This window comes from Grampus griseus, assembly GCF_964374135.1.
Source record: "Grampus griseus genome assembly, chromosome: 18".
In the NCBI taxonomy this organism is placed as follows: domain Eukaryota; kingdom Metazoa; phylum Chordata; class Mammalia; order Artiodactyla; family Delphinidae; genus Grampus; species Grampus griseus.
The window spans coordinates 74,152,419-74,215,498 of NC_139012.1; the positions used below are offsets into that span (position 1 = coordinate 74,152,419).

Genomic DNA, 63,080 nt, shown 5'->3' on the forward strand with positions numbered 1-63,080 from the left:
GCAGCATATATATGGGTCTTGTTTTTTTTATTTGGCCACTCTGTCTTCTGATTGGAGAATTTCCTATGCTTACATTTAAAGTAATTATTGATAGATATGTACCTATTGCCATTTTGTTAATTGTTTTCTGGTCGTTTTTGTAGTTCTTTTTTTGTCCCTTTCTTCTTTTGCTCTCTTCCCTTGTAATTTGATGACTATCTGTAGTGTTATGTTTGAATTTTTTTTTTTTTTTTGGTGTGTGTGGGTGTGTGTATTATAGACTTTAGGGTTTTGGTTACCATGAGACATATATAACAACATGTATATGATTATTTTCTCTCTTAAGTTCGGATGCATTACTAACCTACATTTTTACTCCCCACCCCATGTTTGATGTTTCTGGTGTCATATTTTACATCTTCTTCTGTAACCTTTACTTATTGTGGATATAGGGGATTTTACTATCTTTGTCTTTTAACCTTCCTCTTAGCTATATAAGTGGCTGATCCACTACCTTTACTGTATGTTTGCATTTACCAGTGAGATTTTCCTTTCATAATTTTCATTTTCTAGTTGTGGATTTTTCTTTTCTGCTTAGAGAAGTCCCTTTAACATTTTCTTGTAAAGCCAGTTTAGTGACACCAAACTCTTTAGCTTTTGCTTGTCTGTAAAACTCTTTATCTCTCTTTCAATTCTGAATGATAACCTTGCCAGGTGGAATATTCTTGGTTGTTAAGTTTTTTCCTTTCATCACTTTGAATATATTGTGTCACTCCCTTCTGGCCTGCAAAGTTTCTGCTACAGAGTCAGCTGACAGTCTTATGGGAGTTTCATTGTATGTAACTAGTTGCTTTTCTCTTGCTGCTTTTAAGATTTTTTTTTTTTTGCCACTTTAATTATAATATGTCTTGGTGTGAACCTCTATGGATTCATCTTGTTTAGGACCCTCTGTGCTTCCTGGACCTGGATGTCTGTTTCCTTCCCCAGATTAGGAAGGTTTTCATCTATTATTTCTTCAAATAAGTTCTCTGCCTGTTTCTCTCTCTTCTCCTTCTGGTACTCTTGTAATGCAAATGTTAGTATGCTTGATATTGTCTCAGAGGTCTCTTTAAAACTATCATTTTTTAAAACTTTTTTCTGTTCAGCTTAGGTGATTTCCACTACTCTGCCTTCCAGATCACTGATCCATTCCTCTGCATCATCTAAGCTACTGTTGATTCCTGCTGGTGTGTTTTTTGTTATTGTATTCTTCAGCTCTGTTTGGTTCTTTTTTATATTTTCTAACTTTTGGTTGAAAGTCTCACTATGTTAATCATTCTTCTCTCCAGTTTGTTAAGTATCTTTAAGATCATTACCTTGAACTTTGTATCAGGGAGGTTGTTTATCTCCACTTCATTTAGTTCTTCTTCTGAGGTTCTTATTCCTTCTCTTGGAACATATTCCTCTGTCTCCTCATTGTGCCCAATTCTCGGGCAAATTTATTTCTATATGTTACATAGGTCAGCCACTTTCCTAATCGTGGAGAAGTGTTCCTATGTTGGAGATGTTCTATGGGGTCCAGCAGCAGGCTTCCCTCTGGTCACCAGAGCTTTATGCTCTAGGGAGGCTGTGTGTGCCCTTCTCTTGTGGCAGAACTGACCACTGTGGATGCGCTGGCAGTGGGGCTGGACCCTGGCCCATTTGGTTGTGAGGTTGTGCCTTGTGCAGTGGCTTGTACTTGCCGGAGGGCAGGGTAGGCTTCCCACGTGGTTGGGTGTTTGACCCAGGGGGGCACAGGGCTGCTGCTGGCCCACTGATAGGTCCCTGGCGCTAACAGGACATGAGAATTCCAAAATGGTGCTTCACAATGCTGGTGTTATTGTGGTAGAACAAGTTCCCCAAACTGGATGCTGCCAGCATCTCTCCCCAGGGGGAGTCCCAGGTGCCTCCTGCCTCCCTGGATCCAAGATCAGCAAGCAGGTTTGACCCTCTGTCCTTTCAAATTAACGTCTACACTGGGAGTCAGATCGCATTTACCCTTTCAGAGAGAAGTCTGTTTCCTGTAGCCCTCTGGCTCTTCTGAACATAAGCCCCACTGGTTTTCAAAGCCAGGTGTTCTGGGGGCTCATTTTCCTGGTGGAGGACCCCCAGGCTGGGGAGTCCAATGGGCTCAAACCCCTTGCTCCTTGGGGAGGATCTCTATAATTGTGATATTCCTCCCACTTCCTCACCAACCTGTGGGTGTGGGTCCTGATATACTGTATCTCTGTCCTTCCTACCTGACTCGTGCTTCCTTCATGTTTTTTTTTTCCAGTACGCCGGCCTCTCACTGTTGTGGCCTCTTCCGTTGCGGAGCACAGGCTCCAGACGCGCAGGCTCAGCAGCCATGGCTCACGGGCCCAGCCACTCTGCGGCATGTGGGATCTTCCTGCACCGGGGCACGAACCCGTGTCCCCTGCATCGGCAGGCGGACTCTCAACCACTGCACCACCAAGGAAGCCCCTTCTTTATGTTTTTAATGGTGGAAAATCTTTTCTGTTAGTCTTCAGGTTGTTTCCATAGACAGCTGTGTGCTGTTAAACAGCTGTCATTTGGACATGCCCATGGGAGGAGGTGAGTTCAGGGACTTTCTACTCTGCCATCTTGGCCACTGCCCCCACCAAGGTATGGGCTCTTAATTAAGGATTTGTTGTACTTGAAGGAACCTGAATTTCAACTTTGAAATCATGAGCTAAATAAATAAGTTCAATGAAGTATCACATTTTTGGTTTTGCTTTATTGAAATATCAAGTCAAAATTTGGTTAAACTTAGATTCATCCAATTGTAGACTCCAGTGGAAGATTATACACTATACAGTCTTTCAGCTTTTCAAAAGTAATCTACCTGTTCAGACAATTTTCTACACTCTTGAAATGTCTGCATTCAAAGGAGTAACAAAATGCAGGAAAGCACTGGGTTATACTTATGTGTACTCCTGAAAGAGGGATAAAACCCACTGCAAAAAGAAAAATTAATAAAAAATAAGCCTATCATTTATATTTTGTACAGAGGGTAGGACTGAAGAGACATGTCTAGTGAAAGAGCCATCCCATGATGTGCCAAACAGTGCTCAGTTATTTGCAAACCCACCCGCTTTGAGACAATAAAATCCACAAATTCCTTTATTCACATATATATTTAAAAAAGTAACACAGAACTACATTACAGTCCATTAATTATGTTTATATCTCTTTTATTGTGAATTTTATCATTTTAGTGTTAGTAAAATTAATTGTAATCAGGCACCAACCTGTGAAGTATCTCTTAAACCCTCAAAATACTAAACTAATTCCTTAAAACAAACCCCACGGCATCTGAAAGAAAAAATGCCTAACTGAAGAGTCTGGCACCTAGGCAAAGTATCTCAGAGGAACCTGAAATTTACTCTCATGAAGGAACCCAAATCATCCCAACTCCAGGCACACACTGCAGTTTGCAGAGACTACTAGCAAACGTTCCAGCACCGAGGTACACGGGAAGAATTAACTGATGCTAATAAATATTACTATAAAGGCGAAAGCAAGCATATAAATCAAAGGTTCTCATCCCTGGAGAGCTTTTCAAAAGTAGACTTCCTGGGATCCACCCCAGACTCGTCCTTCTGGAATTTCTGAGATTCAGACCCTGACACCAAAATTGTTTCACAAGATTTCCAGGTGATTTTACAGGCACCCAGGGATAAGGATCATGGGTGTAAACACAAAGGAGGTAAAAGAGGAAAAGGAGAGAGGGGCAAGCATGAAGACCTTCAGAGAATAAGCACTAATCATGATTACCAATTTCTGTGTTTAAAGCATCAGTTTTTCCATTTAAACTATGTTCATTAATTCATAGTACCTTCTACTGGTCAGGAAGAGTATCTACTATTCCTAAAACTAATTAAGGTACAGAAATATCCAACTTTGTTAATTAGTTGAAAGAGAACACGTTTAGAAACAATCAATTAGTGAACCTTCTATATTTTCTCATAATTTAAGTGTAAAGTGGGTTGGCAAATATTGTGTTGGCAAAGACAGTTTTAAGCTCAATTCTCAACGGTCAGGAGCAATTTTTACAGTAGGATGTTTAGCAGCATCCCTAGCCTCCTTGCACTAGATGCCAGCTGGAAACCCTCCCCAAAGTTGTGACAACCAGAAATTTCTCTAGACACTGTTAAATGACCCCCCCCACTCCCAGTGGGGGGAGAAAACATTGCCATCAGTCATAGATCAGTGACTTAGACAATAAAAATACTCCTGAGAAATTGATAATCTTTAATTTTGTATACTAGGTCCATAAAAAAATACCTTATTAACAAAGAACAACCATAGGGAAGATTTATTTTTAAATAAACTATTATTGAATTTGTTCATGAATAGTTGTATGTGTACATGAATGTTCTGTTTTCCTTTTTAAATTTAAGCATCTTATGATATATTAATCTATGCAGTACTACAGTTTAATTGACATCTGCTGATTGTTTAATTTTTCACTTTAAAGACAAGACCAAAATCAAAACCTCTGAACTTATACTTTTCAACCTGAAAGAATCAAAGAATGTAGTTATAATCCTAAGTAGCATCAATAAAGCAAGTGTTATTCTTATGAGTATTAATGGACTATACTGAAACAAGGTAAAATATAATAGTCTTATTTTGTACTTACTTTGAAATGCTGCCACTGAACAGATGTTTATTCTGAAAGATGCTACTATGAAGTTTGCAGGCTCAAATACCAATAATGATTATTCAAAATTAAATTTATGAAATAACTAGGAAACAGGCTGAATTGGAACCTGTGCATAGTTTTATGATATTAATTAGCAACATTTTTTTAAAGACGTAGAAGGCTATTGTTTTAATATAAATTAGAAGTTTTTAAACCATCTCCCTTTAGTGCCTTCAATTATCACATAAACCAAAGACCCAAATAACTTCAAATGATCACAGATACTATTTAGGCAAAAATTCTCATGTGTCAGTAATTTTAATGTTGTGCACGTCAAATTATAGTAAAAAACGACTATAAACAAGACGCAGCCCCTCTACTTCCATGAACAGCACACTGCATTATAGTAAACCGAGCTTATATTCAACCATCAAATGTGGTTCTCCCATTAGTTCACTTTGTGACGGGTCTGAAAACAAACAAAAACAAACATATTAAAGAACTGGACACTTAGAATGGGTGCATTCTACTGTATGTCAAGTATACCTCAATTCAGGTGATTGTAAAAGAAAATATAGATTGAATAAGTTCTTTTTCAAAGTTCTTAAGTTTTCCAGTGCTTTCCAGTTGACTCTAGGAACGATCTCTAATAAGAGATTAAACAATCCGTAATCTAATTTGCAAAACCCATTTTATTTCTATCACTCTGTGCTCTGTTGCAAATATATATGTACACAAACCAGAAGTCTAGAGCAAGAAAACCTTAAAAACCTTCACTCTCTTGTCTGTATTGACGAGTCAGACAAAAGTCTTACTTTAACTGCAATAATGCACCTAAGAGTTTTTAAAATGAATAACAACATTAAGCTTCCTACAAACAAACAAAGCCTCTTCTCCTCCACACAGGACAAGAAACAGAATAAATACCCAACGAAATAAACTGTAAAATCAGTTTGTAAAAATAAATAATCATTAAAATAATGATTACCAAGAGTAACATCAATTTGGATGTTTCCTCACTGGATCTCCTAAGAGACTGGAGATTACTGTGTCACATTAGTTCAGCAATCTCTACTCTTGACATCTGTCACACAACAAAGTAACCTTAGCAACAACTGATACTGTTACAATTATTAATAGAGTAAATGGCTATGTATACAACAGGCATCCAAAACCCAAATTAAGAAAAAGTATGTCCGCACATGAGTACAAAGAACAAAGATGTTTGCTGCAGCCCTGTTTTGTTAATAAGAGAGAAAACTCAATACATGTATTGATGCAGCATACCTACTACCGTAAGATACACACAGTATGATACCAATTGTGATAAAAAAAATATATACACAAAGCAACGCCAGATATTTTCTGATTATATATATTTGTATGAAGACACACAGAAAAAAGTCTGGAAGGACATACACTAAGTAAAAGCAAGCAGCAGGCAAATAGGGAAGCAGGGAGAGAAATGGGTTTGGGGTAAACATGGAGGACTTGAGTCTCAGCTGTAATGTTTTCAATATTTAAACAAAGAATATCCTTATTTATATAATAACAACTTCCCTTTTAAACTCTGCTTTTTAAAGCTTTTGACTTTAATAAAATACATGCTTATGAAATAAATCACTTGCACCAGAAGACAGCACACCATGTAAGCAAGGCCCTGGCCCGTGAGACTCCCAGGGAGGACCCGGCCTCTTGGTCAGTCTCAGTTCCCTCATCTTAAAGTGACAGAACTAGAGTAAACGGAAGGCCACTTTCAGCATTAAGAAAAAGGCTAGTTGTGACTTTCTTACTGCCTTCCTCACATTCTCTTCCCTTCCTTAAAATATAATGTGCAGATTTTTCTTGGCCAAGCACTTCCCTGATGAGCAAGCAAACAAAACCCTGATCACCTCCAACACTTTAAAAAATGTAAATTGGAGAATTATACAGATTTTCATCACAGTTGACTAGTCTTCATATCACGCTTAGATTAACACACTACTCCCTCATTACAGACTTTAAAATTCCTTCTGGGTCAAATGTGATGAGGAGAATGTGGTGAGCAACAGCTTTCAACACTCATCACGGATTAAGCACCTTATGAGGCACTGGAGACACAAGAGTTAACAAGACAAAGTCCCCAGCTCTCGCGAGGCCTGTATTTAAGTTGGGGAAAACAAATAAGAGACAAGAAAAATACTGAAAAACTGATAAGCAAAGAATGAAAATGAGGTGACAGGGTGACTGGGACTACTTTAGACTGGGTAGTCTCTGAAGGAGTGACATTTAAACTGGGATCTGAAAAGTGAGGGGGGGAAAGTATTCTAAGCAGAAGGAACAGCTAAGGCAAGGCCCTAAGGTGAAGCCATAAACTGTCCATAAATTATACAGTCACAGTCCCCACAAGGGGGAAACTACCCAAAGTGCAGTGCAGTGATCTCATCCTGACAAAAATCACCTACCTAAACAGAGGATCTTTCTAGTTCTTAGCTGCCTTACAGAGATGCAAGGAATGAATATATAAAGATGTCCATAAGATAGCCAGTGATCTTTTTTTTTTTTTTTTTTTTTTTTTTGTGGTACGCGGGCCTCTCTCACTGTTGTGGCCTCTCCCGTTGCGGAGCACAGGCTCCGGACGGGCAGGCCCAGCGGCCATGGCTCGCGGGCCTAGCCACCCTGCGGCATGTGGGATCTTCCTGGACCAGGGCACGAACTCGTGTTCCCTGCATCGGCAGGCGGACTCGCAACCACTGCGCCACCAGGGAAGCCCCCGCTAGTGATCTTTTTAAATCTGAAATTCTATCACATGTCACGGCTTAAAAATCACTCGATGGGTATGGACACCACGGGGGGAACGTCGGAGGGGGGGCAGGGGTGGTGGTGGGATGAATTGGGAGACTGCGACTGACACATATACACTAATATGCATAAAATAGATAACTAATAACCTGTTTGAAAAAATAAAATTAAAAAAAAGATTATAAATTGAAAGAAAACAAAAGAGCTGAAGAAAAAAATAAAATAAAGTTACAGTCTTCAGATGTCAAAAGAAAAAAAAAAATCACTCAATGGCTTTCTGTTGCATTCTGAATAAACTTTTTATGGTCTGCAAGGCGCTGGCTCCTCTGTACCTGCCTGGCTTTTCAACCTCACCTTATTCTACTTTCCACTTCCCTCAAAACACTCCAGCTACATGGGCCTTCTTAACATGTTCTTATGTGTGTTGAGAGACAATTCTCTAGGAGCCTTTCTTGATTCCACAAGTCTTGGAAGCAGAGGCACTGTCTGCCTTTGTTCTGGACTCTCTTTCCAAGGCTGTTTCTAAAGAGAGATCATGTTGCCCTTGGGGCACAGAATAGGCAGGCTGACTGCCCATTATAAGATTCAGGTGCCCTGAACTTGGGGTTCCCCTTACTGTAACAAAATACACTCTATATGCTGGTTTCATCTAACCCTCTTCTTGCTGCCCTGTGGGAACTGGGGCTTAGGGACCCAACAGAAAAGCTGATGCTCTGGCTTCTGCTACTGCCGTGAATAACAAACTGCCCTTTGTCTCGAGGAGTCTGTCTCTGCCAGCATCCGTGAAACTACAGAGGGCTAACTTGTTAGCTCTTAAGTGGAATAAACCCTTCAGAGCTCTTCGGCTGTTCTCAGGTTAGAGACCCTGGGCATACAGCTTCTTCTGTCTGAAATATTCTTCCCTCTACTTTTAGCTCAACTAATTCATGTATCTTTCAGGAATCAATTTATATGTCATATTCCCAGAGGTGCCTGGCCCTCCTACCCAACAACAAACTATACACCTACTCCCTTTATTCTTAGAATTTAATCACTGTTTATAACTACATGTTTGTGTTTTAACTGTTAATGTTTACCTCCCCCATTAGGAAGCACAGATGTTTTGTTTTTTTCACCGTCGTATATTCAAAGCCTAGCCCAGTGCCTGACGTATAACAATTATTTTACTGACTGAATAAATGCTCAGTAAGTCCCTCTCCCTTTTTTTCACATGACTTTACAGAGCCTGATTTTTAAATGAGTGCATTTTTATAACTAAAAGATAATTATAAACCTGAGCTATCACCTTACTAATTTTAAATGAGGTCTAAATTCAATGTAAAAGCTTAGGAATTCCAGATTTTCCTGCATTCAAAAAGTTCCCTCAGGGAAGATTCTCAAAGAGGAGTCTCATGAGATTTCTGTTGCATCCACAGCATCTCGTTACCGGACATTAGCAGCCAAGCAAAAGTAATATAATTTAATCCTGTTGGGTTTTTCTGTTTCTCCCAAACTGCTGAGGCATAATGAACAGAAGAAATACTGGACAGAATTATATTTGTTTACCGTCCTCAGAACCAGAAAAAAATAAAGGATGCTGCATGTATTGCTCTTACTTAAAAGCCATTTATGTCATACATAATATAATCATCCAGAGAATTTTGTTAAAAATGACAGATTCTTCTTTACTATTCACCATCTATAGAAACACAACAATTACTTAGGAGGAAAGGGTGGGTATTTTTTAAAGAAAACTTTGATCTGATTTTTTCTAGTTGTTTTTAAAACTAGTCACATCCCACAAACATTCTGAACAGTGCAACAACAATCCTCGTTTAAGCTACCCTAAGAATATTGCACTGGACTCACACAACAGACTTTATCCTCAGGATATGAAAGGAATGACTGTCATTAATTGACTGAAATGACTATAATCTCAGAACTCCATAAATAATTTTCACTTTTAAAACCAGTTAAACAGTTATTACCATTAAAGTTTATCTTATTTCACTGAATAAACACAAATGAATTCAATCAGCTATAAACTCCACGAGGATGAAGACGCTGTACGTTTCATCTGCTGCTGTTATCTTGTACATTATTGGGGCTCTATAAAAAGGTATGGAATGACACTTACCATTAAGAATATCTTCAAATCCAATAGTCTCATCATTACCCCTCAAAATATCCAATGAAAGGTTTGAGCTTGGAAGAAATGGAAGACGCTGAACCTTCAGGAAAAGTATAAAAAGGCAAAATTAGAAAAAACCAAGGGGAAAAAATATACATGACCAAATTTCACATTCTTCATTCTTTATTTGTAAAATTCACAAAACCAAGTAACATATCAATTTAACCAATGTGGGTTAATCAATTTAACATGCAAGTTCACATTTGAGACCCAAACCAACATTTTAAAAATTCCTCAACACTTTATGCAAAATATATACACTGAAACTGAGAGCTTCTCACTGACACTTAACAATCCCATCAGGCTTGCTCACGTTCGAGGGTTTCGCTTCCGTCCAGGAAACCCAAGCACACACCACGTGATGAAATGCAAAATCCTAGAGCCTAACACCATTCTTTGTTCCTAATAAACGTGGGATGATCAAATTCCTGAAGAAATTCCAACTCAGCGAGAGCAGTATTCTATTTAGTAAACCAATTATTCATTTTTTATGTTGTTCTGTATTGCTCACACAAATGTTTAAGTTATGACCCTTTAAAACAGTACCGATAGGGACTTCCCTGGTGGCACAGTGGTTAAGAATCTGCCTGCCAATGCAGGGGACACGGGTTTGATCCCTGGTCTGGGAAGATCCCATATGCCGCGGAGCAACTAAGCCCACGTGCCACAACTACTGAGCCTGCGCTCTAGAGCCCACGAACTACAACTACTGAGCCTGCGTGCCACAACTGCTGAAGCCAGCATGCCTAGAGCCCATGTTCCGCAACAAGAGAAGCCACCGCAATGAGAAGCCCACGCACCGCAACGAAGAGTAGCCGCCACTCGCCACAACTAGAGAAAGCCCATGCAGCAACGAAGACCAACGCAGCAAAAAATAAACTAATAATTAATTTAAAAAAAAAAAACAGTAGTGGTAACTAGAAATGAAGATCAAAGTCACCTGTGGGCCTTTAAAAACCACAATGCCATTGTGAACTAGTGTTATATACTTTTTTCAATTATTAAATACATATACTGCAGACTAGTATCTAAGTACAGTGGAGAAAGCATGGGCTGTACAGTCAGAGAGATCTGGATTCAAATTCTGCTTTTATACTTACTTAGGCTTTGCCTAAGTTACCTGACTTGTGTCACCCTGTTTCCATCTGTGAACTAGGATAACAGCACCTTCCTCTCAAACCTGTAGCATGGTGCAGTGTAAAGTATACATATATAGTCAATGGCACATAGTTTGTACCCAACAAACTTTAATGTAGCCAAACCAAATTTTCAGTTTTTCTGTTCTTTGTTAGTTGTCCAGCAATCACTGGAATCAATGGATGTGACAGAATCCAGAGCACAGATGGGGGGACAGTTCTTACACACTTGGAACAACCTTTCCGAAGATCTTCTTCCTAAGCAACAGGTATACTCAGCAATATACAACCTGCCTATTAGATACCTCCACCTGGATATTCCTAGAGGCATCTCAGATTCAGTGTAACCCCCCAAAGGAGAAAAACATGAAAAGTGAACACAGGTAAGTTTTCAGACAGTGAGCCTATAATTTAAAGGAGTTTTCCATTTCAAAGCTTCTTTTCTCTATGAAGTAGAAATCAAGGTCATATCCTAAAAGGGGGAAAGTAGGATAGGTTGTAGGGGAGAAGAGAAGGTAAGGTTTGTACAGCTGTTATTAAAATAGAAGGCTCCTTCCAATTGATATCAACACACAGGTGGGATGCATATAAATTGACATTCATAAACCCACCTGCTGCACTGCCTTGAATTCCATTTGTAGTTTTAATGGAGCAAATAGACCCTGGATGTTTCTCAGTGTGGAAAAGTTCATTTTATCTTGGTTGAGCTGGAACTATAAAGACAACAATGTAATTTTAAATGTTACTCAACATTCTGCTTTCAAAACAGTTAGCACTGATACGCATGTGACACAATACTTAGAGGAAAGATTTCAATAACCATAACTGAAATAAAAACGAAGTATTTTTACTAATTTCTTCGACAAATTTTAGAATATGTATGTCTATATTTTACCTGGCATGCAGGTGTCCTTCACTGGTGTAAAATTACCACCTAAAATTTAGATTTACAGAACTAATACATTAAGGGAATGTTTTTCACATTGCAAAAGTGTATTTACAAGGCATAATCATATTTCAATGCTTTTGATTAGAATTACTGCAAAACTGGTAGAGCAAAAAGGTGTAAATAACCTCAGATCCAGAAAGTTTTATACAGGGACAATAATTAGTAAGAAATTTCTAAGTATGAAAGTATCTACTTCAAAGGATTTCATAAAAGAAATAATCAGACCCATTATACGGTCCTGTTAATTAAATTACAACCCTTAAACTCCACCTTTCTGAGTAATTGAGTCTGGGGGAAAAAAGAAACCCAAACTCTGAAGTCTGTCCAATTTGTGTTGGGTACTAATAAGCAATTTTATTCTGGAATCATACTCTTACTAAGCACTGATACTACTTCTAAAAAACGAGTCAGGGTTTCCCTGGTGGTGCAGTGGTTGAGAGTCCGCCTGCCGATGCAGGGGACGCGGGTTCGTGCCCCAGCCTGGGAGGATCCCACATGCCGCGGAGCGGCTGGGCCCGTGAGCCATGGCCGCTGAGCCTGCGCGTCCGGAGCCTGTGCTCCGCAACGGGAGAGGCCACAACAGTGAGAGGCCCGGGTAGCGCAAAAAAAAAAGTCAGGTTTACCCCATCTAAATATGTATAATTTATCTTTGAACCCAAATGCAGAACTTCACATTCACCTCTTTGTTTTTCTTGAAGTTCTGGCCTAGTCTTTTGGTCTATTGCTTCATCTATGATGTAGTTCACTTATTCATCAAAACGAGCTATCCGTGTCAGCTTTTTCTTCCATAAACCTGATTTATATGTTTTCTATGGCTAATCTGAAATCTCTGAAAAACAACCTTCTCATCTTCTGAGCATGAAACCAGAATGCAGCTAAAGCAGCCAGGGGCCCCTTTATTTTCTCGTCTAATTTGAACTTCAATTTCATCATCAAATTATTTGTTCTACTCTTTCTTAAGGAAAAATCTTTCCCCTTGCTGAAGAGGGAGGAAACAAAACAAAAAAACCGGAATAGGTCAGCTTCCTGTTAACTGGGTGACACTGCACCATCATCCCCAAGTAGTAAGACACCTCCTTGTTCTTGCTCTGAATGTGTTATTTAAAAACCCTTTAGGTTGTCTTTAGGACATCTGTACAAGCTATACCCTCTGGGGAATAACCTTTCCCCACCTATTTATCTGGTTAATACTGTTCTAAAACTGTTCAAATGCCCTCTTCTAGAAAGCTTTCCACAGATGCTTGCTCCATCCCTGGTCCTCTACAACACTTTATGAAGCCCCTATCCACTGCTTATCCTCCCATTAAAATTTCAGCCCCTTAAGGATGGGGACTATGTCATGTTCACCTGTGCACCTACTGTGCCCAGCAGTAACTTGGAGATGCAGGGCTTGAAAAAGAGGTCAAGGCTAGAGATATGGGCTTGGGAAGACCAACAGCAAAAATGGCAGGGGAATAAATATAAAAGAAAATGGGATCATCAAAGGAGAACATATGAAAGGAATGGAAAGGTGGACTAACCTCTAGAAATGTCTATAAAAAAGACAAAGAAGAATGTGTAGAAAGGGAGCTTTAGTGAAGCAATACAATGATAACTCAAAGATTAGGATATTGAAAACAAGGCCTCAAGTTTTTCATGGTTAAATGCTCAACACCAGAAGTGTCTTAATCAGGTATTATTAAAAATATTTTTCTAAAGGATAAAAATAAAAACACAGGTAACATACTTACATTTTTTTCTGATAATTCAAGAGGATGACTGGGCAAAAGTTCATTTTTCACATAAGAAAAACTGAAAATAAACATTTAAGATGGAAGATTATATATTACTGAATACCTAGAGCTCAAAATCACATCCATCACTGTTGTAGTATAAATAAATGGCACAGGGAGTTTTGGGGGGATGAGTAAACTATTCTGTATCCTGAGTGTGGTGGTGATGGTTCTGGGAATTAACACATGTTTTAAAATTCATAGAACTATATACCAAAAGGAAGACAAGAAGTCAAATTTACTGAATATTGTTTTAAATGCATCTATTATAGATACTGGTGGTCAAGACTTCAATTCACTGGGGAGAACCCCCCCAAAAATGGTGCTAAATGATGCCCTGTACCTAGAAGAAATTTAATAAAAAGTATGTTTAATACTATTACTCTGATGACATGATTCTTGCATTATATAAAATATCTAAGCCTCTTTTGTTCAGATCTAATGCATATTCAATAGTTAATATATTTTTGGTAAACACATGTTGAACGATCTGTTTGACATTTACCAAACACCTACTATGTATAAAGTACCATATTAGGTGATATACAGCTAGAACCAGGCCGCGGGTCTTTATCACCCTAGATATACAAAGATGACTATCTTATTGTCCAAACCAGGATCTGAGAGCTGAAGGAAACCTTAGAAATCCTGCAACAATCGTTTACTGAATACTATCTTTGTACAGAACATTATCCGCAAAGTGGAATTTGATAATGGCTCTGCTCGTGGCAATCTTACAGTCTAACTGGGAAGGAAAAGAAGCATTTCATGTGAAAACAAAAAAAACAAGAACGAATCACCCGGATTGGTTACTGGCTAGCTTATAAATCTGCCTATACTATACTACTGCCAATTCCAAAGGCAATATAGTGCATCTTTTACTACAGAATGAAAAGACAATAGTGAGGTATTATGTCTGCTCCCAGAGACCAATATTAGAATGATATTCTAAGACAGTAAGAGTAAACACCTGAAAATTAGATATAAAATTCAAAAATTCAAAACACAGTACATACAAAGCGGGGAGGAAAGCATTATCCTTATTTGATTAAGCAGAAAAACAATCTGCCAAGGAAAAGGACCAGAACTAGAAATTCAGACCTAAACATATAGAAAAATATAGAAAATCGAGGGAAGGGGCATAACTGTACTGAAACTAGAAAAGAAAAATAAGAGCATCTAAGCCTTACCCAGTGCTTACTAATGCCATGTACTGGTCTACGTACTTTCCATGTGTTAGCTCATTCAAAATAACATATATGCTATTACTAGCCTTATTTCACAGGTGTGGACACTGAGACGTAGAACAATTAAGTAACCTGCCCACAGGCATACATCTAGTAAATGGCGGAGCCAGGACCAAAACCCAGAGTCCATGCTCTTTACTGCTATGTTCTAGTGTCTCCCAAAGAACAGTCAATTACTCCAAAAGTTAATAAGATGAAGAGACAAATGGCTCTCCAAGTTATCAGCAGCACAAAGAAGAATCCTACCAAATCATGCTACTGGGTAACATCTCCTAGGAAGATGCCCTTTCCTGGGAACCTACTACTCTGATAAGATGCTTCTTCCACTATAGAACACATCCAATCCTGCCCTCCCCCTCCTCCCCTACAGTGTATTACTTGCTACCTCCTAAATTAAATATACATTATGGCCTATCAAAATATTTAAAGAATACTGTGAGAAACAATTCACATTTTACCAGAACAAAGTCAAAGTCCCAATGCCCCCATATACCCTTTTCGAAGAAGATCATGACTTTCAAAAGGTCCACTTGCTGAAAGTTCAGTAACTGGAATACTGTCCTTTAGCTGAGATCCAAGTCCTCTGGCATTCTACAACAGAAAGGAAAAACACTATTAAATGTAAACAGTTCAAAAAAACACTGTTTAAGCACTGGAAAGAAAGGATAAGGTCTTGGCCCTCAAAGGGCCCAGTCTAGACAAGGATCAGGAGCTTTAGCATTATGGTAGAGGAATACATGGCTCAGTGAATAAAATCGATTTGGGGTGGGAAGGATTCCTGAGTTGGTCTCCGAGTGCTGTCAGACTGAAAGGCATTCACGTAAAACAAGAACATGGGTAAAAGTATAAAAGTATAAATGAGCAAGCTACAAGTCGTTTGAGATGACCAGCTAACTACATGTCTGAGTAGAGCAGTAAAGGCTGGCCAAAAGAAAACATGAAAAGGCTTCAATATGCAAAGAAACTTCTGTTTTATTCTGGAATAGACAGAGAGCCTCTGAAGGGTTATGGCATGATCAGATTTACTTTTATTGGAAAGATCCCCCCTTAGGTTAGAATGATCGGCACAGAATGAAAAATGTTGAGGGCAGAATCCTGGGGAATACCATTCCTTATGGACAAGGAAGAACAAGTAAAATGGGATTAAGAACAGAGAGAACAGCTAGAAGAGAGTAGTCACAGGAGCTAAGAAAGAAAGGGAATTTCAGAAAGTTTTTGGTTCCCATAAGAGGGTACTACCTATGAAAAATAAATGTACCTAATCAGGATGGTATAAATAAAAAAAAATAAAAACAAAGACTCACGGTATATTTGGTACTAGTGTATGGTCACCCTACTCATTTATACTATAATTTAATCACCAAATATTTATTAAATATCTACTATGTGGCAGGTTCTCTACTAGATACTGAAGATACATATCTGTCTTCCAGGGCTTAATCTAATGAAGATAGAGTAAACATGCAATTAAAATGTAATACATGTTACCATAGTTAAAACACAAGATGCTGAGTTTAAGTTACTTGTTGCTGAAATACATCTTCCCTGCAATTCTGCAGAAAACCGTAAAAGAGCTGCAGGTAGTTTGGAGTGTTATACTCTTCTAGGAGAAACTATTCTGAGAAACCAGCTTTTTAAATTGATGTTTTACTTTATTTTTATATTTTACTAGGTCAGGTACTGCACAGTGTCCCGGGTTTCCTCAATCTACCACCCCAGTCCAGGCTCTCACACCTGGATAATGTTAACAGCACTGCCTCTAGCCTGTTCTATTTTCCAATTCTGCACAGCAAGATTTGCCTGATAAGCAATTTTCCTCACCAAAGCTGTTAAAAAAACAAAACAAAACGAAAAGCAAAAACCTTTCACTGGTTTGTCAATGTCTTGCCTGAATAATGTCCAAGGTCCGAAGCCTGGAACTCAAGAAGCTGTACAACAGGTTTCAACTCTCCCACATAGAAGTCACAGTTAATTAGGAAAAGAAGCTGAAATCTAGTGTGGAGGCCACTAACCTGACGAAGGCACAGAACCTCTCCGGCCCTGTTTACTCATCCTTCCAGCTGCCTGAACTCTTTCCAGGACCAGAGTTGTATGATTGTACCTTTCCAAAAACACCTTCTGTTGCTTTCCTACATAAAGGTTCTCCTTCTCCCAGACTGCTTTATTGTAGAGTAACGGAAGAAAAGTTTCCTCTACACACAAAGAAAAGGGGGATCCTGATCTCTGGGATCTACTGTTATCACTTTCCCAATTCCCTCCTGTAAAACATGAGAATCAGTACATGATATTTCTAATAAAGTAGCAGAGGAAAACAAATCTATGAAAAGTTAATTAACACTGGTTACTTGAGGATGTTTATTAAACCTCTTTACTATGTTCAGCAGTATTTACCAACAGAAACTTTCTAGATTTGGATGGCCCAGCAGCAGTACTGGTAGTATCAGAGTCGCGAGCAATGACGATTCAAGAATCTCTCCCAAACATCAAACTTTTAAGTTAAAAAGAGAGAAAGGACGGGGCAGGAGGAGACCCAATAACAATACTGACAAACGGGGAGTAGCAACTATCCAATTTTCCCCCCTCCAACACCTGCCATACTACGAGCTCCCAAAAATGTTTGTGGGGTAAAGTTGAGTGATGGAAAAGGGACCCACAGCTGTGGGTTTGTTATCAAGGCAGTTCCGAGGGTCAGGGGTGGGTGAGGATGTCGGGCACTAGGCTCCCAAAGGTCCTCCCCTCGGGGGAGGGGTAGTCGGCCGCGCCGCACCCCAGACCGTTGCACTTTTGGGGGTGTCCTTTCCAGCTCGGCGCCAACTACGGGAAGGGACCGGGGTCGGGGCCGACTGGGGGACTTGGGGATGGGAGAGAGGAGGCGGTGGGAAAGGATGAAGCCGAGGCGCCGCTCGCGGGACCAGCGCCGGAGCCCTGCCCAGGAGGCGGCCACGAACCCTCGGACCCCGTGACTCGACAAATCATGGCGCCCGAGGCCGGCCTCCTCCTCCCGCCGCCGCCGCCACCGGGGAACGGGCTGGGGAGCGGCGGCCTGCTCCTGCGGCCACGGACCCGAGCCCGCAGGCCACTCGGGTCGCCCAGGGTCTCACTCACCATCTTCAACTCGCACTGCGAACAGCTTCTCAGCCTGTTACCGTCAGCCGACCCCGCGGCTCACTTCCGTTTCCGGGGTTGCCCCCACCCACATCCGCCGGAAGTGCGTCCGTCCGGGCGAGGAAGGAAGGAGGGTGCGGGGCACCTGGAGGGAGCCGCACGGGGCCGGAGCTCCCACGCCTGAAGTCCCGAGGGATCGGGGACCGAGGGCGCCGTAAGGGGGTGTGGGCTGGAGGAGGGCGGGGGAGGGGAGACGCGGTTGTTCACTCTGTTCGTTATCAGCCCCGACCGCTTGTGCGGCGTTGGGAGATGGGCAGTGTACTTTGCTGGATGCATCGCCCTGTTCGTCCAAAATCTCTTTGAGGTCGAGATTACGTTTTTCATAAGGGCAAACGAGGCCCAGGTGGAATGAGTGATTCGCGTGCAGTCATCCAGCTAGTGAGGCAAATGTGGAAGCCAAAGCTTTTGCCGGTTTGCTTTTATTTTTTTAAATTACTTATCGAAGGCCAGCTATGTTCAGGACTCCGGGCTGAGACTAAGAATACAGAAATGAACAGGCTCGTGTGGTTCCTGGGCTCCAGCCGTAGAGGAACTCTTGGGGTGGGCAGGGTGACAGCTAAGTAAGTATGATATCAGTGACCTTTGAGGGCTTTTACTATGTAGTAACACAATTCCAAGTGCTGTACGTGAACTATCTCCTTTAACTCTTTGAATAATCTTATGAAGTGAGTTCTACACTTACCTCAGTTTTACAGGCGCTGAAAGCAAGACATAAAAGAGTTTAAATAGATATGACCAAGGACACATAATCTATTATAGTTACAGTCATACACTATACTCTGTTGCCTTCCATATGTGATGTGATAAAATGGACTCACGCGTTGTCACCATGTAATGGAGCTAATTTAAGGAATCCTTGGGCTGGCAGTCAAGGTATAAGAGTGAATTAGAGAGGAGAGAATATGAAAGACATTGCTGGTAGATTTGCTTGTGCAAAAGCTCAAGTGGGAAAGAAGGCCTGTGTGGCTAAATTTCAGTGAGTAAGATAGAGAGGAGTGTGAGATGAGGCTTAGGAGATGGAGGCAGATTTATCGTGGAGGCCCTTGTGTGCCAGATTAAGGATGAGGCTTTATCTTTAAAAAGACATTGAAGGATTTTAAGGAGGGAGGTCATAAGGTTGTATGTGTTATGCAGCGCATGACAGTAGATACTGTCATGGATTCCACAACCTTGAACTTCTGCGATAATCCACATTTTGAGTATTGTGCACTGCTGTCCTTATGTGTTTCCTTCTCACTCTTCAGAATATCCATGTTTACCTTGAGATTTGAGATCGAGTGTTTCATTTGCATCCTTTTCCTTTCAGTTCCACCTAAGGAGAAATTTTAAAACTGCATCTCTATTTATTTCTTTAATTTAATTTTTATTTTATGTTGAGGTGTAGTTGATTTACAGTGTTGTGTTAGTATCAGGTGTACAGCAAAGTGGTTCAGTTATACAGACACATATATCCATTCTAAAACTGCATCTTTTTTAAAAAGTTTTTTTTAATGTTTGTTGATTGCTCACAGTTCAGTCATTAATTTTTTTTTTTTTTTTTTTTTTTTTGGTACGCGGTCCTCTCACTGTTGTGGCCTCTCCCGTTGTGGAGCACAGGCTCCGGACGCGCAGGCTCAGCGGCCATGGCTCACGGGCCCAGCCGCTCTGCGGCATGTGAGATCTTCCCGGACGGGGGCACGAACCCGTGTCCCCTTCACCGGCAGGCAGACTCTCAACCACTGCGCCACCAGGGAAGCCCAGTCATTAAATATTTGTTGAGCATTGGCTTGATACTAGATTCTGGAGCTAAAGAGAAGAAAAAGCCATTTCCCTGTACTTGAGATGCTTTTGTTTTCCTGGGGCAATAGACGCATAAACAGGTATTTAAAATGCGCTGTGGTCAATGCTTAATAGAGAAAGGAGCTGGATCAGATTGGGAACAGGGAAAGACGGCACTTGAAGAAGAAACGTGGAAAGGTGAGGATTTGAAGAAGGGCATGTTTGAAGACTGTTTCCATGTGGCTGGAGTTCTGGGTGAGTAGGTGGACCAAGATGATATGAGACTGGAGGGACTGGTCAGAGCTGATGTGAAGGGCCCTTGGATGGTGTGCTGAGGTTTGGGGCTTTTTCTTACAGGGAACAGGGGATGATGGAGGCCTTGTCATAAACACTTGACATTAAAAAAAAAAATTATTGTGGTGGCAGCAATGAGGGATATATGCAATCAGGAGAAACCAGACACCAGAATACCACCTAGAGCATTGCAGTAGTTCAAGGCAGAGACGATAAAGGTATAAATGAAGGTGGCACAGCATCTTGGAAAGACTTTGAGAAGCAGCAAAAAGGAGGGATGACCCTGAGAAACATAGACTGCAAGGGGCAGCCAGAGGGAGGGGAGCCTGCCACGGAGACAAAACAGAAATGGTCAGAGAGGCAGAAGGAAAAGCAAACTGCTGTCTTAGAATCCAAAGGGGAAGAAAGTGCTGAGGGGTTGAAAGCAGTTCCAAAGAGAGGTTAGAAAGTGGTTTTAAAATAGCTTAAAAAAATCATGAAGTCTTAAAAATGGGCCTTTGGTGACCAATGTGAAGGCAAAAGCAAGGAGAAAGATCACCTTGTTTTGAGCAGCTCACACATCGTTATAGCATCAGTTAATACAAGACAGTGTTGAGTATGCTAAAGTAATGTGAAGAATTAGATTAGATTTGATTCTAGAATGGTTTGATATCATTGCTTAAGCTTTGTGTATGTTATTATAGTTTGGAGGATACAGTAATAATAGTTAACATCTGTTATGTGTCAGGCCCTGTTCTTAGTTCTTTACGTATGTCATTTCAGTTAATCCTCAATTACTGTATGATGTAGGTCCTACTATACCCACGTTTTAAATAATAAGCCTTGTTATGTGCCTTGTATGAGAACAAGTACCCCATTTTACTTTACTTTTTGTTGTCTTTCTTGACTTTACTCTTAGGCCTCTCTGGCAGAAATACTTGTGGAAAGTGTGTTGTTGAATGTAGAAAAAACTCCCATCTGGACTGCAGGCCGGTGATGAACCATGGTTGAGAAGCATGCGAATGAGTCCAGCCAAACGAGCTGAGCTGGTTATTAGGAGATGTAAAAGCGTGCCGAGTTGAAAAATCCCCATGACTTTGGTTGAATCCTCTTCCCTCCAAAAGAAGAGAAAGGGTGGAGCAGAGCAGGTGCTGCACTTCGAGAAGAGGTAGTTGAGTGATAATGTTAAGAATCAGCAGTAACTGTCGGCAGCAAGAGGTCGCGTCGACATTTTCTTGCCCCGTGAGTCAGCGAAAGTGGGAGAAAGAGCAGATACCACTGGACAAGCGTTTGAGGAAAGTGGCATCATCTTTGAGAAAGCTAGGTTTTAGCCAGGGCTGAGACGTGCAAAGATCTTGTAGCAAAGTAAAAAATACCGGGAAGTTTGGTTGCGTGTTCCAGGGGACACAGTGGCAGGGGTTTGTGAAGGGAAGACGAGTGAGTTCAGGGGGTTCGGGGCCCGAGCAGGTAACAGTAGCAGAGGAGTACATGGGGCAGAGAAGTTAATTCTCTCCTTTTTGCCCTCATGCAACCTATGTGCCCTTTACCATAACCTCTAGCACTCAGTTGTGTTGATCTGTGGCCACATCTATCTGTTTCTCTCCCACAAGCTCCTACAGTCAGGGGCGATGTCTTACACATTATCGTATCTGTACCTTGCACATAGAAAGCACTCAATAAATGTTTATTAAATGAAAAGTGGGGAGAAAATGGATGAATGGATACTTGTGCCTAATAGGTGAGACTGACTAATATGGTTGGGAAATAGGCTGGAGGTAGATATGGGCGATCCAAGATAACTTATTTGGAGAAGTTTCCAGAAGCACCCTCCTGGGCCTGGAGCCCAACCTGAAAGCTCAGGACGGTCAGCCAAGGCCCTAAATCCTTGTCTGGTTACAGTTATGCCGTTTCCCCCAGGGCTAGACTCAACAAAAACTGGCATCCCACCACAAAGTCTACAATTCTGACAACCTCTAACATCAGGAGTGTGTGTGTGTGTGATGTGCCCAGCCTTCCTCTCCCCCGCCAGCTACCACTTCTGGCCAGGCCCACTTGGCCTCTCTCCCTCCCAGCCTCTGTGGGCACTTCTTCTCAGCCAGATGGATTCTGTAGAGCTTTGGAATCAGAATGGGGGGATTTGGAGAGGGGCTGGCGGCAAGGGTCGGTGGTGATGGTTTTCCCTCCGCGTTCAGGGTAGAAGAATGAGGGCCCCATTGTCTGAGAGAGATGGGAGGGAAAGTAATTCAATGGGTGTGGAAAGTTTGTAGGACATGTTCTCTTCAAGTTACGTAAAACTTAGAATGTTGTATTAAGTGTAAATTTCAGAAATTGCTCCCCTGCAAGCTTTGGCAATAGAGTACAAATCTCGACTAGGAAGCAAGTTACTGTGTTTCAGAGGACCTGAAAAGAAGCTACAAATTATAAAGAGTACATCCAGATCCTCTTTAAACTATCTGAATTCTTACAGTGTTGGGAAAGGTTCGATGTGCTTCATTTAAGATAAATCCTGTTTACACATTTTTCTTTGCAAGTCCCTTTATAAGTGTTAAGAAATGGAGGAATACATTACATCGAGTTTATTTGACAGACGCTTCTCTTTAACCCTAAGAGATGTTTCATATTTCTTCTGAAGTACTTTGCTGACTATGATTTCAGTTGGAGCTGCTTTTAAAAGAGTGTCCTCTGATTATGAAAAGCTGGGTTTTGGTAGTACTTACGAAAGTTGACTCTTTCGAATCCAGGAGTTTTGTGTTACATCTGCGTTGCATCAGACACAGCTGAGGTTAGCGTTCCATTTTTCCATGCTTTCATAGCCCTGTTTCAGGTCTGTGTTTTTAGGAAGCGGTTTGTATTTTCAGCATAGAGGGTCTTTATTCATTTGCCTGTGGAGCATGCATCTTGTAGATTATATGCAATGAATTTTAAATTCTAGACCTGTTTCTTTCACCCTTCATTTGCCAGCCCACATGTAGGAACATAGAATCATTTTAATATTAACTAAAAATTTAATTCAGAAGGCATATCTGCCAGAAACATTGTACAGTGCCTTACAAAGCCTAGTATATTATAGCCATATGCTTGTTGTTTTCTACTTGGACGCTGTTTTCGAATACTAGTGTCAGTGTTCCCCTCCACTGGCATGAATAATTGAGAGGGGAAGTTTTTGTATTTTTGAAAATTCAAAAATTTATTCCTTGAAGACAAAGACTTGAGAGAAAATTTGCCTATATTCAAAGCACACTAGAAGGTTATCTCAGAAGCAATTTACATTAATCTTCTTTGGAATCAGAAAGCTGAAAAAGACAGCCTAAGTCACTCTGATTGTATGATTGGTTTATTTCACTGTTTTTCTTTCTAGAAGCAATGCATGCTCACTGCAGAAAATTAGAAAACAACAAAAGGCAAAAAGAAGGGAATGGAGAGCAGAGATAACCACTGTGAATGCACCAGATCTGAGACATTCTTTTATATGACAGAATATATTTATCATTTTGAAGAAAATTGAGTGACTCCATTTTCTAAGTGAGCTGGGAAGTTTTCTCTTGGCTTTTTTCATGACCATGTTATTACTTAGTAAAATATGTCATTCTGAAGCCTTAGAAAACACCCTTCCTTTACTTCTTCAAGAGTGGTGAATTACACGTAGGCTATTTACTCAACATTTTTCATCCTGTCAGCATGGTTGGATGCCAAATGGCTGTTCTGATTTTTGAAGGTATGTTTTTTTGGCACTTGGCCAGGGAAATCATAACTCTTAAAATGCTCCGTAGCCCTAACCATACAATTGGATTTATGGACAGATATTATGTTCCATGTTTTGTTGTTTTCTCACTGTTTTAGTGTCTGGGATCGATGCCAAAGGCCATTCAGCCTCACTCCATTTATTAAAGTAGAGTGTACAACTAAGTTTACACAATGGAGTTTAGATGGGAAAAGAAAGACCTTGTTTATCATTCTAGTTAGGTATCTTTACATCAGCGAGAAAGGAAAGTATTCCTTCTAAAACATCTCAGTGAAATCTCCTGAGAAATAGGGTATCATAGTTAACGGAAGTAATTACCCGACGCCTGAGCCACAAGAACTCCTTGCTTTATTCCAAAACATCTTCTCTACTGCTGCCAAGGATGTTTTGTCCCCTAAAATTCAAATCTGTGGCTTCCCTCCTTAAAGCCCTTCACTTGCTCCTGGTTCCTGCCCTTCAGGATTAATTCCAGACGCTGTCCAATGGCAAACAGGCCTTCAGTGATCTGACTGCCAAGCTTATTCTTAAATCCTTTACACTAGTCATATTAAATTACTTGCAATTCTCTGAAAATGTCACTGCTTTCATGCCCCTGCACTTTTATTCCTGTTTTCCCCTCTTTCTGGAATGCTCTATTGCACTGTCTCAGCTCAGCATCACTTCCTCTGTGACATTTTGCCTGACGTGCTCTGCCCCAGCGCCCTCCCCCTTCCTGGGAGAGGGGACTCTGTGCCCCATCACATACACATACTTGTTTCACTGCATCTGTAACACATTGTTGCACTTGTTTGCACATGTGCCTCTCCTTGTCTTTTTCAAAGCTTTTTAGTCTGCAAACCCCATTCACCATCTTTTGGGAGCTGATATATCCTTTTGAAGTTTTCATCTTTCTTTAGGAACATTGTAATAGCCTTTCAGCTTGCCTGCCCCCCTCCATGCTCACCTGCTCCCTGATTTCGCTCTCCATGCCATCTCCAGAGTACTGTAAGCTCAGTAAATGATGGCTGGTGTTTCAAAGGTCTGATGGGGACTGGGTGGAATTAGCCTCAGGGCACGATTAACATGGGTCTAATTTATTTCCTATATCAAGGTTGCCTTGACCCTAGCACCGCCAGGGGCTGTGAGAAACTAGGTGTGGAGTCAGGTGCAGACAGCCGGAACTTGCATGGGTTGGGCGTTCAGGGGTGTGTTGCTGGGGCTTCATTGGGGTCCTGGCTCAGAGTGGTAATGAAGTCAAAAGACACTGTCCAGTGACCACAAGTCGTAGCAGAATTCTTTGTTTGGAGCTGAGAGAGACGTACAGTGTGGGAAATACAAAGAGCAACAGGAATCAGTCTTTTCAAAATATACCCCCTGAGAATCTGAAATTTCAAAATACTGTGGTTTGTGTGTGATTACTTGGAATACAAAGTAATTCCTTTGCCACTGTATTTGTTAAAGGGTTGTTCTGAGACATTTTCTAAAAGAAAGCAGTGATTCAGAATGTATAAATTCGTATTTCTGCCAACAAAATTGATCTGATGGGTTAGAAGTGATGGCGCATTGTCACTTTAGTTTGTGTCTTCCTGATTGCTAGTAAGATTAAGCAACTTTTCATGTTTATTTATCATTTAGATTTGCTTTTCTGGAATGCTTGTTCACACAGTCTTTGCTCATTTTTCTTCCGAGTTTTTCTTCTTCCTATAAATTTGTAGGTGCTTGTTATATACTATAGAAATTAACCTTTGTCTTATGCATTAGAAATATTTCCCACAATCTGTTGTAATATTTTTCTTTTGTTTATGGTATCTTTGACCTAAACATTTTAAATAAATGTCTCTTTTCCTTTACACTCTCTGGCTTACTGTGTCAGTTGAAAATGTTTCCCTGACTCCTAGTGTATAAAGTTATTCTCAAATTTTATTCTACAATAGTTTTTCACATTTTGCTTTTAATTCATATGGAATTTATTTTTGAATATGGATTAAGGTAGGAGTCTGATTTTATTTTCCTTTAGAGGCTATGTTAAAATCTTGCTTGTACTAAGATACATTTTAGTACTCTTAGACTCTCCATTCCTCATTTAGACTCTCCATTCTAATGATCTAATTATTTTTCCAAATAACCAAGTTAGGTAACATTCATTGGGCATATCTGTGCCAAATACTGTCCTAAGCATTTTACATATTTCAGCTCATTTAATCCTGGCAGTAACATTGTAGGTCAATTTTATTATTCCACATGAACTTTAAAATGCTTTTATCAAATAAAAAGAAACCCATCGGGATTATGATTAGAATTACATTAGATTTATACAGTAATTTTGGGGAAATTAACATGTTTTGTATCCTCAATAATATTTTGTAAATTTTATCATATGTCATAAACCTGTCTTGTCAAATTTAGCCTTAAGTATTCTGTACTTTTATCACTGTTAGAAATGGAATATATGTTTTTTTCATTTTCACTTCTCTCTGGCTATTCCTATAAGCATTCTTACTGATGCAGTAAGAATAGTGTGTCTGTTATGCAGCTTAGGGTCAATTATGCCGCAGTGGCAAGCTGAACTCTTGGTAGTATAGAACAACAAATAATCTTCTGCTCACGCTACATGCCCACCACAAGCTGGCAGCATCTCCTTCACATCATCTTCACCCTGGGACCCAGGCTAATGGAGTAACTGCTGTCAGGCACATTGCAGCCTTGGCGTAGAGAGAAAGGAATCAAGGTACAGCGTCTTCTGGCTCATAAAGCTTCTACAAAGAAGTGCCCCATGTCACACCCCTCCCCCCCCTTACGTTCTTAAGCCAGAGCAAAGCACAAGCCCGTATCTGACACTGAAGTGTCAAGGATGCATAATCCTCCCACAGGGAAGGGCCCTTCAAGTCACAATACCAAGCCTGACGTCAGTGGGATGGAGATAAGTAATATTCCAACATGAAGGGCAGCAAATGTTTTGATCAGTAATACAATCTATCACAGTGTTTTGTTTTTACATTGGCAAGATTGAGAAATCCTAGAAAATGAAACTTATGTAATAGATATCACTGTTCAACAATATCCAGTCCCTGTCTCCTTCCAAGTTTGCAAGATTATACTTTCTTGTCTCTTAAAATTATACACAGCCATCTGACTAATCCTGGCCAGTGAAAATATGAGTGGAACTGATGTGTTTCACTTTGCATGGAAGCACTGAAGAGTTGGAGCATGATTCCCCACGTTATCTTCCCTGCCATATTGGTTGTGGAAGTATGTGTTGATGCGGAAGTACCAAAAGACCAATGTAGCTAGAATGCTGGGCCATCGTATAGAAGACAGTTGCCTTGCATGCCACCCAGGTGAAGAGCTTATGATTTTAAGTTCTGAGATTTAAGGGATTTTATTTGTTTTTTGGTTTGTTTGTTTTACTGCAACATAGCCTAGCCTATCCTGACTAATAGAACATACCTATTTTACATATTTTAACAAAAAACGTGTGTGTGTGTGTATTCATTGATCCATATTGTTATGTAGGACAAAGTTCTTTAAGGATTGGTCCAGTGATTTGGATGCCATAATATGGCATAAACTACATTCATAATGCATCCTGTACAGTTTCCAGTTTGGATTTCTCTACCATGGGTCAAGAACTTTAAAATACTTGTAGAAAAATAGAAATACAGAATCTTACAACTTCCCCTCAATCTTTTATAATTGTCACACACAAACCAACAGCATTTTTTGTAACTTTGTTTAATCTTTCTAAAGCAGACAACTTAGTTTTCATAAAAACAATTCATTCTTTTCACATTATTGTTTATTGGATTCAGTAATATTTCTTTAAATTACTTATTTGTAATAATAGTACAACTGTCGTAAAAATGTTTAGGAGCAAGCACAACTGGATATTAGTAAGTGTACAGTCAACTGGTGAAAGTGGAATAAATGGTTATTTCACAAGGTGAGAACATTTATCTTGCTGTAGCTAATAATCTGTAGGTTTTACAGATGAAATTGAGAGCCTCATAAGTTCCGAGGGTCATTTAAAGAGAAGTGAATTAAGAGAGCTTCTGTACTCTTTGTACTATATTTCTATGCATGCAGGTACTAATTTGTATATGTATGTGTCTCTGTCTGTTTTATTTATCTTGTGTCCAGCCACATTACTGAATTATCTTATTAATTCTAGTATGCTTTTTTTCTTTGTTTGGCCGTGCCCCGTGGCATGTGAGATCAATCAGAAATCGAACCCGCAACCCCTGCATTGGAGGTGGGGTGGAGTCTTAACCACTGGACTGCCAGGGAAGTCCCTTTTTTTTTCTTTTTTAAAAATTTTTTGTAGTATGCTCTTTTTAAAAAGCTTTTTAATAATTTTATTTTTTATACAGCAGATTCTTATTAGTTAACTATTTTATACATATTGGTGTGTACATGTCAATCCCAGTCTCCCAATGCATCCCACCACCACCACCCCACCACCCGCCGCTTTCCCCCTTGGTGTCCATATGTTTGTTCTCTACATCTGTGTCTCTATTTCTGCCTTGCAAACCGGTTCAACTGTACCATTTTTCTAGATTCCACATATATGCGTTAATATATGATATTTGTTTTTCTCTTTCTGACTTACTTCACTCTGTATGACAGTCTCTAGGTCCATCCACGTCTCTGCAAATGACCCAATTTCGTTCCTTTTTATGGCTGAGTAATATTCCATTGTATATATGTACCACATCTTTATCCATTCATCTGTCGATGGGCATTTAGGTTGTTTCCATGACCTGGCTACTGTAAATAGTGCTGCAATGAACATTGGGGTGCATGTGTCTTCTTGAATTATGGTTTTCTCTGGGTGTATGCCCAGTAGTGGGATTACTGGGTCATATGGTAATTCTATTTTTAGTTTTTTAAGGAACCTCCATACTGTTCGCCATAGTGGCTGTATCAATTTACATTCCCACCAACAGTGCAAGAAGGCTCCCTTTTCTCCACACCCTCTCCAGCATTTGTTGTTTGTAGATTTTCTGATGATGCCCATTCTAATGTAGTATGCTCTTTTTAAAAGCATTATCTTGCAGTCTCTAAATAGGTTATCAGCAAAAGATAATTTAATCTCTTTTTCAAATTTATGTTGTTTCCTTTTCTTACTGCACTTGTTACAACCTCCAAAACGAGTAAATAATGGTGTAAATAATGGTGATAGTGCATATTATGATTCAGGTCCGTCTAACTGAATTTTGGTCAAAAGAATGTGGGTGGAAAAGATTTACCACACTTCCGGTCTTACCTCAGCCTGCCATGTGGTTCTCCACTCTGTCTTCCCTTCTCTGCCATTCAGATGCAAAGGACTTGGTGGAGAATTCTGAGGTCCTTGAAGATGGCAGAGCCACTGATGGAAATATCCTGGGTCTCTGAATAACTGTCTGTAGGAGAGCTGCATTGCTGACCCACACTGGATTATGATGTGATGAGAAATAATTTATTATGCGAAGCCACTGAGGTTTGGGGCTCTTTGTAAGATAAGCTAGCCTATGCTAGTAGTACATCTTCTAATAAGATTTTAGGTAGAGTTTATATTTGGAATGACTGCTCACCTTTTTCAGATGGCTTTTAATCATCTATTTATATAAGCATTTTCTCCATTAATTTGCTGGTACAATGAATTATGTTGACAGATTTCTTAATATTGAACCAGCCCTGTATCCCTGGAATAACCATACTTGGTTGTAATACATTTTTCTTTTGTTATTCCGAAATACTCTATTTCCTAAGATTTTATTCAGAATTTTTGCACTAGTAATCTTAAGGGAGGTCATTCTATATTTTCTTTCATTGTACTGTTTTTTAAAAAATCAGATTAAGATTTTGCTGGCTTTATGCAATCAAATGTGTAGCTTTCAGGTCTTTTTCTATGGTTTAGAATAATTTTTAAAACTTTGAACTATCTGGTCCTGATGTATGAAAAAGAAGTTTTAAATTATCCCCTTATATTTATAGTTGTACTCAATTTCTCTGTAACTTAAATATATTATTTTGTTTTGCCTGTTTTTAACCCTTGTAATAACAAAATCATAAGGTATATTCATCATTCATCCGAGACTTCCAGTTTTTACTCAGCAGTGTTTTTGGAATACATCCATGTTGATATACAGTTGATTCATTTTTATTATTGTATAATATTTCATTGTATAAACACACCATTTTAAAAACTCTGTTCTACTGGTTCATTGGATTATTTCCACTTTTTGCTAATATAAATAGTGGTAATATAATTTTTTTGTACAAGTCTGTTGGTGCAAGAGTTTCTCTACCAGGAGCTGAATTGCTACATTGTAGACTTACAGCTACTAGATAATACCAAAATGTTAACCAAACTGGTTGAAGTAATTTACATTCCAGCTAATAAACTTTCTGCTTCTCCACATTCTTGCCAGTATTTGGTCTTAATCAACTTTTGCATTTTTCTCAGTCTGTTGTACAAAATTATATCTCATTGTGGTTATAATTTTCATTTTCATATCTACTTTTGAAATTGAGTGTATTTTCACATTATTGGCCAGTTCATGTTTTCTTTCCTATGAAATGCCTGTTCACATCTTCTGCTCATTTGTCTGTTTAGTTTGTCTTTTTTTATTGATCTGTAGGTCAGCTGTAGGTTTTTGATAAACATTCTTAAATATAATTAAACTTATCAATATTTTCCTTCAGAAATTTTCAGTTACCTTTCACATTTTTTTTACATGTCCCTAATGTAACTGTAATTGTATACACATACAGAAATATACATAACACATATTGGGTGAGATAAGGATCTAATTTCTTTTATTTTCCCCTTATGTATTATCCCAGCTCTTTTCATATTGAGAAATCCATCATTTTCTCCACTCATCTGCAATGCTAGCTTTGCCAAATATCTGTTTCTGGGTTTCTGGGTTCTCTTTTCTGTTCTATTTGTTAGTTTGTCTATCTCTGCAAGTTCTGTATTGTCTTAACTATAGCTTTTTTAAAAATTAATTAATTAATTTTATTTATTTATTTATTTTTGGCTGCGTTGGGTCTTCGTTGCTGCGCACAGGCTTTCTCTAGTTGCGGTGAGTGGGGGCTACTCTTCGTTGCGGTGCGCGGGCTTCTCATTGTGGTGGCTTCTCTTGTTGCGGAGCACGGGCTCTAGGCGTGCGGGCTTCAGTAGGTGTGGTGCCCAGGCTCAGTAGTTGTGGCTCGTGGGCTCTAGAGCGCAGGCTCAATAGTTGGTGGCGCATGGGCTCAGTTGCTCCACGGCATGTGGGATCTTCCTGGACCAGGGATCGAACCCATGTCCCCTGCATTGGCAGGCGGATTCCTAACCGCTGCACCACTAGGAAAGTCCCAACTATAGCTTTATGATATGCCTTGATCTATGATAGGACAAGACTTGCTACTTCCTTCTTTAGAAGTAACTTGTCTATCTTTGGCACTTTGCTCTTTCATTTAAAGTTGAGTTAGTTAAAGAGGTTATTTGGATTTTTATTGAATCTTTAGAGTTCGGGGAAGATTGACAACTTTAATGGAAAAGATGGAACTTCTCCATTCATACAGTATATTCTTCATTTACTTAGGTGTTTTTACATATACTTCCATAAGATTTTATAGCATTCAACATGAAGTTTCTTAAATATTTGTGTTGGATTTATTCCTAGATATCTTATTTTTTGTGCTATTGTAAATGGTATCCTTTTAAAGTTAAAATTTGCAGCTATTTTGCTGGTATATAGAAATGCAAAGAAATGCAATTAACTTTTGCCTTTGACCCTATATCTAGCAACCTTGATAAATTTTCTTATTTCTTATAAGAAATAAGATTCTTTGAGTTTTCTACATAGGCAGTCATTTAACTTGTAAATAATGCTAATTTGGTTTCTTCCTTTCCAGTCCTTAATACCCCTTTGTTATTTTTCTTGATGCTCTGCAGTGACTAGAACTCCAGCACAAAGTTGTCAGGAATGGTAATAGCTTATCTCCTTGTCTTAGTCCTTATTTTTAAAGGAAATGCTTTTAACGTTTTTACTGTGGAGTATTATATTTGCTGGAGATGTTTTTGCAGATATGCTTGTTAGGTAGGCTAAGGATGTTCTATTCCTTTTTAGCTATGAGTTTTCCATTTGTTTCTATTATAAATGCCTTGTAAAATTTTTTTTGAATGCTTTTTTTAACCTCTTTTGAAATGACCTTGTTGTTCTCCTCTTTTAATCTGTTAATATGGTAAATTGCATTAATAAATTCTCTAATGGTGCAACAATTTTCCATCCTTGAAATAAACCCAACTGATCATTATTTTCTTATATATATAGTTGCTAATGTTTTGTTTAAGATTTTTGCATCCATGATCAAGAATGAAGTTGGACTGTAACTTTTTTCTTGTCTGTTTTTGTATAAAGTTATACTAGACTCATAAAATTAGTTAGGAGATGTTCCTCCTTTTATATTCTCCGAAAGAGTTTAAGATTGGAATTATCCATTCCTCGAATCTTGGTACGTCTGCCTATAAAACTGCCTGGCCCTGGTGTGGGAAAAATTTTCTCTGTGGGAAAAATTTTAACTACTGATAAAATTTTATGAATGATTATAGGCTAGGTGGTAATCAAATTACTTAACCAATTAGGGTGGTTGCACTAATCAATCAGAAATGACCCTGGCCCTAAGCAAACTGTATGATCATACAGTTGCATATAAGCTAAGTGTCAGCCCTTATATTTTAAATTTCAGATTTAAAATTTCTTCTTAAGTCAGTTTTTTAAATTTATATTGCCAGGAATTTCTCCATTTTACTTAAGTTTTAAGATTTATTGCTAAATTGCTTGTAATGTTTTATCTGGGTAATTTCTGTTATATTTTTGACTTCCTTTTCCATTCTTAAAATTTTACCTGCTTTTTCTCTTTCTTCATTAATTTGCTAAAGGTTTGTCAGTTTTATTAAAATTTTGTCAATGAGCCAACATTTTGCTTTGTTGATCCTTTCTATTGAATGTGTTTTCTGTTTTGTTAATTTTTGCTCTTATTTTTAATTATTTCCTTTATTCAATTCTATTTAGATTTGGGGGGTTCTTTTTGTAATTTCAACTTTTTTATTAATGTAAGTATTATAAAGCTATTCACCTCCTCCATCTACCACTTGAGCTGTATCTCACAAGCTTTCCTATATAATCATTATTGTTGGTTCTAAGTATTTTCTAATTTCCCTTTGCTTTTTCTTTTGTCCCATGAACAATTTAGATTTGTGCTTTTAAATTTCCAAGTGTTTTTGTTTTTGTTATTAATTGTGTAATGGTCAGAGACTGTGGTCTATGAGATAGTGATTCTTTGACATTCGTTGAGATTTTCTCTGTGTGCTAGTATATTGTCAGTTTTTATAATTGTTCCTGTGAACAGAAGTGTATTCTCTAGTTACTGGGTACAGGCATCTGCATATGTTCATTAGACCTGGTTTGTTTCTTGTGATGGTCAAATCATTCATATTCTTACTGATATTTTTATCTTGTCAACTTCTGACAAAGACTTGTTAAATTCTACCTCAGTAATGGTGTATTTGTCCGTTTCTTTTTCTTGTTTTGTCATTTTTTGCTAGATATTTTTTGAAGCTATGCTATTAGAAGTATGCAAGTGTAGAATTGTTTCCATCTCCCTAATGAATTGGACCTTCCTCAATAGGTAATGAACCTCTATCTCTAGTATTGCTTTTTACCTTAAGGTATTTTTTACTTATCTGATAATATATTCACACAAGTTTTCTTTTGGTCAGTATTTATTAAATGTCTTTCTATCTTTTTACTTTCAACTCGTTTATGAACTTATTTGTTTTATGTCTCTCATAAACAACATGTAGCAAGACCTTGCTTTTTATCCAATCTGATAAAAAATTTGGTCCACTTACCCTTATTCTTATTTTAATATATTTGGATTCCATTTCTACCATATTTTATGAATTCTGTTCTACTTTTTCTATATTCTTTTTTTATCTCCTTGAATTTTTTTTTGGATTAAGTTTCATGTTTTATTTTTGTCTTATCTGTTTTCTCTTAATCTGTTTTTTCCCTTTATTTGTTTAGCACTTATACCTTTGGTTTTTTTATATTTTACGGGATGTCCTAGACTTTTTAATATACATATGTGTATGTGTAATTAAGTAAAGTGTATAACTAATCAAATGTGTAATTTAATGTCTTAAGTTAGTGTTTTACCCTCTTGAGCAAAGTACAGACGTTTGAATGCCTTATTTCTATTATCTCCTTCCTACTTATATGCCATTTTTTACTAGCATTTTGATTCTATATTATTTCTTAACCCCATAATTAAGTTATTATTACTGTTATTTAACACAGCCAGTGATTGTTTAGATTTACCCATGTATTCATCATTTTCTTTGCTATTTTGGATCTCTGACCTTCTTTCTGGGATGAGTTTTCTTCATCCTGACATACATCCTATAGAAATTTCTCTGGTGAGTGATAGTAAATTCTCATTTTGTAGTTTGTAAAAAAATGTTTTTATTTTGCCCTCATTCTTTTTTTTTTTAATTTATTTATTTATTTATGGCTGCATTGGGTCTTTTTTTTTTAGTTTATTTTTGGCTGCATTGGGTCTTGGTTGCTGCACGCAGGCTTTCTCTAGCTGTGTCGAGTGGGGGCTGCTCTTCGTTGCAGTGCGCAGGCTTCTCATTGCAGTGTCTTCTCTTGTTGCGGAGCACGGGCTATAGGCGCACGGGCTTCAGTAGTTGTGGCTCACGGGCTCTGGAGTGCAGGCGCAGTAGCTGTGGCACACGGGCTTAGTTGCTCCGCGGCATGTGGGATCTTCCCGGACCAGGGCTCGAACCCGTGTCCCCTGCACTGGCAGGCGGATCTTAACCACTGCGCCACCAGGGAAGCCCTGCCCTCATTCTTGAAAGATAGTTTTGCTGGGTATAGAAAGTTAGGTTGTCAGTTATTTTCACTCTGCATTTTGAAGATATTATTTCACTACTTTCTGGAATCCATATTGCTTTTGATAAGTATGCCCAAAGTCTGTTATTCCCCTGTGAATAGTCTGTATTTCTCTCTCTAACTGCTTTTAAGATTTTCCCTTTGTCTGCATTTGACCACAATGTGTCTTGGTGTGAAAGCCTTTTTATATATCCTGCCTGAAATTTGTTAGGCATATTTCTATGCTAAAACAGGGGAGACACTCAAAAAAAGTCACATTTACCCTTGCCTATCCTTCCGCCCACTGCCACCACCTCCTTTGAACACAGTTATGAGATCTGGAGCTGTGAGAATCATCTTCAAATTATGAGGTTACAAACACAAGAATGGAGAAATTGAAGAGAAAGAATCCATGTCCTTGATAACCTCACTGAGCACTGAATTGCCTATCTCTAGGCTTCATGCTATAGTAGGAAAATAATTGCCTTTTTACTTAATGTATACTCTTTAGTCAGGTATTCTGTTACATTCAAAATTAATCTTAAAACATGATCCTTTATTTCTCCTGTGAAGTGCAACAAACATTGTAACAGAGTAAGTGCTCAGTAACATTTTTCAAATGACTACTGATCACTTTGGATCATGTACGTGGAGAAATCTGTGTTTTGTCTTTGAAAATTTCTGAAAATATTGATAAATTTGATTATATTTAAGAATTTTTCATCAAAAACCTATAGCTGACCTACAGATCAATTTTAAAAAAAAAGACAAACTAATATCAAATAACCTGCTAAAGTACCAGTCAGTGTTTCTTCTACTACACCATAGCTTGTCAGACTTAGCTGGAGTTTTAGGAACCAGAAATGCAGTCTAAGACGTGTGAAATACATGACTCCTATTTCATCAGGTTTGGTCTGTACTCATTGAGACAAACCATTCATTCTTAGGGAGGAAGAGGCAAAACAGATGAAAATCCAGATTAATCAGAAGATCTGGCTTGAGGGAGTTGCAGGTGTAAGTGGGGATGAGGAGGAAGGAGAGAGTGAGACAGGATGAAAGAGATCAAAACATCTGGTCCCCTTTACTCTTCTTCTCTCTCCCAATCAGCTCAGCTGTCTTTTAGAAAGTAGACATGTCTTTTGAGAAGTAGCAATCTGCAGGTGAGCTGGAAGCAGAGATGCCATTGATTGACCTGTGGGAAGCTCTCCTGTTCATCCAGTGCTAACTGCATTCTGGGAATACCGACCGCATTATTCAGGTGTGGTTTCCTGAGACAGAACGTGATTGTGTACTGCAGTAGGACACGTAGTGCCCGCGCTCCAGGGAAGCTCTGAAAGCATGTATTAACCTCCTTTCCCCATCACGCAGGCATACTCTCCCAGAATCTAAAGAGCTGGGCTACTTTACGGCAAAAATTCAAATATACTTGAAAAGCTTGTTTCTCTAGTTGAACACTGCCGGGTTTTCACCTCGTTCAGTGTAGGGAATCCCACCTCAGGTTCTACACAGAAAGAGAAGTTCCGATGGTCATGGCAGTCACCATAGACTCAGTCATGTTTCTGTAATGAAGATATGAAGCTGCAGTCTGGCTTGGGGTTTGAGAGCTGCTCCTATAGTTGACAAGATTCCCTCCCGGATTCTCCAGGCCCACCCACCTCATGATCCCTGATCGACAGAGCCCAGGCTTCTTAATGGGTCAGAGTGTCATACACATCTTTAAACAATCAAAATGGTCACATCTTAAAATAGAAGAAACAGCAGCCCAGCCGAACCCTCCCCAAGCAACCATTTCTGTCCTGAGGAGGGTTGCAGCTTGACCTGCTGGGGAAGAGAAGGGCTGCCAGTGGGCTATTTGGATTTCCTTCTATTTCCACTATGTCCTGGTCATTCAAATGGGGGATCTCCGCAGAGTTAAAGGTTATTTTACACGGGAAGCAGATTCAGTATTAGTACAACAAATGCCTTCCTTTCTCCAGCCATGGAAGAACTCCACTCAGAGGGAGTCGTGATAAATCAGGGCATCAGCCCTTTCCGCTGGGATACCAATAAGTCTTGCACTTCAAAATTGCTGACCTAAAAAGGATACTTGAGAACGAGCATGTCTTTTTTTTTTTCTTTTAAAGAAAGCACCACCAGAAGCAGTCTCACTTCCTTGTTCACTTAGATGCATGCAAAAAAGAAAAGTGAGTCACTCTGAGTTTCTAACTTTAGTATATAGAAACAAAGCACTGAATCATAAAACTTGTCAGGGAAGACCTAGATATAGTTTTATCTAGATAATGTTCATATTGACAGAGTCTGAAATTCTATTTTTGTGGTAGAGTTATGGAATTGGGGCTACAAGTGTCTACTCACCAATAATTTGCAGATCAGGATGTGACTATAAAAAGCATTCCAATAAAGATACAGCAGGGCCATCTCATAGCACAGTCTACCTTCACTGAGTCAGCCATACTCAGGCCAAAGCTTTTCCGAATCCAGAATTGCAAAGGAACTATGAAATCAACTTGAGGAAAAGCATTGTAGACTTAGTCCAAATATTAAGGTTAATCATGCTGTGGATGAAAGGAAGGGTTTTAAAAAATCACTTATTCAGTCAACTGGAAACTAAATAGAAAACTATGTATGAAACATATTTAATAGATAGGATCCAAGCTCAAGTCTTTCTGCAAACCAAAAACAACTCTCTTGGAAACCTGATATAACAGAATTAGTCTACCCCAAATAATTTATCCTATTTCCTCCCTTTTAAAATAACTAGTCCCCTGCCCTGTCTTCAATACTTTTAAAACATTATCTCTCATAGATATGAACTACCTTTCCAGCTGTTCTGATGGGTTTGTAATTACAAACTGTCAATCAGCAATCACAATTACTAATAACAATACCACGAAGTAATTTTTAAAACAACAATAACAACCGAGCTTCCTGACTTCACCATTCTGCCATAATGCCGCCCATTAAAGTAAACTAAGCAAAACAAAGTAATTTGCTGATTCATCGCATTCCTAAACCATGATTTGGGGAGTGTCTGGTGTTCGGAATATTTGCATTACTGCTCTCCCAACCAGGAGAGGGTTTTTTTGTTTGTTTTCTGTAAGATTTCCCAGAGTCATGGGATATTTATCACACACTGCAGTTAAATTCAGTCCCAGGTAGGGTTCTGAAGAATGATTGGACCAGCAAAACCCTCTTCAGTATGAATGTTCTGTCATGTCTGCCTTTGTCGGGGTCACTCTCTTCCCTGCAGGACCTTCTTCCTTTGACCCCTCGCAGCATGAGGCTGTGGACTGCCCCCTGAGGAGCACTCTACTAAGAACTTCCAGATCGTTCAGTGAGACTATAGCAGAAAGGAACCGAGGTAAAAAGAGAGGTGGTGTGGGATTTCCCTCAACTACTTCTAACATCTTTTAGGCTTCTTGTAAGTGATTTAGGGTCTTGGACATGACCCCTAAATCACTTACAAGTGATTATAACAACAGTTACCACAGAATGCCAGGCCCTGTGCTGAGCCCCCGACCTATGTTCAAACCTTTCAAGTTCATTCCTGTTAACATTTGCCATTTTGCAAATGAGCAAATTACGGCTTAGAAAACTTCATTGCCCAGATCTCCTAAGCCGATGACAGAATTAGTTTGTCAGGCTCTAGAGCTCAAGTTCTTAGCATTTTGCTCTACTTCCTGGGTAGAAAATTCAGCCACAATGCCATAAAAAAACAGAAGTCACCATCTAGCCACATGCAAAATAAATATTAGTTGAAAGCTTTCATAAAAAATAGCGAGCATATTTTGAAGCTCTTTGGAGAGGACACACAGGAGATAAATGAGAAGAACCGTCGTTTCTCTTTGAGTATTTTTGCAGCATTTGGTAGGGCTCACCTGAGAGCTGCAGATTGGAAACAGCCTGATGTTGCACCATCTAAAGTTGCTTCGGCTGATGACAATGGCCTCATAAAAGTAGGGACCACCATTATACACACTCATCTCTTACCGGCCACCCCCAAGTGAACTGAGAGTGTATTTCCATCTTATCCTATTCTGACATGTCGGTCCATAAGTGACTTAACTAGTATTACTGACTTAAAGAAAACCCAGATCCGTAGGTACTTAGGAAAAAGGGGCTTTCATGCTCTAAAAGCCCATTTCTTCCCTTCTTTATTAAAGGTAGCATCGAATCAACACAACAGGAGAGGTGCATTGAACTTGGAAGCAGCTGCATTCCATGATGGGTACAGAAGCCCATTCAATTAATTCCTACTCAGTGCTGCACTGATTACATATTGCCCATACACAAAATAAAGGAAAGCCCAAAGTATTGTCTCTCCCCCATAATTTTAAATAAGATTGAAAGACGTGCCCCCAAAATGCCATTGGCTTGATTCATGTACTGCCTTCAATCAAATCTCAGCATTCCATTCTAAACACGAAGTATATATTTTTAGCGTCAATAAGTAAATTTTCCAGCTCTGTGAATGTGAGGGGTGGGAAGCGTTTATCTTGTTGGGGTCGGGCAATGGAGACTTCTCCTAGCCTCCTTCAAATAGCCACCGAATCCCTTAAAGTGAAAGTACTTGTTACTTGTCTTTAGCAAATAGAACAAACAACAATCCTTTGATCTTTAGGAAGCTCTTTCTTGTTAAGGTAACATTCTGTCTGACTTTTATGTTTCAGCATTCATTGTATATTTAATTATTTTTAAAAGTTTTGTTTTAAACGATTACACTTTTTCATAACTTAAGATAAACACGGGCATGCTTTGTTAAAGATTAAAAATAAATCTCACACGAAACTGCAAAATTGGCAAAGATAATACCACATGGGGTTGGTATGTTCCAAAACACGGTTCTCAGGGGGCCCCTCTAAACACACTGAATTAGAATTCTTGTTCTGAAAAGTTTCAGGAAGCCCCTGACTCTAACCCACCCTTTCCTGAAACTGGTGAAAGTTTGAAAAAAAAATGACCACTGAAGTGAAAAAAGAAGAATCTCAACACATCAGGGAGGCATGTTTTGTCTTTTTTTAGATTGTTACTGTGTTCAAAAATATCTTGATGCTAACCTTGTAATAGCTTTCGGACAAGGAACACACAGGGATAGCAATTATAAAAACAGGGGTGTTTACATCGCTCAATAAATATGTTATCAAATAACTGCTTTTAAGTCAATGTGAGAATAATTACTAGATCTTATTGCACTGGAAACATCACCTTATTCCAACCTATTCGAGTTTGATTGTAACCTTTTATAAATAAGGGTTCCCTTTTGGAAGTATCAAAATAGAGATAGAGACAGGTTTTCCTTGGTGCCTCATTTTTCAGATTCCCCAGAATCTTTGTTCACTTGCTCTTGCATTTTATTCTTTCTTTCTATTCCAATACATTTCTTCTTTCTGCGGTTGGGAGAGTTGTCTCCACTCATGGATTTGGGACTGGGATGTCTGAAATATTAATGCAGTTCTTGGAGTAGACGGTAGGTGGCGATGAAAAGCCGTGCCTCTCAGCCAGCCATCCTCTCTGGCAGTCCCAAATCAGAAGTGTGAGAACTCTGATGTAATGGGGCAGGGGAGAGAGAGACAGATGGGAACCAGAAAACCTGGGTGTCTACTCCTCCCTTAGACACCCACTTTTATGACTAGGATCCAGCTTCCTTACTTTCAAATGGAAAACTATTCTACCCCAAGTGAAATTAAATATTCAGACCCGATGAACACTTTGCAGAAGGGTTTTTACTTACTCAGCGCCCATGATGTTACAACTTCTAATATGCCAATGCCGTTTGCTAAAACTAAACAAAGATGTACACATGTGAATTCAATAAAGTATAAAAAGTGGATTTTTAAAAAAAAGTTTAGAATTACAAGAGTCCTTTACAGATCTATCCTAGCCTCAGATTCATGGAAGGAAATATTTTCCATAGGGAATCATGAAATAAAAAGGTTTTCTAGGGTTTCTCTAAGAGAACAGTTAGGAAATGAATTGCTCGAAGTTGTCAAGCAGAGCTAGAACTATGGTACTTAGCTCGGAGTGGAATGCGGTAGGCCATCGGAAAGGAATGTGATCTGGGTTTGCTGGAATGAAGTGGGGTTTATTAGTTTTTCTTTCCCAGGACCAAAAGTTGACAACTGGATGGCCTAAATGAAATTGCTGCTATTTCGACAGGGTTGTGGGAATTAGGAGAAAGACTTAGAAAGCTGCAGGTTCAAGCATATTATAGCTCTGGCATTGGGTCACTGAAGTCTGTGAAAAGCAGAGCTAAAAGCAAATTAATTGGGGGTTAAATCTTCATAAAAACTGGAATTATATAATCTTGGAATTAGAGATCATGTGTTCCGACCTCTCTCCCAAAGCAAATATCCCCAGAAGAACGTCTTTGAAAGGTGACCTTGCAGGCATTTTCTGGAACACTTTGAAGAAAGAGCTCTAGCAACTTTTCAGAATACCCCATTCCATTCCTAAACCCCCGATTTCAGCACTTTTTGAACCATGGTGAGGAACCTAGAACGCACAGACATATTTTTGGAGGTCTAAGTGTTCTAAACAAGATCTGCAAATTTTTGTTGTTTTATTTGGACAACAATTGAAAGAGAATTAATATGTAAACATGCCACCGTGACCACTTTTTTCTCATTAGTAAACTTTCTGTTTATGAGCTCCTTTAGGTTTACAGAGAAATTGAGTGAAAAGTTTAGACATACCTCATACCCCCTAACCCCTCCACCTCCAATTTCCCTATGATTAATATCTTATATCAGTGTAGCATGTTTGTTACAGTTGATGAGCCAATATCAATACATTATTATTAATTAAAGTCCATACTTTACTGCTAGGGTTCATTTTTTGTGTTGTACATTCTAGGGATTTTACTTTTTAAATTTTATTTTATTGAAGTATAGTTGATTTACAATGTTGTGTTAACTTCCGCTCTACAGTAAAGTGATTCAGTTATATATATACATTCTTTTTCATATTCTTTTCCATTGTGGCTTATCATAGGATATTGAATATAGTTCCCTGTGCTGTACACTAAGACCTTGTTGCTTATCCATTCTCTGTATAATAGTTTGCATCTGCTAATCCCAAACTCCTAATCCATCCCTCCCTTACCCATAGGGGTTTTGACAAATGCAATGACCACTTTTTATCTGAGGACCACCAGAGATATTTTCAATCATACTTTTGTTTATGTGTTATGGGACTAGTTCTACTTTAATTGTTTGGGACGAATAAGTAAAGAACAGAGTTGGACTGACAGGCAACAAATGATGTTAATTTTAGTGAAGGAAAGTGACATCATAGTATGCCTCATAAATGAAGGTTTGTCTATGGTTCAGAAAAAGAAATGTGTTTGGTTTGAGTTATCACAAATTATGCAGTGGTCTACACCTCCCCAAGACAAAAGCCATCATTGGTACCGTATTCGTGTCCTGAAGGGTGATTTTGTTTTGGCAAATGATATCATCTCTCACATTAAAATAAGGCTATTTCAATATTGTTGATATTGTAGTTTGTTTGCTTTTCATTTATACATTTGTAAATGTGGTTTGTTAACTTAATTTCCAGATTTGTATAACCGTAGGCATAAGGACTTATACCTAGTTGTACGCCCCATAATTAAGAAATGCTATAGAGAAAATAGTTGCAAATGATATGACTAATAAAAGGTTAATATCCAAAATATATAAACAGCTCATACATACAACTCAATATCAAAAAAAAACAAACAACCCGATTAAAAGAACTGTATAAACATTTTTCCAAAGTTTCCAAACATTTATACACAAGAACTGTATAAACATTTTTCCAAAGAAGACATACAGATGGCCAACAACCACATGAAAAGATGCTCAATATCGCTAATCATCAAAGAAATGCAAATCAAAACCACCACGAGGTACCACCTCACACCTGTCAGAATGGCCATCATCAAAAAAACACAAATAAAAAACGTTGGCAGCCATGTGGAGAAAAGGAAACAGTTGTACTTTGTGGTGGGAATGTAAATTGGAGCAGCCACTATGGAAAATAGTGTGGAGGGTCCTCAAAAAACTAAAAACAGAACTACTATATGATCCAGCGATTTCACTCCTGGGTATATGTTTGAAGAAGATGAAAACACTAATCTGAAAAGATATGTGCACCTCATTGTTCACAGTAGCATTATTTACAATAGCCAAGATATGGAAGCCACCTACGTGTCCCTCAACAGACAAATGAAGATGTGGTATGTACGTATATACAATGGAGTGTTACTCAGCCTTTAAAAAAAAAAAAAGAATGAAATTCTGCCATTTGCAACAACGTGGATGGACCTAGAGACTATTATGTTTAGTGAAGTAAGTCAGACAAAGAAAAATGCTCTATGTTATCACTTATATGTGGAATCTAAAAAATAAAACAAACGAATGTATATAACAAAACAGAAACAGACTCACAGATCTAGAGAACAAACTAGTGGTTACCAGTGGGGAGGGTGTGACAGGCAAGATAGGGGCAGGGAATTGAGAGATACAAACTACTCTGTATAAGATAGATACGCAACGAGGGATACGTGGTACAGCACAGAGAAATATAGCCATTGTTTTGTAATAACTTTAAGTGGAGTATAATCTATAAAAATATTGAATCACTGTGTTGTATACCTGAAACTAATATAATATTGTAAATCAACTATACTTCAATTTAAAAAAAGTTATAGAAAAAATATTTGTAAACCCTGGGGATTTTCAAGAATAATTTTTCTCTATGAGGGAGTCTGTACAGGAGTCAGGTTTAAGAAACCCCATTCTAAGTGTGAGAAAATTTTTCCCTATACGGAGTGCACAACAGCCTCCCTGTGTTTTGTGCACACTCATCCTGGTACTGCCCTCTGATGTCTAATCCTTTACTACACAACAGCCCTCTGAGTATTTAAGAGTAACAACTGCCCGGTTTAAAGCTTCCTCTTTTATATTTTAAGAGCCAGAAACAGAGTGATATAGACTGAATATATGTCTAATCCCTGGAGGGCAAGGTATAACTCCACCCTCCTTGCACTGATTGTATTGAGAGCTGAGGTTAAGATTTGCTTTTCTCATTTACCAGCCCTCTCAAAAGGGAAGGCAAGGTCAGCCTGGCCTGATTCGTTCTTCGTGAATTCGTGATGATTCTTGGGGCTTCTCCCTGGACTTCTCAGAATGCTCTAGGTCATGTCCAGGGTGGATTAAGCTAGAGGGTTAGAGTTTCTGTGATGTAGCCTTCTCCCATTTGACCACTGAGACAATGTTTTCCTATAACCAATGTTCTGGCCACTCTATCATTCTATGTGATTTCTCAAAGAGAACTCAGAATGGTTCTTCAAGTAAAACCTCAAATCATTTTTTTTCCCAGGACTGTATTTCTATTAACCTGGACCTAGATGAAGGATGTGTGGTGCTTGCTGGAGGGCCCAATGTCACTGACAACTGACAATTAGAAAGTTACTGCCTGAGTCTTTGATGGTCCAGCTCAAGTTGCTACTTTGGAGGTTGGGGTCAAGGTAGGTGGGACCTAAAGGCCCTGTGGAGTTGGGAGCAGTGTTGGCCAGTCGCTAAGACAGAACATAAGGACTCTGTGAAAAGAGCCCATCCTTCTCTCCTGAAAGATTATGTGGTGTGCCTTGGGCCAACAAGTGAGAGTCAACAGAAAAACTAAAGAAAAAATACAAGTCAGTGACCTAAAAAGCTGAGAGCAGGTTGGGATGAGGTGTGAGGAAAAGTTTCTCTGAACAGGAAGTTGAAAGAGCAGGAAGAGAAGGAGAGCCTGTCCTGAAGTACCACCAATATGGGTGCCGTGCGTGCGTGCGTGTGTGTGTGCGTGCGCGCAGGCACTCGTGTGAGACACAGGGAGGAACTGGAGGGAAAGCAATTCTGCAAGCAGTCTAATCTACACAACCTAACCTCAAAAGGGTAGGAAAAAGAGGGATTTAAACATTCTTACCTGCTACCTTTCAGTAAGGTGATTCTGACTAATGTTTATGATTAATTGTGAGGGCTTTGAGAGAAACTCTGAATTTTGATCATTCAAAGCCAGGAGGTAACTCCTGTGGGAATCACTGGTGATGAGGCAGGCGGTACAGGAAAGCCGATGTCTCCACAGGACAACCTTTGCTCCTTCAGTCATATACTTGGATGGACTCCTGGTTACATAAAGACAAGCCTGGGTATTCCCCATATGACAAAGGAGCATTGATCTTGGAAACACGCCTGAGTGAGAGTCTTTGCTCCAACCCTTGCTAGCCATGTGACCCTAGGAAATTTACTTAGCTTCTCTGTTGCACAGTTTCCTCCTTGGTAAAATAGGATGGTAATACTATGCTTAGCCCCTAGGGTTGTTTTGAGAAGTAAATGAGTTTAAATATACACAAAGTACCTAAAGGCACGTGGAAAATGTTGTATCATGTATGAATTATTATTTTAACTTGGCCTTTCCGAACCTCAGAGGAAGCTGGGAAAGTGAGTATGTGGCTAAGGAGAAAGGAATTACTGCAAGTGACTCAAACCAAATATGACTTTCCCCTGGGGTTGTGTCAGGACTGATTTCCCTGAGAAGAGGGACTCTCCACCTGGCATTTACATAAAATCAGAGTAGTGTTAGCAAGGAAGAAGGGGGAGGGTGATATGGCTGTAGGAGAAGCTGCAGACTGTGTCTGCTGCACACCTTGATTTCCAGGTGAAACACAGAGATGCACGTGGCCGCCCCAAGATGGCAGCCAACCACAGCCAAACCTAGGTCTCTTGTTTCAATGTTACTTTCTGGTACCAAACGATTTGATAGCTTTGTGCTTCCTAACTATCATGGCCCGGATACAAAGTGTTGATATACAAAATTTGTAGACCTTTAGACATTTTGAAGCACAAAGTACAGCTATCACGTGAACACACACCAACAATTCAAGTGTCACTCTAAATAACAGTACATCCAATTCAGAGCACATGTTGCTGGGCTACCTGGTCCTGATTCTCTTGGCTGTCTTCATCTGAGGTGTTCTGCTTGGCTTGTTTGACTAGAGAACTTCCAATATCTTTAAGAACACATGTTTCCATCCCCTGGCATACAGCTCCAGCCTTTAGAGCTTGGACAGAAATGAGTTAGCTATTTGTTGCCAACCCACTTGTTCCATTTTGAAGCAATGTAAGTATCCAATATTAGAGGGATAGTTAGATTATGATTCCATTATGAAATATTGTGCAGAAATTAATCTCATTAGGGTAAAGACTGTGTAACAACAAGGACATGTAGGTAGGTATCGTAATGAGTGTAAAGTGAACAAATCAGTAGAGCAAACACTCTGGGTCCACCCGTGCCACCAAGCGTTCTCAGTTGTTCTAACCAAGTTCCAGCCGCCAGACTGAGCACCTCTGGATGGGGGGAGAGGGGGTGTCGTTCCCAAGCACCCTCAATTATGGACACACACACAGAAATTAGGAATTAGCTAATTAGGAATTGGCTCCCCTTCTCCACCCCCGAGCAGTCCTTAAGCAATGGCCGTGGGGAGTCGATGTATAAGTTCCCCAGCTTCAGTACCCCTTTGAGCTGCGTGTTTTGCACTGTGTCCCCAGATTTCCTATGGGGTTAAGCTTCTATCACTTGATAAGGGTGCTCTTTGTCAGCTGCTCTCCCTCCCCTGTGTTGATACCCATGCCCCCCGTGGTGTTGCCTGCACTTCCCAAATAAACTACCTTTGCATGAATACCTCGTCTCAGGGTCGGCTGCTGGGAAAACCCAGGCAAAGACAGGCAGCATAGGGAAATCTAGACACATCCCTGTTTGGCCCTATAGAGGATGTATATACACACAGGCCAGGATGAAAAGGAAAAGCACAACAATGACAGGAGTTTAAATGAAGATGGTGAGAGTATGTCGGATTTTTTTTCCTTCTGTTTTCTAAACTTTCTGTAAAGTTGTTATATGAGTATAAACTTTTCTGTTTTATATGTTTAAGCAACAGTAAATACATCTGTGTGCCTCAAATCCACATACACAGAAAGGTTGGAAATAGAAGTGAGAAATATCTCTTAAAGAAATGGGTTAAAAAAAAAAAGAAATGGGTTGCCCACAGGATGGTCTGTTTTAGGGCAGCACCAGGTCAGTGAGGTTTCTGGAGCCAGAATGTGACCTTGTAGAAACCAGACCTCAATCTGGTCCACATCAAACATCTACACAAATTCAAGGTTTACACAGTTTAGTGCCCAAAGTACAGCAATGTCTGTTTTTTCAAAGAGCAAACTGTATAAACACAAACACATATTGCATTCATTCCTATTTTTTCTAAATTCCAAATAACTAAGCATTTTCTTTGGAAAGTTTCCTCACAAGTAAGTAAAATCAGTTCTGTTTTAAAAATTGTGATCTACAGTTTATATGATCAGAGCTTCTTTTATTTTACTGAGATGTTTTCCATGTAAAACCTATTTTTAACCCAAAGAGTTGAATTTAGTTATCTTGCTTCTAGGAACATTATAGCAGGCTGTAGAAACGAACATTTTATTTTCCCATCATTTTCTACTTTAAAACTTTTGATTAAAAACAAAAAGAAATACACACAGGCACATGCAATTGATTCTACTGTAAAGGGAATTTAGGTTCCAAACCAGGAGCTAAACAGATTGTAGGTGTAAAGCCAAACTATTTGGACACGTAGTCTCTGAGATAAATACTGTACCCAACAATGTCACTTTTTGAAATGGGGAGGAGTGGATAGCTGCTTCATTCAAGAGAGTTAGTGATTTTATTTGAAAGGCTAATTAACTCAACGTACAAGTTTTTCTTCTCCTGTAGACAAAGCGAGGGTGGGGTCACTTTCTACCGGTAAAATGAGGAAGGAAAATGTGTTCTTTACTTCCTGTTATCTTTTTCTTATGGGAAGGCTGATAGAGGCTGTGGAACAAAGTGGTGAAAGATGACATGCTTCAGAGCTAGAGAGACCTAGGTTCAAATCCCGGTTCAGCCACTTATTGGCTGGGAGATCTTGGGTAAGTCATTTAACTTCTCTGTGCCTCCATTTCTTCCTCTGTAGAATCGACATTATACCTAAGAGAAACAGCCCTTCATAATAACAAAGAATAGAAAGCAACAGAAATGCCCATCAACAGAAGAATGTATGGAAAAATTACACAGCTGAGAAAATGAATGAACTCCAGCCCCTTGTGAAAAGCATGGACGAACCTAAGGAATGTGATGCTCAGTGAACAAAAGCCTGCCACCCTTTTCTTCAAGTCCAAATCTAACTAAAACTAAGCAATCAGGTATTTGGGTATACAGTAGAAAAAAAACAAGGAAATGCAACATTCTGGATAGTGGTTGTGTGGGGGGGTGAACAAGAGAATGGGTTGGGAGGAGCACAGAGATGGATGCGAGTTACTGTTCACGTTCTGGTTCTTGGGTTGGGCGGCAAGTTCATTGGCAAGTTCATTTTTTTAATTAAAATATAAATAAATGAATAAAAGATGAGCAGGAGAGGGCCATGCCTGGAATGACAGTGGTCCTTAACCAGTTAACCCGTTACAATTAACCAGTGTTGTGCTAGTGCATCTGAAATTGCAAGAAGAAAGAAAGAAAAGAAGTAGACAAAGTAGTATCTACTTTATAGAGTTGTGATAAAAATTAAATGAGAAAATGCATGTCACATGCTTAACATAACTGCCTAGAAAAGAGTACATTTTAAATAGATGATATCTCAAATTGCTATTTTGTAAAACCATAGTTTTTAGACGATTTCAGACTTTGGAAATGTCTCATATACTTGGAATGTATCAATTTCAACCAAACAAGATTAATTCTAAGACTGTTCTTGTTGTCAGCTCAGTTCTACATATATTACAGATGAATAGAACCGAGGCTTGAATCTAGCCATTCGTTTTCGAGGGCCTATGCGATGTGCCAGGTACTGAGTTGGGTCCTGGAGACACTGGTGAGTGTCACAGGTCTAGACTCTGCCATTGCGGGGTACACGGGGCTGAAGGAGTGAACAAATAATTAGGTGGTTACCGAGGTGATTAGGGCCAGAGGGAGAGGAGCATGCTGTGACCCGGCACTGCTGACCCTCAGGGAAGGTCAGAACAGTGCGGGGCAGGGGGCACAGACTGCCACCAGCCGTGAAGTGTCCCCAGCCCAGCTCCACCTCCCTGGGGGAGCGACCAGGCTCAGCGTTGTCGTGAATGAACGTGAGCCTGAGTCAGGCGTTTAGGGAAAATGCCCAGCACACAGTGAATATTATGTTAGTATTATACATAAAACAAAGCAAGGATATGTACTGACGGGTTCAGCTGCCCACTTCCATTTTTACCCACCACACACAAATGGGGTTGCCTTACCCATGTGGGCTGCTATAGCAGCTACCATCAGCTAGGTGGCTTATAAACAGCAGACATTTATTTCTCCGAGTTCTGGAGGCTGAGAAGTCCAAGATCAAGGCACCAGCAGATTCAGCGTCAGGTGAGAGGCCGCTTTGTGGTTCATAGCTGGTGCCTTCTTGCTGTGTCCTCACATGGTGGAAGGCAAGGGAGCTTTCCGGGGTCTCTTTTATAAGGGCACGAATCCCGTTTACAAGGGCTCCACCCTCATGACCTAACCACCTCCCAAAGGCCCCACCTCCTAATACCATCACCTTGGGGATTAGGCTTCAACATATGGATTTGTGGGGGTGGCTCACAAGCAGCAGGGTCCACCATGCCTTCCTCCTATGGTACTTAGTCACATGGTCATGATTAGTACTGTCACCTTTGACTCCCTTGCACAAAATAACCTGAGAGAACTTAGCTGTTCTTTAACATTCAGGGCAAGGAAGTGGTGCCGGGTACCCTCACTTGTGTAAATGTCACATCACCTGGGGGTTTGTAAGCAGAAAGTCCTACAGGCCTCCAACTTGACTCCAGACTCATGCTTGAGTCCACAGCAACACCGAGCACATGCCCCTTCCTAGCTCCCTGGGCCCAGTGACTCAAGATTCATTTGTGGCTGTTTATTTGCACATAAGCACAAACATATGATCAACCCAGAGCCAAAGACCCCAGGGGTCTCTCTATCACCTTCCCTTCTCTCTCCCCACCCCTAAAAGCCAGCAAGAGGGCTTCCCTGGTGGCGCAGTGGTTGAGAGTCCGCCTGCCGACGCAGGGGACACGGGTTCGTGCCCCGGTCCGGGAAGATCCCACGTGCCGCGGAGCGGCTGGGCCCGTGAGCCATGGCCGCTGAGCCTGCGCGTCCGGAGCCTGTGCTCCGCAACGGGAGAGGCCACAGCAGTGAGAGGCCCGCGTACCGCAAAAAAAAAAAAAAAAAAAAAAAAGCCAGCAAGAAACAATTTGACGGGGTAAACTTGCTTCACAAACTTGAAACTTGTTACCTTCTAATGTAAGACCAGCAATACTCTGGATATAAATGACAGGTGTGATTAACATAATTAGCCTCAGCTTATTCCAGCCAACAAAACGGAAGGAGGCATTTAGCTATAATTGCTGAGACACTTTTCATTCAACAAGTGCGTCTTAAACATCAGGCGTGCTCATCTAGACCCAAAGAGGTATTCGCTTTCACTTATCACTTGGAATAAAGGTACTCATAATAAGCTTATGAGATGACTCATAATAAGCTTTTAACTACATTTCTCTGCTTCTGTGCTACACGTAGTTCTTCTGTGGGGGAAATGAAGCATTCACATGGGGAAGATGAATCCTTAATCACGCAGAATGATGATCCGTGACTCCCTAATTCATCCCTAAGAGATTCTACCCTTGGCTTAGAAGTGTAGGGGGATTGGGGACAGGACTGTACTCGGAAAAAGGTAAGAAGAAGTTGGGTTTGCTGCTTCTCCATAATTGTGAACAAGTGTTAGGTAATTGTGAGAATGGGTATAATTTGGGGCGGGGGGAAACACCCTTCCTATAAAAGGTACAGTAAATGTTCTTCAAGTGAGGAGTGATTGAAGTTTAACCCTCTAGCTGCAGGGATGCCCAGCCTGGGCCCTCCCTCTTCACACCCGGCAGGATGGGCGCTCCAGGTGCCCGATCTCTTACCCCGAGTCACCCGACCTGGGGCCTGGCAGAGAGCTACCTCTACCTGCCCACTTCCCCAAGTCCTCTGCCCCACCTAGATTTTGATGTTAAAAAGCTTCTTCCCGGGCTTCCCTGGTGGCGCAGTGGTTGAGAGTCCGCCTGCCGATGCAGGGGACACGGGTTCGTGCCCCGGTCCGGGAAGATCCCACGTGCCGCGGAGCGGCTGGGCCCGTGAGCCATGGCCGCTGAGCCTGCGCGTCCGGAGCCTGTGCTCCGCAACGGGAGAGGCCACAGCAGTGAGAGGCCCGCGTACCGCAAAAAAAAAAAAAAAAAAAAAAAAAAAAATTTTTCCCACTCTGCCCGCCCCTGCTCCCACATCAATTTCACATTCTTAATGTACGTACAGGCAGTGGGATATTGGGCATTACTGAGTCCTTTCATTTAAACCAATGCTGTCATGTTAACTCAGTTTGCCTGTCCTTGTAACCCTCAGCGTGACGTCTCCTGCATTCAGAGGAGGACAGAGCCGGGCAGCAGTGGCTCACCAGCCACTGCTCACCAGCAGTGGTGATGGAAAGCCTGGCCGGGGAGGCGGGGAAGCAGGCGCCAGTGTTGGGTCCCCACCTGCTGGCCACATCCCTGCTCCTCCTTAAGTCCTGCGTCCTTGTCACTGAAGTGACAGGCTCCACCTAGGTCACCTCCAAAGCCCTTGCCAGCCCAGAGGGCCTAATTCACAAGTCGTCCGTTTCTGCAGGCTGTGTGCTGGGCACATCATTTGTACAGAGGAGAGGAATTCCACAGACCGTCATGAAGCCAGCACAGCAATTCAGCCCCGCTTCCTCCTGGTGGTGGAGCCTGGCTCTTGCCAATTTGAGTAACTGGGTCACTTCCGGTTTAAACTCTGTTGCTTTGGGGCAAACCCTCAGTCAGCTCAGGACCCTCCCACTTTTCTCTTTCCCTTTCCTTCTCCCAGGATTAAATTGGGATTATGGGAGGCTTATTTAAGGTTTTGTTACGTCCGTGACAGGGTGGAGAGCAAGAGCTGGTTGTGTCTGTTCCATGGTTGTCTTTGGCCTCCAATGAGCTGGGACCCGCCCCCTGGTCCAGAGTGTTGCCCTCGTTCCTTGCCGACGGCGAGGCTCCTCCCAGCCCCCTCCCCGGTTGTGGTGCCCAGCACGTGGCTCCCCTTTCCTTTGGTCCTTCTGTGCATCCCATGCTGGGGGGCGGGTGTAGCTGGCAGACTTTGGTGGTCTCCCTCGGGATCGTGCTCTAGCTGAGGGCCCGGGGAGCCCTCACTCATGCCTAGGTGCCAGACCTGAACAGAGACACCCGCTAAACTTCTCAGGGATCTCCATCAGGGCTTGTTTTGCTGGAAGATGCTGCCCTCGTCTCAGGAGCTCGTCAGCATCTGGACCTCAGCTCCACTGCTTCTGAGTCTCCTTCCCAGCCCTGACCCCACTGAACTCATCTTGGTTGGAAAAACAGTTCTGATGTTATCCTGACTCTCCTCGCCCCTGATTTATTTATGGCGTAATTTATTTATGGTATAATACATGCTGGGAGGACGAGGGAGCCACTTGGGAACATGAAGAGCCATCGAAGTTCATGCTCAAGCGAACTTAGGTGAAAAGAAAGATAAATCCATATTTAGTTGATTAAAATATTTATAAAGACACAGGTTACTTATCTCAAAACCTGAGAAAGGTCAGAAATGACAGACGAGACAGTGGGGTGGAATGAATCTGGGTCACAGATTGCGATCCAAGGAGAAGGAGGGAGAAGAGGAGGGTGGGGACGCTTGGCAGTGTACGGGAGAGGAGGCCCAGGACCGAGGTGGCTTAGGTGCCTGTCCACAGGCTGGAGGTGGAGGTGAAGGTCAGGTGCACGGCTTGGGGGTGGGGCGGGCCCAGAAAATACCCGTGAGCAGAACAAAGCTGACCGAGGAGGGTCAGGGGAAGATGGAGGACGCAAGGAGGAGCAGCTGGGGGAAAGACCTGAGCAGGACGGTGCTGAGCTCGCCTTGATTAGATGACTGTGGAGAAACGGTTACAGGTAATTCAAGACCGGTCTTCGGGGGTGGGGGAGGGGAGGGTGGGAGTGTTGGGGGCGAATAGGAAGAACCACGTTGCAGGTGCAAAGCCATCTGGGTCTGGTCGAGGAATTTGCATGGGATTCTGGGAAAGGGAAAGATTCGGGCTGCCGAGGAGGAAGCTGCTGTCCTTGGCAGTAGCTGGTGAGTGATGAAAACCGGAGAGGCGGCAAAGATTACCAGGCTGCAGACTTGCAGAAGCAGCAGGACACTGGCACAGCCCACAGGACGGGGAAGTTGGGCAACAGGGAAGGCTGGGTGAGGAAGGGTGGGGAGGTTGAGGTCTCAGGGCTATTTATATTCAGCCGGAGACGTCCTGGAGACCTTGGTACGTGACATACCGGAGAGGAGAGGCCCGGGCGTGTGCTGGAGCAGGCGTGTGTCAGGAGGCAGTGATGGGAGGAGTGGCGAGCTGGGCTCGGTGCGAGGAGAAGGTCGGGGTGCTTCCCGTGAAAGCGTGTAAGTCAGGCAGCCCTCTGCCACTCCTCTGGGCTTGCAGTGCTGAGAGCGCAGCCGGGACACCGCTGTCTCACCTCTCTTGCATTTAATGTAGAACGTGAAATTTACAATTCTCTTTAAAGCACTGACCAGAGAACGTGGTTTACGCAGCACAAGAGAGGAGCATGGGATCCGGAGCCTCCCGAACTTGGATTAAAATCCTAGCTCTGTAGAGAAAATGTGGTGTATGCATACAATGGAATATTGCGGAGCCTTAAGAAGAAAGGAAATTCTGACTCATGCTACAACACGGATGGATCTTGAGGTCATTATGCTAAGTGAAACTAGTCAGTCACAGAAAGGAAAATACTAGGTATGATTCCACTTATAAGAGGTATCCAGAGTACTCAAACTCATAGAAACAGAAAGTAGACTCGCGGTTGCCAGGGACTACAGGGAGGGGGGAGGGGGAGTTATTGTTCAATGGATTCAGAGTTTCAGTTTTGCAAGGTGAAAACATTCCAGAAATCTTTTGCACAGTATATGAACAGAGTTAACACTACTGGACTATACCTTAAAAATAGTTAAGATGGTAAATTTTATGTTACGTGTTTTTAGCACCACCAACCATAAAATTTTTGAAATCCTAGATCTTCTGGTCTCCTAGTGGCTGTGTGACCTTGACCTTGTACAAACCAGCTAATTTCTTAGAGTCTCGGTTTCCTCATCTGTAAGATGGGCATAGAACACCCACCTCATAAAGACATTCTAGGACTAAATAAAAGCATGTATGTGAAGCTCCGAACGTAGCACCTAGCACATCAAAGGTGTTCACGTTCCATTTAAATTAAATTAGTTCCCCTACTATCAAAACCTGGATGGTTTTCTTTTAAGGACCTAGACCTACTAGGTCGAGGCCTTTAGCGGCATATCGTAGTGCAGCCTCCACAATACTGAGGATGAAATAGTTAACAGGAAGCCCCCTGAACTCTTATTCCTAAAGATTTGTGATACACTACACACCAAGTGTCCCAGCATCCCTGTTCTCGATCAGAGGAGGGTCCCAAATAAAGAGGTCACTCTTCCCATCAGAAGATGCTGAATACAATCTCTTCTGACACAAACTGGGCAGAATCCAAATACCACTGTCCAGAACCACGGGTTTTCAGACTTTCTGGTAGAGAAACCCTTTGCAAAGCAGCAGTCAGTAGTAGCAGGCATTTGGGTGAGCCCACGGCAGAGAACAAATCTCCCTAGGAATATTATTACTGAGTATTTACTGCATAAAGTGAAATCTGAGCAAGTCCCATGCAGAGACGTGAGACCAACGTGGAATAAGCTTAGGAGAACACCGAACCTGAAAACCCGAGATGTAGAGGACTTCAGACCAGAACGTTCTCTGAGCCACCCCTGGCTAGAGAGTTTTTCTTACCCTTCAGGGAGAAGAATCTGGGAGTTTATGCCAAAACTCCTTTCTATATCATGCACAGTTTGTTGCATCAAGTTGTAAGTTATCTAGAAATACCTGCATGGGTCTTATTTCGTAGTGTGGGTTCAAGCATTCTCGACACTTCCTTCTGTCATCTTCATAAAGTCCTGGGTCCCAGGCAGCTGCCAGCTGTTATTACAGCAAGATACCTGCACAGGGTGGACCCCTTCTGAATCTTGCAGTTAAAATCCTGGTGCCTGGAGTTTCCAGGTAAGCAGTAACCCTCACACAATGTTGTCTGGGTGTGCAGCCTGTAACAATAGTGCACCACACCCAGAAAAACAATATGCCAAAATATTAAACTCTCCTACTCAGGCGCTATGTCACGTAGGCCATGCATCTTAAGATGTCAGAGCCCTTGAGAGGGTCAGTCAGACTGATTTGATACTTTCCTATTGCTCTCAACTTTCTCAGGCTGTTTCTTTTTTTTTTCTTTTAAGGTATTCCATGGCTTGTCCCCACCTTGAGTGACAGCATGGTGAAGGGGATAGAGCAAGGGGCTTTGGCATCAAGGCCGCAGTGAGGTGAGATCCCATCTCTACCTCCTTTAATGGCTGTGTAAGCTGATCCTATTACTTAAATTTTTGTAGCCTCAGAATTCCTCCTCCGTGGAGTAGAATTTTCTAGAAGCTACCTCAAGTTTATGGAGAAAAGAGAGATGGTGTAGCTGAAGGGTAAGGGCTGCTGCCTGGTCCGTAGGAGCTGCTCCCTGAGTGTTAGCTGCTGCCCCCCTCTCCCCCCACCCATGTTGCCCTCTCATTTCCCCTGATTCTGAATCTTGTTTCATCCTTTCTAATCCCGGAACCAGCCCTGAGGCCTTCAGCTCTTTCTCTGATGAAGACTTTCATTCCTGGACGCTCCCATCCCCCCACACGCTCCAACTACCTGATAAACAGCCTCTAATAGTCACGAAAAGTTCGTCTCTCCTCTCTTTACACACACTCTCCCCTCACCAGTTACTTCTCCCTCTTCAGAAGAAGGCTGACCGGGCCCTTCACTTCGGGCTGTGCCCACTTCCGAGTATGTGACCCGTTGCTGACACGTCAGCGTTTCTCTCATCTGGCCCCTCTTGGGACCTAGATCTTTTTCATCACACTTCCCATCATTTGTTTTGTGTTCCCATCCTGTGTGTGTGTGTGAGAGGGAGAGCACGTGTCTTTTCTCTCTTCAATGCCCGTACCCCCTTTTCACCCAGACTCCGCACCCCATTTGTCGTCAGAGGCCCAGCAGGACAGGTCGGCCCCTACGTGAGCTCTGGCCTGCCCCTCCTTCCAGCTCAGCATCCTGCTTGGAACTTTCTCCCAAGCAGACGCTGCTAATTAACTCGGCCTGAACCCCGGTCTCAAAGCTACGTGTTCACATGAAAGGGCTGTTGAGACCACAAGGACCTCCCTGCTTCCTGCAGAGGGAAGATCAATCTCTCCTTTCCCTTCAACTTATAGTCAACTTTCTCCAGGAAGTGGCTGTTCCTGATTTTATACTATGTCAGAGGTAGCAGTTCAATCCTGGAGTTTCTATTTGAGAAGTTGCATGGAGGGTTTCAACAAGTGTTCCAAAGCAGGTTCTTTTCCCTCGGTCCTGCTCGGTGAATTACGTCTGGCTCATGTACATCCCGTTAATTTAAAGCGTGTCTCTGTGATCTGCAATTTCTCCTCATCAATACCATTGAGGACCAAGCAGTCTGCAGAGTTTATTTGTTCTATCTTATGCTAAAAACAAAAACGTGGAACTGTTTGTGACCGAGGCCTGCTCTGATGTTTGGAAACCACACGATGGGCTCTTGGTCCCCTGCAGCGAGTCCTGGTAGAGCTGTGGGGATAGCTGAGGGGGTCTGATAAAACCCAGGGCCTGGCACCCTGCAGCTTTTAAAGAGTGAGCTGAGACACACGGCTGTGAGGAGACGCAGGAGTGCGGCCTGTTTATCTCCACTTTCTCCATGGACATCTCTGGACACATAGGGTTGCTGTTTTGTTTTCACTGATTTGGACTTTTTTCCCCCTCACGGTTAAAAGAGCAAACAAGCTTTAAAAATGACCTAATCGTTGTCCAGGGTGACTTCATGGGAAGTCACCAACCTCCCCAGAATGCAGAGTTGGAGCAGGGCTGGTGCCAGGAAAGGAGATTTGGAATTCGGAAACTTTGAAGCCCTGTAAACAGCCATGGAAGTATTGCGTGAGTCGGACCTCAGTTCCCCATCCGCAAAAATGCCAGTTGTTTTTTTTTTAATCTTTTTTTAAAATTTATTTTTGCCTGCGTTGGGTCTTCATTGCTGCACGCGGGCTTTCTCTAGTCGCTCCACGGCACGTGGGATCTTCCCGGACCAGGGCTCGAACCCGTGTCCCCTGCATTGGCAGGCGGATTCTTAACCTCTACACTATCAGGGAAGTCCTGCCAGGTTTTTAGATAAGGAAGAAATTTAAAGATCTTTCAGGGTAAAGAACTGCATAGATTATTTTTTATTAATTATTTATCAGAGTATAGTTGATTTACAATGCTGTGTTAGTTTCTGCTTTATGGCACAGGGATGCATAGATTAGTATCATGATTCTAGGTAATATAATGTAGGTATCGTTTACACACTATTCCCTTTGTGTGAATCCCCCCAAGGCAGGGCTATGACTCATGGTTGACAATGAAGAGGACAAAGATTTAGGGAACCCTGGACTGGACTTGAGAAGTTCACCCTCGAGCCCCAACTACTGGTGATGGTTACTTCAGTATTAGTATTTTATAGATTATACTTTACAAATAGAACTCATGCTCCTTGTAAAAACATCCAAACAACAGAAATATTTAAAGTATGTAAAGCAAAAATCTCTGGGCCTGCCTCCCCAGAAGGGGGTCAGCAGGGTGGTGACCATCACCTGGGTCTCTTCCAGGCACGCACACTGAGAACTGTTTGTTTTAACGAAAGTTAGATCATACTCTGTGCATTGTTCTGCGTGACAGTTGCGTCTTTTATTCTTAAGTGGAAGTGACGTGGGGTGGGAAGTAAGCGCAGGCTTCTGCATCAGAGTTGTAAGTCCCCAGCCCCTTCTGTTACTGGCTGCGTGTTTTGGGGCAAATTGCGTAACTTCTTTGAATCTCATCTTTTAAAATGGGTACTGGGGGGCTTCCCTGGTGGCGCAGTGGTTGAGAGTCCGCCTGCCGATGCAGGGGACGCGGGTTCGTGCCCCGGTCCGGGAAGATCCCACATGCCGCGGAGCGGCTGGGCCCGTGAGCCATGGCCGCTGAGCCTGCGTGTCCGGAGCCTGTGCTCCGCAACGGGAGGGGCTACAACAGTGAGAGGCCCGTGTACCGCAAAAAAATAAAAATAAAAAAAAATAAAATGGGTACTGGGGACTTCCCTGGCAGTCCAGTGGTTAGGACTCTGAGCTTCCACTGCTGGGGGTCAGGGTTCGATCCCTGATCAGGGAACTAAGGTCCCATGCTATTTAACGTCTAGAGCTCTTATGCAGATTAGAGGTGATATATGTAAAATGCCAGGCACATGCTGAGTATGGAAGATCAGGATTATTTCTAATAAACTTTAAATTCTAGGGTATTTTTCATTCTTGAACTGTCACAATGCTAGATTTTTCTACTAATTTGAGCAAGATTGGCTGTAGTTCATAAAGACACTCTCTTAGATGTTTTATTTTAGTAAATTCTCAGTGGGGTTCACTCCTGTTTTCTTTTTTTTTTTTTTTTTTTTTTTTTGGTACGCGGGCCTCTCACTGTTGTGGCCTCTCCCGTTGCGGAGCACAGGCTCCGGACGCACAGGCTCAGCGGCCATGGCTCACGGGCCCAGCCGCTCCGCGGCACGTGGGATCTTCCCGGACCGGGGCACGAACCTGTGTCCCCTGCATCGGCAGGCGGACTCTCAATCACTGCGCCACCAGGGAGGCCCTGTTTTCTTTTTTTAAATCAGTGATTTTCAACCTTGATTCCATGTTAGAATTACTTGGGAAGCTTATAAAAACCCCAAACCAGACCACACCCCATAACGACATCAGAATCTCTGTGGGGAGGACCTATGCCTCTGGATTTTTCTAAAGATCCCCAGGTAAGCCCAACACTCAAGCCTGGCAGAGAATCATCACTTTCTGTGATGCCGTATATGCTCTCACGAAATAAACATACAGGCCAGAACACAGTGGATTTCATTTGCTCGATGTGTTTGTGTTCATGGAAGAGTTTATTACCTTTCCTCTTTCAGTGGAGTGTAATTAATATTTAAATACACATGCAGAGTGAACACCAGATAAAATTAAATCAAAGTATTGCAAATTGTAAAGTATATCTATTTTTATTATAAAACACATTAAAGAATATTTAGAAAGTAGAAAAAAGCAAGCAAACAAGCAATTCACAAACAGTCCCACCACCTTTATATAGATATATTTCTGCTATTGTACTAGCAATGGTGCATTTATTTTTTTCTATAAATAGATTCTACAATATATAATTATCATATCAAACATTATAATTCCTTTTCATTAGGGAACAATTCCATTATAGAGAAACCGGCTTCGGGCTCAGAGCTCTGAAGGGGCTCCGAGCCAAGTATGATTCCTGCTGACCTCGGCCACATTCCTTCAAAGCCTTTTTGTTACCTTTATTCATCTTCTCTTTCAGAATGGAATAACGCAATGGAGACGTGCAGGTGATGACAGGGATTGGCTGGAGTCAGGAGGAGAGGGAAGACGATCGTTTCCACAAGTCACTGTGAAGCCAGGTTAGAGTCATTTGTTCTCCACAGTGAAAGCCTCACTTATTAAGAAGCTCTTCACAAAACCTGTGGAAAAGTCACAAGCAACGGTCGGCAGTGGCTGTCGCCAGGGGGAATCGTGTAGCTGGGGGAGAAAAGTCACCCTACGCCCTTCCAGACCATATTCACATATTTCTTCCCCCAGAAAGCAAACACAGAGTTTAAAGCGACCTATTCTTCTTTTCTGGAATATGATTTTTTTTCTTTTTTTGAAATTGAAGTATAGTTGATTTACAATGTTGTGTTAGTTTCAGGCGCACTGAAAAGTGATTCAGTTATACATATAAGAACAGTCCATCCTTGACTGATAACTGCTTTCTATTAGCCCTTCTCTGGGACAGGTGCTGTCTTGGGTGTCTTTACGTAAGTTTTCTCGTTTTCTGGATTCACGTTTGCCTTGTCATAACAATTGTTCTAAATACACAGATACGTCTTGATCTTTCGAAGCTGCTGATAATTCTGCCCACAGGTATTCGTAGGAACCCAAGGACAAACAGCAAGACAATTCGCTGGACTTGGGGCCACAAGGCAGGTGTATTGAAGGGAATGGGTCATGGGTGGAACATACTTAGACCTACTTAGTGGGGTGAGAGGAAAAGAACCTTTCTGATGCTAGAGATTCCAGGGGAGGAAGGGAGGTTTCCGAGGTCGTCTCTGTGGCAGGAGGACATTTGTGGAGTGTAGGGGGAGGACACAGGTGCAGCCTGAGAGCGAACGCAACCAGAGCAATCCCACACCCGATGAGGGGTGCATTTATATTGGGGTCCCACGTCTGACAACCCCAGGAAGTGGCCCTTTGCCCGTTCATCATAAAGTGAACCCTGTGGGGAGTGGAAGATGAGTTTAGAACAGTGTCGGCCCAGCAGGCCTCAGGAGACGTTGCTGACTGACTGCATTGATCTAACTCCAGGAGAGGGGAGCTCCCGCATTTTGGGGGGCCCTATGCCCCACACAGTCTGTGAAGAGGGTGCATTTATACCTATTGTCCTAAATGAACTAGAGGCAAAGGAGCCGAGTGACGACCCTGAAAAGTGGGCTGGCATTTGCAGCTACATGGATGGACCTAGAGATTATCATACTAAGCGAAGTAAGTCAGACAAATACCATATGATATCACTTATATGTGGAATCTAAAATATGACACAAACGAACTTATCTACAAGGCAGAAACAGACTCACAGACATAGAGAACAGACTTGTGGTTGCAAAGAGGGAGGGGGCATGGGGGGGATGGAGTGGGAGTTTGGGATTAGCAGATGCAAACTATTATATTGATATGTAAGATGGATAAACAACAAGATCCTACTGTAGAGCAAGGGAACTATATTCAATATCCTGTAATAAACCATAATGGAAAAGAAAAAAAGAGTGGGCTGGGACATTTTCGACAGCCCCAAAGGTCCTGGAGACAGAAGGGGATGTTCTTGGTACCTCTTGGAAGGAGAAATGGCCAGTGATTAGATGCAAAGGAGAGGTTTTGGAATAAAATGGATGTCCCTCCAAATAACCTACCAGTGAAGATTCTCTGGTCAGGTCCTCACAGAAGCATTTCTAGGTAACTGTCACCCGTGCCGGGAAGGAAGACAGGAAGCATGACTGTGACCATTTCCACGGCTCCCTCAAGCATCCCCGACCACACACCTGGTCATCTTTGGGTAAGTCAGCCGCTCACAGAGTTCATGCCATTCTGCCGCTGGCAGGTGTCCTGTCTGGCTTCTTATTGATTTCCTTCAGATTTTATTACAACTTGCAGTGATTTTCTTTCTTTGTTTTCTTGGTTTGTTTGTTTTTCCTTCTTTCACCCCCCTGGACAGTAAGCTGTATGAAGGTGGGGAGTACTTCATCTGTCTGGGTTAATCACCTCTGTGGCTAGACGGTGCCTAGCACAGAGTAGGTAGTTAATATTTGCTAAGTTAAAAGAATAAGTTTAAAGAATATTCAAGAATAAATGAATACATGGAATTTATGAACCTAGTGTCACATACGATTAAAGTACTAGTCGTTCTCGTGTTTTTACCTGTTTCACTCCATGCCAGCCCAGGCCTGTGGTTTCTTCTTCTTTCCTTTAGTTTTAGGCATATGCAGTTTCTATCCTAGCACTTGGGTCGCTACCTGATTGTTATGTACATGCTTCAGCCACCAAGAGAGTGTGAGGTGACAGGGGGACCCCGGGACTAGAAAGCCTGCCCTGAGAACTGGTAGCTCTGGCCTTATTTCTTGTCCCTTTATGACGCGTTCCGACCTCCCTGAAGACCCCCAGACTCTCGAGTGCACCCCGCTCCCTTCCATCCCCGGGTCTTTGCACAGACCGTTCCTTCTAACTTCCTCCTGCCCCTGCTTTGGCCTCTGCTTCTGAGTTGAGCACCCTTCACATGGGCTCCTATACCATCCTGTGTATCTCCAATCTCACACTTAGCTCATTAGCCTGTAATTGCATGTTTAAGTATTTGTTTTTATTTACTCATTCATCACTGAATATTATCTGAGCACCCAGGATGTCTTAGGCATGGCTCTGGGTACCGGGGATTCAGTAGTAAACAAAATAGGCAAGGTCTCTGCTCTCTGGAGCTTACGTTTTAGTGGAAAGAGATAAGCAGTTAACAATAGAGACTCAGTTATATGTCATGTGCTAATAAGTGGTATAAAGAAATAAAACAGGGAAGGCAGAGACGAGTAGGGGTCGGAAGCCTATTTTAGATAAAGTGATTAGGAAAGGCATCCGACAAGGGAACGCTTGTTTTATCATCGGCTCAAAGGAATTAGGGGAACAAGCTATGAAGATGTCTGGGCACCTAGTGTTCAAGTGGCAGAAACAGCCAGTGCAAAGGCCCTGAGGCAGGAACGTGCTTGACGTATTCAGGACATTGAATAAGCAGAAGTGGTGTGGCTAGAGCAGAGTGACCACGTTAACCTCAAATCCAAGTACGCTCCATGAGGTTAGAGACCACGTTCCCCTGGCTCAAGGTATATCCCTAATGTCTAGCACGGGGCTGGCACATGCCCTGAAGGTGTTGAAGGAATTCACACCTTGCAACAGCTTGCCCATTTGCCTAGTTTCACCATCAGGTCCTGAATGAAATAGACAGCGAGGAGGCCACTGAGCCTTTGGACAAGGGCAGGTCTGGGCAATGGAGGAACTGAGTAAATAAGTAAGAACAGTGAAGGGTTGAGAATAAATCTGAGGGTCCTGCCTGGTGCTCCAGGGATCAAGGCTCATTACGGCAGAGGGCTCTGGAAATGAGTTATTTTCTTTCTCTCTCTCTTTTTTTTTTTAATATTTATTTATTTAGGCTGTGCCGGGTCTTAGCTGCTGCACGTGGGATGCTCGCCGCACTGTGTGGGATCTTTAGTTGCGACATGTGGACCTCTCAGTCATGGCATGTTCTCCCAGTTGCGCATGCATGCGGGATCTTAGTTCCCCGACCAGGGATCGAACCCAGCCTCCCTGCATTGGGAGCACAGAGTCTTACCCACTGGACCACCAGGGAAGTCCCTGGAAATGACGTCTTTTTTTTTTTTTTTTTTTTTTTTTTTTGCAGTACGCGGGCCTCTCACTGCTGTGGCCTCTCCCGTTGCGGAGCACAGGCTCCAGACGCGCAGGCTCAGCGGCCATGGCTCACTGGCCCAGCCGCTCCACGGCATGTGGGATCTTCCCGGACCGGGGCACGAACCTGCGTCCCCTGCATCAGCGGGCGGACTCTCCACCACTGCGCCACCAGGGAAGCCTGGAAATGACTTCTTATTACTACATTGTGTTAAAAGCTCACTCTATGAAGTTACTTTCATACC

At 41.4% G+C, this 63,080-nt stretch overlaps 1 protein-coding gene and 1 long non-coding RNA gene across 2 annotated transcripts; one reads left to right on the forward strand and one right to left on the reverse strand.

Moving 5' to 3' along the window:
- Positions 1–2,753: 2,753 nt before the first annotated feature.
- POMP (proteasome maturation protein) lies at positions 2,754–17,889 on the reverse strand. Its single transcript, XM_082676004.1, has 6 exons — positions 17,806–17,889; positions 15,194–15,291; positions 13,412–13,472; positions 11,344–11,445; positions 9,543–9,636; positions 2,754–5,114 (listed from the first exon to the last, which is right to left on the reverse strand). Exons 1-6 carry the CDS (start codon positions 17,806–17,808, stop codon positions 5,047–5,049), a joined length of 426 nt encoding a protein of 141 aa, XP_082532130.1. The 5' UTR covers positions 17,809–17,889; the 3' UTR covers positions 2,754–5,046.
- Positions 17,890–17,927: 38 nt separating this feature from the next.
- LOC309835948 lies at positions 17,928–47,885 on the forward strand. The gene is made up of 3 exons (XR_014298062.1): positions 17,928–18,019; positions 43,888–44,035; positions 47,555–47,885. It is a non-coding gene; the product is annotated as an uncharacterized lncRNA (long non-coding RNA).
- The last annotated feature ends 15,195 nt before the right edge of the window (positions 47,886–63,080 follow it).

Excerpts from the sequence above, each read along its gene's own strand:
- POMP (XM_082676004.1), bottom strand. Across the intron at positions 11,446-13,411 it reads TTGAATTATCAGAAAAAAAT|TTCCAGCTCAACCAAGATAA; the intron begins GTAAGTATGTTA and ends TTGTCTTTATAG. Across the intron at positions 5,115-9,542 it reads ATTTGAAGATATTCTTAATG|ACCCGTCACAAAGTGAACTA; the intron begins GTAAGTGTCATT and ends GTTTGTTTTCAG.